Source organism: Gavia stellata, chromosome 4 (assembly GCF_030936135.1).
Source record: "Gavia stellata isolate bGavSte3 chromosome 4, bGavSte3.hap2, whole genome shotgun sequence".
Lineage (NCBI taxonomy): Eukaryota > Metazoa > Chordata > Aves > Gaviiformes > Gaviidae > Gavia > Gavia stellata.
The window spans coordinates 58,269,683-58,335,959 of NC_082597.1; the positions used below are offsets into that span (position 1 = coordinate 58,269,683).

At 56.7% G+C, this 66,277-nt stretch overlaps 5 protein-coding genes across 10 annotated transcripts; 1 reads left to right on the forward strand and 4 right to left on the reverse strand.

Annotated features, from left to right (window-relative positions):
• Positions 1 to 5,835: 5,835 nt before the first annotated feature.
• PDXP (pyridoxal phosphatase) lies at positions 5,836 to 7,095 on the reverse strand. Its single transcript, XM_059817103.1, has 2 exons — positions 6,504 to 7,095; positions 5,836 to 6,207 (listed from the first exon to the last, which is right to left on the reverse strand). Exons 1-2 carry the CDS (start codon positions 7,093 to 7,095, stop codon positions 5,882 to 5,884), a joined length of 918 nt encoding a protein of 305 aa, XP_059673086.1. The 3' UTR covers positions 5,836 to 5,881.
• A 1,112-nt stretch (positions 7,096 to 8,207) lies between these two features.
• Positions 8,208 to 18,036, reverse strand: SH3BP1 (SH3 domain binding protein 1). Its single transcript, XM_059816702.1, has 18 exons — positions 17,975 to 18,036; positions 16,055 to 16,097; positions 15,568 to 15,672; positions 14,612 to 14,688; positions 14,216 to 14,327; positions 14,041 to 14,117; positions 13,218 to 13,353; positions 12,489 to 12,557; positions 12,009 to 12,099; positions 11,577 to 11,719; positions 11,381 to 11,492; positions 11,205 to 11,286; positions 10,411 to 10,491; positions 10,187 to 10,303; positions 9,653 to 9,750; positions 9,335 to 9,464; positions 9,052 to 9,167; positions 8,208 to 8,566 (listed from the first exon to the last, which is right to left on the reverse strand). Exons 1-18 carry the CDS (start codon positions 18,034 to 18,036, stop codon positions 8,208 to 8,210), a joined length of 2,010 nt encoding a protein of 669 aa, XP_059672685.1.
• Positions 18,037 to 21,824: 3,788 nt separating this feature from the next.
• GGA1 (golgi associated, gamma adaptin ear containing, ARF binding protein 1) lies at positions 21,825 to 31,167 on the reverse strand. Of its 5 annotated transcripts, none has more exons than XM_059815967.1 (18): positions 31,137 to 31,167; positions 30,423 to 30,507; positions 30,050 to 30,125; positions 29,435 to 29,533; positions 28,034 to 28,157; positions 27,420 to 27,520; positions 26,254 to 26,334; positions 25,701 to 25,838; positions 25,496 to 25,577; positions 24,962 to 25,069; positions 24,504 to 24,659; positions 23,614 to 23,678; positions 23,301 to 23,471; positions 23,066 to 23,178; positions 22,899 to 22,981; positions 22,510 to 22,679; positions 22,148 to 22,258; positions 21,825 to 21,971 (listed from the first exon to the last, which is right to left on the reverse strand). In XM_059815967.1, exons 1-18 carry the CDS (start codon positions 31,165 to 31,167, stop codon positions 21,861 to 21,863), a joined length of 1,905 nt encoding a protein of 634 aa, XP_059671950.1. In that variant the 3' UTR covers positions 21,825 to 21,860. The 5 variants fall into 5 exon arrangements, with proteins under 5 accessions (XP_059671950.1, XP_059671949.1, XP_059671948.1 ...); XM_059815966.1 differs by having other exon boundaries at positions 23,066 to 23,182; positions 23,293 to 23,471; XM_059815965.1 differs by having other exon boundaries at positions 22,899 to 23,182; positions 23,293 to 23,471.
• A 294-nt stretch (positions 31,168 to 31,461) lies between these two features.
• LGALS2 (galectin 2) lies at positions 31,462 to 47,598 on the forward strand. 2 transcript variants are annotated; one of them, XM_059817082.1, is made up of 5 exons: positions 41,158 to 41,195; positions 41,995 to 42,106; positions 45,729 to 45,811; positions 46,103 to 46,262; positions 47,374 to 47,598. In XM_059817082.1, the coding sequence occupies exons 2-5, from the start codon at positions 42,092 to 42,094 to the stop codon at positions 47,518 to 47,520; spliced, it is 405 nt and encodes a 134-aa protein (XP_059673065.1). In that variant the 5' UTR covers positions 41,158 to 41,195; positions 41,995 to 42,091; the 3' UTR covers positions 47,521 to 47,598. The 2 variants fall into 2 exon arrangements, with proteins under 2 accessions (XP_059673066.1, XP_059673065.1); XM_059817083.1 differs by lacking the exons at positions 41,158 to 41,195; positions 41,995 to 42,106 and adding an exon at positions 31,462 to 31,534.
• A 1,310-nt stretch (positions 47,599 to 48,908) lies between these two features.
• On the reverse strand, positions 48,909 to 53,339 carry CDC42EP1 (CDC42 effector protein 1). Its single transcript, XM_009810530.2, has 2 exons — positions 52,448 to 53,339; positions 48,909 to 51,390 (listed from the first exon to the last, which is right to left on the reverse strand). Exons 1-2 carry the CDS (start codon positions 52,887 to 52,889, stop codon positions 50,597 to 50,599), a joined length of 1,236 nt encoding a protein of 411 aa, XP_009808832.2. The 5' UTR covers positions 52,890 to 53,339; the 3' UTR covers positions 48,909 to 50,596.
• Between the last annotated feature and the right edge of the window lie 12,938 nt (positions 53,340 to 66,277).

Consider the following 66,277-nt stretch of genomic DNA (forward strand, 5'->3'; position numbering starts at 1 on the left):
AGAACAACCTGGATGGTTACAGGCAGCTGCTCTGTGATCTGGGAATGTTTCTGGCATGATATCTCCCTTGTATCCATGCTGAAGCCTTACAGAGCTGACAGTGCTTTGCTGCGGTGGTATACTGAAGCCACAAAGACCAGTATAACTCTCTAAGTTGGTGGAGTTATTAATGGCTTTTAATTGCTCTTAGCAGGTTCAGCTGTTCAGTATCTCCCAGGGATTATATGGAGTGCCAGAATAGCTTGTCTGCCAGGAGCACTTCCAATAAATTATCCACACACAGTTCCCAGGCAGGCAGAGTCCAACAACACAGCAGCAGTTCCTGGATGTGCATAGCCACGCAAGTCTCCTGGACTGCTTGGCGAGTTTGCTGGGGTCAGAGTCTGCAGAGTGAACGACGCAGCAATAAGGAGGGAAAAAATGGATAATGACACAGGGATGGCAAAGGTGTACCTGAAAGCCCATGTTATGGGGTGGAGGGGGCAATGCCTTGCGTAAGGAGTGAGGAGAGGGAAGCTGTGCTGCAGGGGAAGGACTTCTATCCACACTGCTGCTGGAGGAAGAGCAAATGCTGGCTGCCTCCCCAGGGCAGGCAGTAACAGGCTCCTCACCTTTTCCTCCTCCTCCCTGCTCCAGCTGCTGCAGGACAGGGTGGCGCCAGAGGTGCCTGCCTTGGCAAAGGGGGACTCTCACATCAGGTTGGGCAAGTATCGAGCGAGTTCCTAGGATCATGATCCTTTCTTGGCTCTGGAGGCACTTTCCCATGCAAAAAAACCTCCTCTGTCCTGCCAGTCCCAACACCTTCCAGATCCTCCCAGTTCTCTTACCATGTCATGTGGCTAAACACTAACAACTTCCCAGCTAGGACGATTGTGAGTTCCTCATATTAAAGGCATCTACTCACCGATTAATATCTTTGGGGCCATTTGTTTTCTTCCTGAAGTGTCAGTCACTTCAGGAACTTGATAAACTTCTATGATGAAATGGCTGGCTTGGTAGATGAAGGGAGAGCGGTGGACATTGTCTACCCTGACTTCAGGAAGGCCTTTGACACTGTCTCCCATAAGATCCTCATAGAGAAGCCAATGGAAGTATGGGCTGGGTGAGGAAACAATGAGGTGGACTGAAAACTGGCTGAATGGCCAGGCCCAGAGGCTGGAGATCAGTGGCATAAAGTCTAGTTGGTGGCCAGTAACTAGTGGGGTACCCCAGGGGTCTGATCCTGTTCAGCATCTTCATTAATCTGAATGATGAGGCAGAGTGTACCAGCAAGTTTGCTGATGACACAAAACTGGAAGGAGAGACTGATAACACCAGAGAGTGGTGCTGCCATCCAGAGGGACCTTGACAGGATGGAGAAATGGGTTGGCAGGAACCTCACAAAGTTCAACGAGGAGAAGTGCAAAGTCCTGCACCAGGGAAGGAATAACCCCAGACACCAGTAAATGCTGGGGACCACCCAGCTGGAAAGCAGCTTGGCAGAAAAGGACCTGGGGTCCTGTTGGACACCAAGTTGAACATGAACCAGCAATGTGCCCTTGCAGCAAAGGACGCTGGTAGTATCCTGGGCTGCCTCAGGATGAGTGTTGCCAGCAGGTCGAGGGAGGTGATCCTTCCCAGACTACCTCTGGAGGTCCCTTCCAACCTCAGCCATTCTGTGATTCTGTGAAAGGGAAGAAAGAAGTATGCTTGAGAAGGAACATAGGAAGCACCTGGTAATATGCTGATCCCAGGAAAATAAGAGCACGATGAAGAACATTTCAAACTAGGGGACATCAGGTTGCCAAAGCCTCAGTGCCCTAGAATTCAGGCCGGTGAGAACAGTCTAACCAGAGGTCACAAAGCAGTAGAGGAAAGCAGCAGATGGCCATGGAGGAGTGCACACAGACTGCTTCCATGTTACCTGCCATCAAATCACAAACGCTGCACACAAATTGGAGCAGTATAGCTCGGTCCACTCTGGCTCAAGGGATAGTTTCCTATGGAAGCAGGAAGCTTCCTACTCATATATCCAACCCTTTTCCACATTGTTCCAAGCTCCCAAGAGCCCAGAGAGACTTCTCGCAGCTCTCTGCCTTGTCCACCCATCCATGCCTAAGGATGGCTGGAGACTGGAAGGCAAGATGAAATTGCCTGTCCCCCAGCTGGGGGAACACATGCATCCCTAGCCTCTCCCTGGGCCTTGCTCAGAGCAGGCAATGCTCGGCAGGTTGCTGTTTACATCATCTAGCCAGCGGTTGCCACAGTAACCGCACTTACGGATGAAGGATACAAGGTTCCTGGGGTAAGGGAACGACTGCCACCCGCCTGGGTATTGTCTCTATTGCATGGCAGGAAAGGATGATGCAGTTTTCTGAAGGTGAGAAAATAAATACCTTTCCCTACGCTACACCAAACTCGGCTTCCCGTCTGCTCCACTCTCCACAGCCCTGTGCTCTCTAGCAACTGCACTGCTTCCTTGAATGCTCAACCAAGAAGAAAAACTGCTTTAGACAAGAAGAGATCAGTCTACCCAGGCAGGAGCCATATTTTTTTTAGTTTCAACAGTAGATGTGCTCTGTGGCTCCACCAGACCCACCCCAGAAGGAATCAAGGCCTGACCCCAGTGAGGGTCACAGACCCTTTAGTGTCAATGGTTGAACTGATGTGTGAAGGGCTTGGATGGACAACTCACTGTCCCTCAGGGACCCTTCCAGTCTAGTTTTCTAATGAGATATGCTCACACTCACCTTCATGACGTGCAGGAGCAACAGTAGCAGAGGGAAGCCACACAAAACCAAAGCCTGGCAGACCTGATGGACCCCTATAGTGCTGCTCTCATCCCCATTCAAAGCAAGAGCAGCCCTGTGGCTTGAGGCAGGGCTTATCCCTCTGCTTCCACGGCTGGGGAGAGGAAGCATTTACAGGATGCAGGTCACCCATGGCTGGTGCCCTCAGCTACATGAAGAACAAAGGCAAGGCCAGGTAAAGGCTATTCCCCTCTGCTCCAAGTCCACCTCTGCTTTATAGCAAAGTCCTCAGGGAGAGGTGCACCAGATCAAAAGAAGTTACATGGTCATAAGAGATAGGGATCAGCCATCAACTCTGCTGAGCTCTGTTTTCAGCAGCAGCCACATGAAAAAGAAAACCTACTTAGCAGGCTCACTGTTTGGGATCCAAAGGACAAACTCCAAAGTCTCTTTGGAGAGGGCCCAAACGCAGGCTGTTGTGATCTGATTAGCTACTGGATGCCCTTCTGTTTCCCAGTGTGCCAGCCTGGGAGAGCCTTCAAACTCTCATCTGCTGGCTGGGAGAGCTGGGAAGGACAGAGTGAACAAAGCAGAGAGCACGAGAAGAACTCACCCTCAAAGCACCCTAGAAAAAAGGAGGCAACTGCTGGGCATGCTCTTGCTGTGCATCATCTCCTCTGTACACACACAGGTAACCAGCTCAGCCTATGCAATTTGCAGCCATACTGAGCATTCCCAGCTGTGGCTCCAAGCCACAACAACAGCGCTCGGATTTTCAGCCTGATACAAGAACTGAGCTCTGAAAAATAAGTCAGGGTCTGGGTATCTCTAATTAGGCAGCCAGAGTTAGCAGACACATTAGGTCTTGATCTTGCCTCTACTTGATGATGCAAGTGTTGGTCAGGCACTCATTGAGGGAGTACCAGTCCTCTGGTTGTCTAATTGGAGATGGGACAGACAAAAGGGAGAGACAGATGCATACAAAGGGGACCGATTAAGATGATGGGCAGTCTCTAGAGAGCTCTTTGGATGTTCTTTTGTTTTGGAGGCCCATTTCCTAAGTTATTCTGGGGGGGTGGGGGGAGAGACACTCAGCACCTGGAATTATCCTAGGGCCAGTAAGCTGCATCTAGTTCTGCCACATGAGCTGACACAGCACTAACTTACACTGAGGCTGGTTATTCAGCTGAACAGCTGATCTCTCAAGCAGCAGATGTGATGCTTGGTTACCACCAACAGCTGTTAAAGGGATTGAAGGATTTGGCTCCCATAAGAGGAAGGGAGGCAAAGTACCTTCAAGCAATTTCAAACGCTTTTCTTACCCAATCTGTTTTCTCCCTCTGGCCTGGGACCACAGCCAAACTCAGGAAGAGGATGCAGGGTATGGCAAGCTACAGTCCAGTGAAGGTCACCTCCAGGGGTACAGTGACATCCTCCCCTTCACTCAAAGCTTAGCGTAGTCAAGGATGACAGCAAAACCTTACCCGGGCAGTTCTCAGCCCTCTGCAAGCTAGATGCGGGTGACAGATTGCAGCTCACCCCTACCTCTAGCAGAGCAGGACACCACTGTGTCGGGGTCCACCTCACTAGCAGTGGGCAGACCTCAGGTGCTGCACAAGAAGTTCCAACAAGAAATCGCCCATGCTGTGAAATGCAAAGGCAGCTGGCAAAGATTGCATCACTCACTGCTCCAGTGCTCCTGGCTGGACCCTGCGCCCTATGCCAGAGCCCCACTGGCCACCTCTACCCTCAGCTCCAGTTCTGATACCCCAGTAAGAGACAGCAGCGAACAGCAGCATGCAGACACTACCCACAAGACATTGTCCACCCCTCTCTTGTCTACCCAGCAGCACCCCCTTGAGTGAGGAAAGGTCTTACCATGTCCTCATCTTTGAGGACTCAAAGATACCCAGGCCATTCTCATTTTGATGGGACCACAGGCAAATAAAGGAGGCCATTTCCAGCCTACGCTCACACTTTATTATATACAGAGACATGGTGAGTGTAAGAACATCAACATGGGACATAGACAGTAAGGCAGGCCCAAAGGCACTGCCCCCTGTCCCCTTGGTGCAACCACTCAGCATAGTTTATACAAATAATACAGTATTTGAACAATAAATAAGTTTGATAAATAAGATCAAGAAATTAAAAAAACGTAGAAAGACAAAGCAGCAAGGAATGATTTTGAGGGCTGCGACATGTTCACAGCAGTGACAATACCACCAACACCTCACCTGCACACCAGCAGCTGGAGCACAGACCCCCATCAGCCCTTTTCTCTCACCATACTATGGCAAAATCCACTGAGGAAGGGGAACCGGGGAGAGTCATATGGTTCACTACTGTGCTGTCGTGGTCTAGGAGCCCCCTCTCCTTCACAAGCCCCTTTCCAAAAGGGTGCTTGAAAACAAGGTACAACCACAGACCCACTGTGCCCGCTCACAGTTTGTCTGTTTGGCACAAAAAAACCCCTCAAACCAGTCTCTTCCCTTTCTATAGTCCTTTGGATGGACACTTGCACAGTTATTAACTGAGTCAAGGCAGGGGGTGGTGGGGGAAACATCTCGTAACAGGGGACAGAAGAGATGAAGCAATGCTCTCATTCATCGCTCCAGAGCTCCGGCACACTCCTTTTACACAGCCTGGCACCAATGGAGACTGGATGGGTGACAACACCAGCTGGTCCCCTGGTAAGGAGGGAGTTACCACAAGGACTGCAGGGATGCAGCTCAGAAGTGGAGTTACGAGTGAAGGGACAGCAGTTAAAGGCCGCCACTGGTTATCTACGAGAAACATAATAATAAGACAGCCGGTCCCTAACCCCTGCGGAGGGAGAGGCCACAAAGACACACTGATTTGACCCCTGTCAACCTCAAGGCCTTCAGCTCACTCTCGAGATGCTGGCAGCTGGCATATGAGGGAGAGAAGGACTCTGTCCATCGTGGATAGCTTTCAGCAGACAGGAGACAACTTGAACCCTGCCCCCTCCTGCCACAGCCTCCCCCCCCCCCCCCATTTTGCCCCCAGAGAAGGGCATTGGAATGTGAAGAAACCAGAAATCGAGGGAATAGGGCAGTGAGAGAGAAATGGGAACAGATGGAGATCTGGGATGGGGAACCCGACCCCTCTGCCCTCACATGTACAGAGTGCTACTCATCAAGGCCCGGTATCAAGTCCGCAATGCTGTCCACATAGTAATTGGGCACCAGATCCCTGGCAGCAGCGCTGTCGCTGGCCATGTAGGCCTGCGCCTCTTCCAGGCGGGAGACACCTGTCAGGGTAAGGATGGTTGAGAGGCCGCAGTTCTTGCCAAAGAGGATATCTGTCTCCAGACGGTCTCCCACCATGAGGGTGCGGGATGGGTCAACGCCGAAACGCTCCACGATGCAATCAAACATGTAGGTGTTCGGCTTCCCCACCACCAGTGCCTTGCGGCCCGAAGCGGTTTCCACCGCGGCTGTGAGGCTGCCAGTCCCTGGAGGGGGGGAAGGAGGAGAAAATGAAGTAGCTGTGGGCTAACAGGGAGCTGGCTGTGGGCAGCTCAGCGCCCTGGGGCCCGTCAGAGGATGAGCAAGTGGGGTGCTCGCAACATGGCTTCAGGAGGTGACGGGGATGCGTGAGGGCAGCCCTGCCCGCCCTGATGCTCAGCGAAACACCTCGCCCCGTCTCGGGATGACGGCCTCCAACCGAGGCCAACCCCGCCACCAGCACCCCCGCCGGCCTCGGCCCTCCGCACCCCCCGGGGCAGCAGGGGAGAAGGCGCGGGCTCACCGGGGGTGCGCTGGCCGTCGCTGAGCGGGTGCCAGGGGTCGGGGTCGGTGGCCACCAGGAGGCACTGCGGGTCGCGCAGGTAGCCGCAGGCCTGCGCCAGCTTGGCGAAGGTGAACTGGTCGTCGTAGCCCACCAGGACGGCCCGCACCGGCTCGGCGGCGCCGGGCGCCGGCTCGCCCTCGCCCGCCAGGCGCAGGCCGGCGTCGCGCACCTCGCCGCGCAGCCCCTCGCCGCCCAGCACGAAGACGCGGCCGCCCCCGTTCCCGATCCCCCCGCCGCCGCCGCCGCCGAGGAGGCGCTGGCGGAGGAAGAGCGCGGAGCAGAGCGCGGAGCTGAAGACGTGCTCGGCGCGGACGCCGCGGAAGCCAAGGCGGCTGAAGCGCCGCTCCAGCTCGGCCACGGAGCGGCGGCTGTTGTTGCTGACGAAGAGGGCGGCCTTGCCGCTGCGCCGCAGCCGCTCCAGCAGCTCGGGAGCGCCGGGGACGGCGCGCTCGCCCGCCCACAGCACGCCGTCGCAGTCGAAGAGCAGCCCCTGCGCCGGGCCCAGCACCTCCCGCAGCCCCGCGCCGCTCAGCCGCCGGCAGCTCGCCATGCCGCCGCCGCTGTAGTCCTCCCGCCCGCCGGCCGGCCGCCGCGTCCCGCCCCGCCCCACCGCCCGCCAATCACCGCCCCCCGCCCGCCGGCCGCCACCAATGGGAGGCGGGGAGCGCGGCGAGCGGCAGCCGCCCGGCCCTGTCGCCCTCGAGGGGAAGGGGCGGGGCCGAGCGGCGGGAGGCCGGCTCCCAAAGTGACAGCCGCGCCGCCCTGTTGGCTGCTGAGGGAGACGGTGAGGAGGCGGGACAGAGCTGGAACGCGCTTGCCGATTGGCTAAAGCCACCCTCGCCAGCCACCTCCTCCCCCGGGTGAACACGCGACGGCAGGGCGGCCCCTGCTGAGGGGTGGGGCCTGTGGGCCGCGGAGCTCCCGTTGCCCTTTGGCCCTGTCTCTCCGCCGGTAGGGGGAGCCTGCTGCCCTCCCGCCCTAGGGCGGAACCGTGCCTCTCCGCGGTGCCGCCCCCTTCCTCCTTCCCGGCTGCAGCCTGCGCGGCGCTTGGGGCTGCCCCGTGCGCCCTGCTCGCATCTGCCTGTGACACCAGCTCTTTAAATAATTTAGTTGCAAAATATATACATATATTTATATATCTGTCCGTGTCTGTGTGTTCCTGGGGCAGCACATTTTAAGGCAAAATGGGGCAGGAGGGGCTGGGATTGGTGCTGTGTGCCTGCACGTGGTCCCACAGGGCCAGCCTGCCCATGCCGGCCCAAAAAATGCAGGCAGTGCCTGGGAGCCTCCCCACCTCCCCACTTCCCCCCCTCCTGGACATGGGAGGACTCCTGCGGGGGCCCAAGTGGGGTGGCTCATCTGGGATCGGGGGATCCTGGGCCGGGAGCTGGGTCCCGTAGGGGTGGCAGGGCCTGAAGCCCAGGCCGGCTCCTCAGCAGGGACATGGTGGGTGCAGGGAGGAAGGCTCTGTGGAGGCGGGAGGGCAAGAGGAGGCGGGCGGAGGGTCCCAGCTGGTGTGAGCCAAGGGAGCAAGATGGAGGAGCTGAAGGGGCGTGCTGTCCCTCAGGCCACCCCGGCATTTCCACAGTACCTGCTGGGTCCTGAAAGGATACCAGACCCCATCTCCCCGGCCCTGCAGTGCCCCTGCACCCCCCACCCTGCTCAGTTCTCCTCCGGGGGCCGTCCTGCTGGCAGCGATGTGGCCAGGGGGCTCCTTCCTCCCACAGGCAGCAGTTGCCCCTCGTCTGTGGCTCCCGGGGCACAGTCCATGGCAGCTGCCGCATCAGCCTCGCCGGTGGGAGGCCTTGGGGATGGCGGGGTGTCTTGGCTGTGGCGACGTGCCGGCTGCGGGGGGAGTGGCGGCGGGACGGAGGGGGCTCGGCTGGGCACCCCAGTCATCCGTCGTGGCCGGGCTTTGGGGCTTGCTGTGTGCTCGGGGGCCGCCGGCGTGGGAGCCGTGCTCCGGGGCTGGGCCACAGGTGTCGGCAGAATCATAGGTCGGGCTGGAGCCGGGCGCTTGCCTGGAAAGAAAGCTGAGGTGGGCTGGGGTCCCCTCTGCCGGGGTGTCTCCCCAGGGCAGAGGGGGCTGCGCTGCTGGCTGTGGGTCAGGCAGGGGGCTGCAGGCAAATTGATGGACAAGCTGCCCCTTGCCCAGCTCCCATACTGGAGACCCAAGTGCACGACAGCTTTCGGAGACTTTCCCCACTCTCTTCCCTTTACCAGGGGCTGTGAGCTTTGACACCTCTTTACGGGGGGGTGTTCATCCCCACACTGGTGGACTGGCCACATCCACCCTTACAATCCCACCTTGGCTGGGGATGGAGCACACAATGAGGGGCCAGATCCTGGCCTTGCTGCCCCAGCCAGAGGCCCTTCCACTCATTTGGTGGCAGGGACGTCCCTAGTGCCCTTTCTTGTGGGGAATGGCAAGATGAAGGCAAACCGGGGGAGGTGGTGTTGGGGGGGTGTCGTCTCCCAAGCACTGTGCCATCTGGGGCACCCTAACCTTTGCGTGCGGTGTCGTCAGTCATCTGTGGAGCCGGTGGCCCCGTGGCTTCGGGAGACGGTCTGGTCACCGCTGGGGATGCTGCCTGGGACCTGGCCTCAGGGTCCCTCAGCATGCTGCGCAGAGAATGGGGCAAGTCAGGCTTTGGTTGGGCATGGCGGTCCTAGCAGCAAGGCACCTTGCATCCATCTGGCAAGGATATGGCCCATGGCGTGGGGTGGGATGAGGGGAGGACACGGGGAGAGCTGGGACAGCCAGAGCCCCCAGCTTCTGCTGGACTTACGCCTCTCCATCTGGGAGAGAGAGGGTGCTGGCCGGAGGGGACTCGGGGGGCGGCTCTTCCACCAGCGTGGCCTCGCCAAGTTCGCTGTTTGCAGGCGGCGTGAACATGCCCGAGACGTTGAAATCTACCTCTGGGTGGACAGCAAGGAGGAGACCCCGCGAGGAAGCGCTTGCTGTGCGCAGCTTCCCCTGGTGACCCCACAGTGGGGAACCAGAGCGGTCTCCCGCTTCCCTCCTCCTGGGGATGGAGAAATGTCCCTTTCCCTTCCTCCTCCCTTCACTCTCTGCTGCAGCCCCCTGAGTGAGGCCCTGGCCCTACCTCCAGGGAAGAGGGTGTCCGCGTTCTGGATGAGGGCTTCCACCACGCCCACCACCTGGATGGAGGAGGCCGAGGCCAAGTCCAGTTGCACAGGGTCTCTGAGAGACAGGGGTGGGGGAGGCATCAGACAAGGGGTTTGGGGGCATTAGTCCTTTTGGTGTTCATTCCTGAGGGGGCAGAGCCCAAAGGGGAGACAGCCCAGCTTATGTGGGTGGTAGTGTGGGAGGTGGGCCTTGTTCCCAGTCCTGGAAACCCTAGTTTGGTGTTGGAGGCCAATGGTGTTGGAGGCCACCCATGTCACAAGTGCTCCGGGTCTCAGCCTCTTCCTCTGCTACTTTGCAGAGTGGCTAAGCGGACACATGCTTGGCGAGGGGACGGGTCACTCGGGGACTGCAGGGACAAGGGACAGGACTTGAGGATGGAAGATGCGCGGGTGCTTTAGACCAGCCTGAAGGCTGCAGGATCAGCCTTTCCTGCGGCGTTAGTGCTCAGGGCACCCTGAGCTGCTTCCCACCCCTCCAAGCCACGTCTTACCCTGTGCTCTGCTGCGTCCACAGCAGGTTGGGGCCCAGCACGATGGCGATGTTGCTGGGGGTCATTTTATTCAACTCCTGGTGTTCAGCCAGCTTGGCTAAAAACTTGATCAGATACCTTTGGGATAAAAGGAAGGTGAGCGGGCAGTAAGGACAGATTCGGGGAGGGAACGGCTGCCCCTGGTGATTGCTTGGGGCCAAAAAAGCCCCATCCCTGCAAAACACCTCAGATTGTTGTAGCTCTCCCGGGGCAGGCGGCTGCAGATGTCTTGCAGGCTCTGTACGCGGCCATCAACATCCTTTAAGCTGCGAGAGAGAAGAGGGAGGAGCGGAGAGCTCAGCCCACTCCCTATGTCAGAGAGGGACACGGTGTGCAAGGGAGGAAGGCCAGTGTTGGCTACCTCGTGCGGGCCATAGCCCTGGGAATGGAGATGCCCTGCTGCTGCCTTTACTGGGCAGCTAAGGCAGGTATTCACAGAGGACAAAATTGCACCCCAAAGGCTCAGCAGGATTTAATATGATACGAATATAACTTGAGGGTGGGCCTGGGGGTGAGCACTGCCTTGCCACAAGCAACAACCCTGTTTCACCATGACTACGTGGGTCAATGGCACTGGGCTGATCCCTTTTAGAAAGCTGCCCTCCCCCTTCCCCCAGGCTTTTTGCTGTACCTCCTCTGCCACTCCTTGCATCCTGAAAGCAAGAGGCCAAACTGGGCTGGTGGGCCAGTGGGATGGGGCTCATGGCATTGAGGCCAAGTGGGTCTTCATAGGCTAAGCTCTTCTTGCAATTAAAAAGGCTGCAGCCTTCCCTGTCGCCCTGCTGTGTTTTTTATTGCTATTCTCCAAGATTTTGGGCCATCTGGATTGCTGCCAAGCATGGGACAGACCAGGCGCTGTGTTCTTATCTCCCCACATGGCAAACGAGGCCGAGCAGCCCTGCTGGGAGGGACAGAGGGAGGGTGGCGGGGGGGCTTTTTGAGCCTCACCAGGCTTTTCCAACCCAACACCCAGACCCACCTGGCCACTTTGACCCATTCATTGTAGAGCTCGAAGGTCATCAAAGGCTGGGGCAGCTCCCGCAGGTAGGATTTCAGCGCACCTGGGAGGGGAGGGGAGCGGAGGGAGTGATGGTGGCTGGGGGACGGCAGGGACTGCCCGATTGTGTCCCCCTGCCCCGCCTTGCTGACACCCACCGGCCACAGCGTGGGGGTCCGAGTAAAACTCCTCCAGGGCATTGGAGCCGCTGGCCAAGCTGCTCTTCAGCTTCTTCAGCACTGAGGCGCCCGCTGCCAGCCGGAAGAGTCCCTGGGGATGGGGCAAAGAGGGAAGGGATGTGGGGGGCTGCATTTTGGGGGGGAGGGTGGCGGGAGGGTCAGGAGCACTGCCTACCTCCTCCCTCATGCCAGAGGCCAGCAGCATCATGACACAGGCTTCAATGGGCAGTGCGATCTCCCGTCCCAAGCTCTTAAGGTGTGTCTCTAGGGGCACGCCGTAGTACCCCGCCACCGGGGTGTCTGCAGCAAAGGAGGGCTCTAGAAGAGGGAGGTGAATGTTGGGAGGGACGGCAGCTGCTGCGGCCATCTGGCTTCTAGCCATGCCAGCATCTCACTCCGAGCTGGGGCTGGCTGGGTAGAAGCAGAGGCAGGGCAGGCAGCATCCCCATCCCGCCTCAGGCTGTGGTCCCCATCCCACCAGCCGATGTGGGAGGCAGCAGCAGGCATAGGGAGGGAAAACCGGCCTTTCCCAGCCTCACCGGCCACGCTCGCGTCCCCTGGGGTTGGCTGCGGCTTTCCCCAGGCTGCGTGGAGAGCTGGCGGGTACCTGTGTGGCTGTGGCTTTCCTTCAGCTCCGCCAGAGCTGAGTCCAGCGATCCCAGGGACTGCCGATGGTACTGGGCTTGGATTTCCAGCAGCTGCCAGACAGGGAATATGCGAACAGCACTCAGTTCAGCACCCTCTTGGAGAGACTCCCATCCCCAGGACATTGAACCCACATGGAGACGGGGCAAAGGGGGAGCTGCAAGGGGAACCCCCCCGGGGTTCTTGGGACCATGGCTATAGTGAGGGGTAGAGGGCAAATTGAAGATGGGGGTCATCGGGACAAGCCGCTCTGTTTGCAGTTGGTGCTAGCAGCGACGTGCATCCGCAGTGCATGGAGCAAGGCCAGCTTTGGGCACCTGCTGGTGCCTGGGGCTGTCCTCTGTCCTGTCTGGAGGGCTTGGTGTGGATGGGGACAAAGCTGTGCTCACACATACCCTGGGAGTTGTTCACATGCGGAAGAGGAGTGCAAGAGAGGACTTACTCTGATGAAGTAGCTGGCATAGCTGTCCTCTTTGGTGGAGAAGTGGTAGAGGTCAGCCATGTACTCGTCCTGGGAAGGGAGACACAGAGAAGAGCAACCTTCCACCTCCGCCCTGGCGCCCAAGGAAGAGGGGATGTCTTCACAAAGCCCCCCATCTGGGCTGTGAGTCACCCAGACAGGGTCTCCTGGGTGTGGTGGGGAGGCAGGTTGGGACCACATGGGGATTCCTCCTTGCCCCCATCACTTGCATTCGGGTAGCCTCAGCAACCTGCCTTACGATCAGGGCCCTGGCACAGGAGGCTCAGGGACAAGAGGTCCCTGCACCTCCAGCTCCAGCATGCCCGTGGGATCTGCCAGACAAGACACTGGGCTTTTCAGAGAAACAGGGCAGAAGTGGAGAAAGCTGATGTGAAAGTCCCCTGCCACCCAGAACAGACCCCAGCTTGGCTGGCTCCCAGCCTGAGGGAACCCCATAAGCTCCCTGCTCTAGCTCCTGGAGCCTCCTCTCTGCAGCAGCTTGTGCTTTGAATCCTTTACTCTTCTTCTTCCCTGGGCTTGGGGCATCTCCCTATTTCTGCTCCTCGAGGGTCTGGTTTGCTTGCAGAGGGCAGGACGTGCCAGCTGGCTGCATCTGTCTTGGCGTGGGGTCCCCTCGGATGGAACCGCTGGAGGGGAGCAGGTCTTCAGCCCTGGAGTTGCCCCGCAGGAGAGAGCAAGCGATGTTCTCACCTTGCACTGCTCCACCTTCCTTTTCACCTCCTCCTCCTCTTCCTTCAAGATCTCCATTTTGTTGGCAGCAGAAGATGCCCCGGGGCCAGCGCCAGCACCAGAGCTGTTACTGGAGCTCTTAGCAGCTTGGTTCAGCCTTTGCGGTGGAAGAGAAGAGGCACACCCACAGCCTCAGCATCAGGGACATGGGGTGGGACGGGGGTGCAGAAGGGGTATGGGGACCATGAGGGGGATGGCAAGTCACAGTACTGCCCTGTGGTGGCTTTCCTTGGCCAGCGTCTCTCATTTCCCTCCCCCAGAGGAAGACACTGCCGCACCAAGGGGTGTGACCTGATCAAGATGGGGAGCACTCAGCATGGTTGCCTGAAACACCCAGGGTCTGTAGGACCCTTCCCATGCCTTTCTTCGTGAGATGTTCCCTCCTCTCCTCCCTTCAGACAAAGGGAGAGCAGGGTGGAAACAAGCCACCAGCGACCCACAGCTGCCCCACTCTCCCAAACAAGCCCGGAATGGCACAGGCTACCCCGCAAGAGTCAGAGTGGGGCGATCACAGCAGCATCGAGCAGTGCCAAGGCACTTTGCTGCCTTCGGCAATGGCACTGTCCTTCTCTCCTGTGCCATGGAGCCAGCATCTCAGCCCAGAGTGGGATGCACCCACAGATAGGGGCTGGCTGGGTGCTCCTGAAGAGCTGTTGCCTCTTTGACTTCACCTCCAGCCCTGGGAAATTTGCTCTCCAGGGCAGTCATCTTCCTCTCTCCCCCAACTTGTCTGGGGGCTGCACCCCATGTGCACTGCTCCCCCCAGCCATGGTGTGCCCTGTACCGGCTCTTGATGGTGTTCCAGTCAGAGATCAACTTCTGGAGGGTCTTCTTGTGCTTCAGGATGACGGGAAGTTCCTCCTGTGGGAGAGAGGGGCCAGAGGGAGTTGCAGAGGCTTGGGTACATGGGAAGGGGAGGTGGGATGGGAGAGTGGAGCTGGGAGGGCAGTCAGGTCTACCTCGCTGAGCTTGTTGAGGGGCTGCAGGACATCGTGCTCCAGGGTGATCTCAAACTCAGCCAGGATTTTGGCCAGTGAGCTCTGTATGCAGCAGCCCATCTCCAGGGCTTTCCTGTGTGGGGGACAGAGATGAAAAAACTGTGCCTGGAGTCATGCCACCCTCCGACCCAACACCCCCACCATACCCATACCCATGTGGGACCCTGAGCGAGCCCCTCGCCCCCTCTGCAGTTGGAGGTTGAAGGCACCAGCCTCCTGTGAAACCAACATTTGCTCTGAGGACAGGGTTTGACAGTTCAGCTTGGCCGTGGGAGCCCCTGAGCCAAGACAGTGGCTCTTCCAGGGTCTGGCATCTTTCAGGGTTGCCCTCCAGCCCTTTTTCCCACTGGCACTTACCCAATGCTGGACTCTGCATCCAGTTCCTTGAAGCTCTCAGCCATCGTTGTGGACAGTGCCATCAAGGGCAGCTTCTTCTGCACAGAGCCAAGGATTCAGGAAAGGGATGGTGAGCTGGCATGTGGCAGCTCCCTCCCTGTGAAGCATGACACCATGGCATGGGAGCAAGTAGCCAAACCCTGCGCTGGGTCCTCACATCTTCCCCTGGCCCACCCAGCCCCGTTGACCCTGGGGCCTGAGGAAGGGCCCTTTGGATGTCCCTTCAGCCAAAGCCAGGATCCAGTTAGGTAAACAAGGCACCGAGGCTCCATAGTCAGTTAGAAAACCTCCAGTCTTCTCTAAAATAGTACCCTGTGGAGGACCGTGACACTGATGAAGGCCCTCACCAAGCCCAGCCCTGCCACAGCTTCAAAGGTACAATGCAGTTTAATCACTGAGAACAGTTAAGCCAAGCTGGGACTTGTCAGGCTGCCAAGAATAAAGAAGCCCACAAAATCATGGGGGGGCTAAGGAAAGTGCAGGGGGATCCACTGTTTGCTTCCCAGACAAGGACCAGCCGAGCACCAGCCAAGAACAGGGTGGCAGGTTCAAACCAAGGAGGAAGAAGCGGTAGCACCACTGTGCCCGGCTGCGCTGTGGTGCTCCTCACCACAGGGCACCGTGGGTGCCAGAGGTTCACAGGGGTTCAGGAAGGGACATGGACAACAGGGCTTTGGAGGGTTATTCAACACAAAGACACCGTCTCTGTCTCAGGAGGCCTCAAGTTAGTCGTGGTTGAGAGGGTTGCCCTACTCTGCTCTACCTGGGCATCTGCTGGTGGCCACTGCTGGAGATGGGACCTGGTCTAGGCTTTAGGCCACCCTTCAGCAAAGCCTGCAAAGCAGGGGCCTTGTGTCTCCTTTGCTGGTGGAGGACAGAGCCGGAGTGAGTGCGGGCTGTGGTGGGACTCTACTCACCACTCGCTTGTCCATCTCAGAGCCGCATTGCCCCTGCAGGCAGGCTTGGAGCCTCTTGGACACACTGTGAGCTGCTCGCTTGGCTGGCTCGATCCTCTGCTCTATCTGGGGGCAGAAAGGTGGGACTGGGGAAGCCCTTTTGCCAACCATGGGTGCCCTGAGGCCATCTCCCCACCACCCAGCCCTGGGAGTGGGTGAGCCTGCCCAGCATCCTGCCGCAGCCCAGAGCATCCCGGTACAGGGAAAAGGGAGCACAGCTCCTGGTCTGGATTCATCCCTCTGTGAGCAACTGGGGAAGCCCTTTCCCTTGGCAGGAGACTGCCATTCCCTTAATGCCATGGTCCTGGAGCCGCCCTCCATCACGCGGGCAAGATCCCAGCCCCGTGACGTGGACGTGCTGCCATGGAAAATCGCAGGCAGGAACGGGGCAGGTTTCCATGCCCAGGCACAAGCAGGCACAAGCCTGCTGGCCCAGCCCATGCCTCACCTGCAGCAAATCTTCAGGCAGGAGCTCAGTTGCTTCCTGAGCTCTGTGGAGGAAGGAGAAAGAGCCATCAGCAGATGGGGGTGACCTCCACCCAACCTCCTTGGGAAGGCAGGTCCCTGTGCATCCCACCCATCTCTCTTTGGGCTCCTGGGAGCAGGATTCGTTGGCTATGGCCTGACCATCCTACACAAGGCTATGGGCAGAATGAGCCCGGGAGCATGAGAACAGCGGGAGCAGGGCAAGGCGGCCAACTTTGCTGGCTTGTGGACACCCCATCAGACAGGGCCTCCAGTTCAGAGCACCACAGTCAAAATGTCCAGATGTGGCCTTTGTTTTTGGAGACAGGGTGCCTATCGGGGCCATGGCAGAGGTGGGAAGTTTGCTGCTGAAACCTTCTACACCTGACCGCCCGCCTCTCCCCTGAAGGCGAATCCAGGGCAGTGCTGTTGGAGCCCGGCATGCATCTTTGCAGGGCAGGGCATCCACCAGCTGTGGGGCCACCGGTGCCGGAGCAAGGTTATCTTTGTGGTCAAGCTGGAGACAGAGACCAACACCAGCTGCTCCAGAAATGCCTATATGAAACCAGCTTTCTGCTTGGTTTTGCAGCAGGTATTAGGAGTGAATCTGGCAAAGGGAACTTCTGGTTTGCAGCAAATTCTGCTCAAAACCAAATTTAAAACCCACCAGCCGCCATCACCACCAAACCTTCCTGATGCCTATCATAGAGGAAACCTCTCTTCATGGTCTGCTGCCATTGCTATGCCCTGGGAACCCCATTTGCTTTTCCTCTGCTGCTGCTGCTTTTTCCCCAGTTCATGTTTCTCTCTTTTCACCGCCCACCAGAGCCAACGTGGGACGAGGCCGTGGAGCCACAGGAAATGGGGGCGGATGGTTGAAGGCAAGCAAAATCACGTGAGATTGCGGCCCGTGGAGGAGAGGCTCTGCAGCGGGTAAAGAGCTTGCTCTTGGACTGCATGAGCTGCTTGAGACCTCCTGCCTGCCCAGCATTAAATGAAAGGGAGGTGCATCTAACATGGAGATGAGACATCTTGAGGGAGGAGGGATGGCAAAGGGGATCACGCTCCCCTCCGGGGAATGCAAGAAGAGCAAAAGGCCACCAGGATGTAGGAGCTGCTTCCCTGTGGCCGGTCTGCTGGGCTAGCTGAAGGACCTCAGTGGTTCAGGGGACACAGTTGGTCCTGCTCAGCCTCCCAGTGCTGGGGAACCTGCGGAGGTGGCTGTAGGAAAGAAGTAATGAGGCGGCTGGGAAGGGAGGACCCAGCCCTGTAATTTCAGTTCTGGGTTTTGCAAGGGGAGAGCTTTGGAAAACCGAAGAGAAGAATAAGGAAGTAGCAGAGGTAGGATGGGGCCGGTGGGATTTGTGTGAAGCTGTAAGTTGTCCATGGGTCTTCTGAGGATCCCCGGTCCTCTCCTCGAAGGGCATCCCAGGACACCCACACTACTGGGCTGGCTAGAGCTATGCAGGGCATCTGGCTCCCGTGGGGCACCCTGGGCTCAGCGGAGAGGGCAGGTCCCAGCTCCTAACATCCTCCTGGTCACGGGACAGCCCAGGGCATGTGGTTGGAAGGTCACTCCCCATTTCCCTCACATCCTGGGGAAGCCAAGCTCAGGAAAGTCCTGTTTCCAGGTGGATGCAGCATCTGTGGACCCTGGGAGAGGTAGCCAGGCTTGGGGATCATGTCCCTGCTGAGCAGCACCAGTGCAGCCTTCCCATTGCCCCACAGAGCCACAGCCTCTTGGCTTACACTGAAGATGCTCTAAACCCAGGGTTGCTCCCCCTTTCCCCTTTTCCCTGGCCACCAGCCTTGGGAGGTCAGTCCAGCCCCGGTGCAAGCCCTCTGGGACCCACATCTTGCTCCCTCCCAGCCCTCTGGCACAGGTAGAGGAAAAAGTCCTTACCGGCTGGTGGTGTTGGGATGGGACAGCTGTTGCCGCATCCGATTAAACTGCCTCTTCATCATCTTGGGAGCCGGGAGGAGACCACGAGAGCCACTCTGCTTGGCTGTACCTGCTCAGCACCCCTCGGCGATGCTTGGCATCGGATGCCGGCAACCCCTTGGCGCCCCAGAGCCGCTCTGCCCCTTGCTTTTCCCTGAGGACCTCTCCCTCCTTACTCCTCTCCTTCCTCCTTCCCTCGTTCCTTTCTGTTTCCCCAGCTGGTCCCCTCCCTTGTCCCTCCCCGGGGATGCCCTGCCTGCTTTCTCTTCCCCTCCCTTGGACTCCCTTCTCTCACTCTCTCTCTTTTTCTGAGCTTCCTTCCTCCTCCGTCAGCCCCTCCGCTGCAGATCAGGTAAGAGCAGTTCAGGGCTCCTGCTCCGCTCTGTGTTCCTGTCACCACCCCACAAGTATAAATAACTTCAGCCCAGCCTTAAAGGGGAAATATTATTACAGCAAACACGTAACAAGGCAGGACAAGCACACGCTGCTGCCGAGCCCAAGAGAAAGGCCCATTCTCTGTTTCTTGCTCTCTGTCTCAGCCAGGGTGGTTTTTCCCCCCCTTGCCTTGCCCACCACCAGCTGTGCTGCAGGGCAGCCCATGGCCATGCCAGCTGGCTGTGCAGTGCATACGGCATGCCTGGTGTACACCCTGCCCCACCTGGTCACCCGAACTCTGCCAACGCCCCTTGGGTACCTCTCCGTGCTTGTAGGTGCAGATCCAGCCTCTTTCCCCCCCCACGACATGTCCCGCTCATTGGCACAAAAGCAGGAGGGTGAGCAGCAAAGCCACCCCTGCAACCCCTTCTGCACCCCCCATCGCACTTTCCCTCCCTGCCATCGCCGAGGCTCTCTGGAGCCACCGCAAGCTGCAGCCGAGGGCTGTCGCCTCGTGTGCTGGGGAGGCCCCCTTCCTCCCCACTCCCCCACTGCTGGCAGGGCTCCTCCAAGCAGGGTGGCTGAGCCAAGCGCAGAGCAGCAGCACCCGCGCACAGTTGCACGGGAACCACAAACTCCCGGTTCCCAGGCTCGGGTTCTGCCTGCTCTCTGCAGAGCTGCACCAGGGCTCAGCTTTTTTTTTTTTTGGTTTAAAAACATCCCCCTTACACCACCACCACCTTTACTCCTGGCTCTATGAGACGTAAACCTCGCTTTATTTCTGGCTACCTGCAGCTGGGACTTTCCTCATTCTGCACTAAGAAAGAGCGGAGGTTGCTGTCAGCTGGGTTACGTGGCTGGCAAAGGAACTAGCACCCGAGCCCAGACGGGAAGCGGTCAGTTTGTGGGTAGATGAGACAAGCAGCAAAGGAAAAAGAGGCGGAAGGGCCGCTCCACCTGTACTCTGAAGCCTGAGGAGCAATAATTTCGGGGGTGCTGGGCTCTGCTCCTTCTCAGTGGCGAGGAGAGCCTCCAGTGCTGGACCTCTGCTTTTAAGCAGGGACTGAGCAAGCGAGCACCGTTCTCCCTGCCTGAACACCAGGTTGCTCTAAACCTGTGGCCAAGCATGCCTGATGTCCCAGCCATGAGCCCTGTGTGGTTGCAAGGGCTTCAAGGACCTATTGTAAAGACACAGAAAAGCCCCCCCTAGACCCTCGCTGGCTGCATCAGGCAGTGGCCAAGCCGTGGCCTCTTTCCTCCCATGCAATGTCAGAGACTCGCTCCCAGCCCCGGGCTGCTGCTTGCAGGAGCAGATCCCCCTCCCTGCACCCCTGCAACAAAACTGCCCCGGGGAGCCGCTTCCGAGAGGCAGCCGTGGGGGAGAGGAGGAAGTGCTGCTACAGGCAGTGGTGAAGCTGCTAACAGCCATGTGGGACACGGGAGCAGGCTCAAGCCCTGTTCCCCGTGGGCTGTGGGGCACAGACCCCTGCCCACTGCCTCTCCCCGGGGAGGGAGGGAGGCAGGCAGCAGCCAGCTTGCAGCCTGGAAGTGACTCTGCTCTCAAACAGGAATTGAGAGCAGCTGGGGGACTTCCATCATCCCCTCTCCCTGCTCACGGGAGTGGGGAAATCATTGTGGCAAGGCCCCGGGTGACTGGGGGATGAGTTACAGGATTGCAGGGGCAGGATCTGAGCTGGAAATGACCCCTCACAGGGTGGAAGCAGCTCCTCCATGGTCAGGGATGGTGAGGGGAAAATGCATTTCTTGTGTCAAAAGGCAGAAGGATCAGATCAGGAAAGAACTCTTTATTTCCCATAAATACAGCAGATTCTTCGCGCCGGGCGTTTCGTTTTAAATGTTTGTTTTCTTCCATGTACAGAATTTTGCACTGAAAATATATACAAGTCTGTTCAAGAACCAAACAAGATCTGCAAAGAAAAAACCCATACAAAACCCTGAAAAGAGACCAGAAAGGGAAGTAAGACACAGCAGAACCCCAGCATAAACACCTTGCTCCCCCCTCCTCTACCGCTCCCTGCACCCGGCTCCAACACCCACCTTCGCTGCCCCCAAGCTGAAAGCACGAGGCACCCCGCTCGCCTCGATCTCGCACAGGCCTCCTTCTACCTCTGGCAAGCCAATGCAGGGCACAGCTTGCCCCTGCTTTTAAGATCAGGCCCTGTTAAAGCCAGCTTACGGATGGGAAGCGGCTCCCGTGGTCGCAAGTCCCATGGGGATGGGGATCACTCGGGACATGCCACCCCCTGGTCTCCTCCGTGCCTGCAGACCCCCGCTCTGGTGTCACAGTGATCAGGCGGCTGGGGCGAGCCCCCTCCCTCCCCGCAGGGAGCCAGGCCTGCCCACGGTTGCGGGCAAAGGTGTGCAAGGCACAGCAGTACCCCCCCGGACCCCCCCAGTGCAGAGCTGGGCTCCCAGGGCAGAGCTTAGTGGTGCCCCCTAGCGATGGGCTGGGCTCCAGTCCCTCCCCGACTCCCAGCCCATCACCTACCCCACCGCCTGAAGACACTGAAGCCCGAGAAATCCGCCTCGCCCCACCAAGCTCTCCAGCCCAGCCAGGGGGGAGGAAGACCATGTGCCGCTTCCTCTCCTTGTCTGGCAGGAAGCTGTGGGGAGACCCACCCCCCCCCAGCATGACCCTCTCAGGGCTGGCACGCAGGACAAAGTCCAGCAGCAGTCCCCAAAGCTCGCTACGGTAGATAAAGCATGTGGGAAGGATGTGGGCTTTCTCACTGCAGGGGTGGAGCCCAGTAGCTCCAGCTGGAGGGGACAGGGAGGCACAGAGCAAGATCTTCCCGGCCCTGGGCTCCCACTGCAGGGCTTACCTCCCACCAACATATCTGCTGGCAGCTGGAAGGAGGGGGATATGGGAAGATCTCTCCCCTGATCCCCCCTAAAGCAAGGGCACCTTCCTGCTCTCTGGCGCTTAAAAGACACCCAGTCTCTGTCCAGCCTTGTTCTGCACCAGCTCCAATGCGATCCCATCAGACAGGGAACCACTGGGGCCCAGCTCCAAGGAGGGGGCAAGGGGGACACGACGGAGCACTGCAGAGCATGAAGCAGCTAAAGGGCTGGGAAGTGTGAAGGGGACACAACGAAAAGGATCTTCCTTTGCTAGGCCTTGCCCCAGGCTGAGACTGTTAAAGCTCCCCATCCTTGTTCCCCATTGCACCTAGGGGGAAAGCAGGGTTAGAAGAGAAGCTGGACAGACTGGGGTGGGAGTGACGCCTTTGGAAGAGCAGGGAAGGCAACTGTTCACCCACACGAAGCTTTTCACTCCACTCCTAGTCCTGTGGGATGAATATCTCCTGGCGTCTCTGCTCTCCTCCTCGAGGCATACTCCCTCTGGCCCTCGCCCAGCCATCTGGAGAATAGAGCGTGAGCAGCAGCCCCCCACCCACCCTCCCCATCTCCTCAGGCTGCTCCAGCAGTGTAGTGCCTGCAACGTGTGGCCCTAGAGGTTTCCCCAGGACTCCGGCGGGGGGAACTGGTCCACATCCCCCATTTCATTGTAAGTTTGCTCTCCCATGGTGAAGGTCAGCTTGTACCGTAGCCTCACCTTCTCCTGGAGATGGGGGAGAAAGGATAAACAGTCAGAAGTGGGGGAAAAAATGCATGAGGCACAAACCATTCAGGCCTCTAGGAAGCTGCAGAGAGCAGAGGGAATAGGGACAGAATAGCCAGGCTTTGCCCAGGCAGCAAGACCAGCCTCTGCTTATGCCCCAGGGATGGTGCCGTTACCTTCCGTGGGTTAGCAAGCAGCAGGACTTGTGTGATGGCACTGGGGTGGACAATGGGGTTGAACGCCGGCAGCTCCATGCCTGAGGGAGGCTGTAGCTTCACCTTCATCACCTAGGGACAGAGAAGAGCATCCCACATTCCTGAGAGGACTTGACAGCCAGAAGCCCTGCTCCTGTATTTGGGGAGCTTCCACTGTCTAGTCAAAGACTAGACAAAGACACTGTGGTGGTTTCTGCTAATCTGAAAGCAACACAACTCGCCCTCAGCCCCACAGAGCTCTCTCTACCCACACCGCCTTTCCTGCAAAGGGAGAATCACACTTCAACCCAGCCTGGGGACCTCAGCCCCAGCAGTTGCCTTACCTTGGGGACGGCGGACTGAAAGACAATGTTGCGGATGGGCTGCGGAGCCGTGCTAAGCATAGAAATCACAACCACAAGCACATCAGGCCTCTCGGGCAGGGCATCCTTAGCAAAATGGAAGAGGACGCGGAAGCCGTGCTGATCATACACCGTCACAGGGAGGATGCTGCCTATTGGAAAGGCAGGGACAGGCAGCAGTCAGCTAGGAGGGAATTGGCCCTGAAGCAAGCTTTCCCCATCACCCAAACTCCATACAAGTGACAGAGATACCGCTCCTCGTCAACCTCCACAAAATCCAACAGGCAAGAAGCTTCCTCACATTCTTCCCTTCTATGCACGCATGGTTAGTTCCCCTCAAGGTTGCCCCCCCCCCTTTCGCCCTGGCTCACTGGGTTTGATTGACTCCAGAGGCACAGCGATGTTTGCCAGCGAGATCTCCTGGGGCAGCGTGGTGGCAGGAGGCTGTGGTGGGACTGCAGTACTTCCTGCTGGTGTGGTGGCAGCTTTTGGAAGCATAGCAGGGGCAGGCAGCTCCGAGGTCGGGGGCAGCGTGGGGTTAGGGGAAACATTCTGGAGCACAGGCACAGCACTGGGATTGTGGGCCATGCTGCCAGAGCTGCTCCTGTTCTGGAGATCCCTCAGGGTGAGCCGGGGAGGTGGCTGCTGCTTCTCCCTGTAGGGAGAGAGAGCAAGGAGTGGAACAGGGCACTGAAATGTCTGTGTCCAGCACCCCAGAAATGGAAAGGATGAGGAGAGAAGCAAGATTGACCTTCCCCTGCTTACCATCGCACTTGCTGGGACTCTGGAGGCAGAGACTGTTGCAGCAGAGTCTTGCCCAGGAGGTCCAGGTCATCCATGCCACTGGTGAAAGGAGAAGGTTTGGGGGAGGATGCGCCAGCATCTGCTTTGACTGGTGGCGTTGCCATGATAGGGGTGATACTGAACTCGTTGCTATCTGATGACTGTAGAAAGAGTGCACAGGAGAGCCCCGCAAGCAGGGTTGTGTATCAGCACCAACCATCAGACCTGGGATGCTTCCCTGCCTACTCCGTTTGTTGCTTCCACCACCCTCCCCACCTTCTGCCCTGGCTCCCAGCACGTTACCTGGAAGCTGTTCCAGCCACTGTTGTCACCAGCCTGGGCAGGATGCGGTGCTGGGTCATTCAGGCCTGCCAAGGGTAAAAACAAACATGAAGCTTAGCTACCACGTGGGTAAGAGCATTAAACAGGGTCTGAATAAGGCAGATGTAAGTGATATCCCTCTGGTCGGACAAGAAACATAAGCAGCAGGGCAGAACCACCAATACAGTCTCAATCTCTGGCCCTCATCCTTGCATGGGGGAGTGCAGGGAAGGTGATAGTATTTTTTCTGCCCAGAGATCCTCATTTACAGTCTAATTTCTACTGCAATTGGCAGAGAAGTGAATACTATTGGGCTGACAAGCCCCACTTTCCCCTGCATCTGGGGGATCACGTTGTCTACTTCATGCTGTTGTACCCAAAGCACCTATCTTAGGAAACAGACACATTGTTGGGAAAAGCGGACTCTAGAGCCTCCTAGGATTGGCACTTCACAAGATTTTCATGTGAACAGTTCTGGACGTCCCACGTGTCTGCTGTCAGCTCCCAACTTCAACTGTGAAGAGTAAACATGAGGAGCTGGGAGTGATCCACCCTTGTGATCCCATCTGGGGATGGCCATTGCATCACTCTTGATTTACCTGCCAGGTCAGTTTTCCCAGAGCATATCAGAGGGCACATCCCTGCTGGCTCTCTCTGACTAGTCAGGAAAACACCATGGAACTGAAGTTCAGAACTGTAGCAGGGCCTTTGCTTCCTTCTCCTCACACTAAGTAAAGGCCACCTCTTGGTCTTTCATTATTCACCCCTCCCAGAGCTCTCCCTTATTTGTGCTCCTGCCACAAGTAGAACCATCCATGCAGAATGTCCAGAGTCAAGGAGAGAATAAAGAGCTTTTGCTCTGGCCTTCTCACCCAAAGACATGAGTTCATCATCCAGCAAGGAGACAGAGCCAGCTTGGTCAGGCACAGGGACTGCTGAGTCACCTAAACGGGTGGGCAAGGCTGGGTAGGAAGGGCCTGTTGCTGGAAGATCCAGGCCTGACAGATCCAGAAGCGCTGAGGTGCTGCCTGCAAACAAGGAACAAGCTGAGAGACAGAAACCTTACCCAGTCCTTATCCAGTCTGCTGAGGCCAGTTCCCCATCCCTCCTCACACCTGGGAGAGGGAACTCCCTCTCTGCTTTCCCTTCCAATTCCCTCTCTTCATGCATCAGTCATCTCTGCAAGCCATTTCCTCATCTCACCAGCCCCACTCTGACCTCCTGAAGGTGTCACCGTCCCACTTCTCTCAATCTTCTCTTATATTGCAGGAAACCAGCAACAGGGTCCCCATGCTTGACCTTCCCGACCACATTCCCCAAGTCTCCTCACCTCGAAGGGGACCTGCTGCCGTCTCCCCATTGATTTCTTCTCCCCGCACCAGCTGCTTGTAGAGATTGATAACCTGTGTCAGATTGTCATTGGCTTGCAGGATCTCCGCTGAAATGGAATAGGTGGGAAGTAAGTTTGGAAATCATGAAGAAACAAAGAGAGTGACTTTTATATCCCAACTCTGTCTACTCCTTCGAAGCAAGGCCCAAGGAGCTGACAGCAGCTCACTGCAGATAGCATTTTTGTAACTCTTGCTGCAAACTGTATCAGGGTACATTGACACCTCCATGGCAGTCTCAGCAAGACAAGCACAAGTGTTGCTCCTACAGCAAAGTGGAGGAAGCATGTAACACTGCTGATTGCTGCCATGTGTCCCTGCTTAGCGCCAAGCCATAGACTAACTAACCTACAGCGAGCAGCCACCCAGAGTGGCGGCTGCTGACATATGCCATGCCATGGGCAGCACAAGCACAGGCTCCCTGAAAGAAGACAGAGGAAGAAGGGGACAGAATGAGAAAGGCTAGATACACTTACCCAGAGCTTCATCATTGTCTTCTGTGTCACTGGCAAGCCGGAAAAGCATGGGCCTCATGCGCTCGCAGCGCTGATACAGCTCCTGAGGGAGAGGAAGAAGGGGTGCTGAGCTAAGCAGCAGGATGCTCAGCTGGGGGTGCAAAACAGGCAGGAGGAACCCATCTCTGCTAAGCTTGGGGAGGATGCTGGGATGGCCTTTCCTCACCTTCATTAGGTCCTCATTGCTCTCCGTTGTCTCCCCCCTGCTGTAGTTTGTCACCATCTCTGTCAACAGCTTCACATTGTTGTTCACCTCCTCAATGGCATTAACCCTCTTGGAGATCTTCTCCATGCGCTTCTGGTCCTTGGAGGGAAGCACACAGGGAAGGATGTCCTCACTCTTGCCTGCAACTTGGAGAGGAGGAAGGCTGGGCCAGCCCACACACCAACTCCCTGCACAGCAACGTTGCCCTCAAAACAGCTCCCACTCCAGTGGAAAACTCCAGATCATCTCTGGGCCAGCACTTGCCAAACAGGGATGGAATTGCCACAGATTTAGTGCTGCGGCAGGGCTTGGGCCATAGAAAGTGCCCAGAGCCATTCCTCCAAGTAGCCAAGGGATGGCAGAAATCACACAAGGATTCTTCAGCAGCTGCTGCTGCAAAATTTTGGGCAGAAGTTCCATATGTCTGCATGAGGACAGAGAGCCACTGCTCCCTTGGTGCCAACCACTGCCACCTAGACCATGACCGCCCAGCTCCCCTTCTCCCCAGCCGCACCTCCTGAACCATCTCCTTGATGAGCTTGTTGGCAGCCCGGAGATCCTCAGGATGGGAACTTTTCAGGAGACGAGCCAGTATCTGCAGAAGAGAAGGTGCCTCTGAGCCCAAACTGAGGGGTGGCAGCCAGAGTCACTCTTGCAACACAGAGCCAGTGGAGTTACCCCTGCCCCAAACCCGTTATCTGGCAAACGCATCAGACAAAACCAGCCGTTTGAAAGCCCAGCCACAAGAGCTTGTGGGCTATCAGAGATCAGGGAGAGAAATACAAGTGGTCTTCCCTTTCCCGTTGTGGCTCTGGTTACATAAGATAGGTCTTTCCCTGAAGATCCCGTGCATTCAAAACTTGCTCCTGCCTGCCCATTATGCACCATGGAGACCCCGCAGCACATCAGCACTAGTACTAAGAGAGAAAGCCTGGTTTACGCAGGAATTGCCATAGGATTGCAATGGACTCCTATTCAGACCTCTTCACGTGCCTCTTTGCAGGTGCAATTGGTGAAGAGGGAGAGCTCCCACTTTCTCTCCCCTTCTGTATTCAGTGAACAGTCCCACTGGCCACCTACAAATTCTCATTGTGACCCGTGGAGGCAAAATATATCCCCTGCAGCAAACTGGCATCACACTTCTGCTGCAGAAGTAGACCCAGAGGAGCCTAATACTTGCTTAAATGTATCAGCACTGATAAAGCAGAGGTTTGTCTCAGTGGTGACACAATTCTGATGGAAAGGCAATATAGGATGGGTCCAGGAGGGTATAGGTAGTTGAGCAATAAGCAGATTGCAGTGCTGGGGGTGGGGAAGAGATAACAGCAGCAGCATCTGGGGCTGCGATTTAAACCTCAAGGCCAGATAACTCAGAAGCCTGGAAACAGCACAGGAGCAAACCACCAAGAACCTGCTGGGCTAATATCAGCGCTTCACCCTTTGCATCATCCTGCAGCTAAGAGGTCCAAAGGTCAAACAGACCCACATGCCCCACCTCTGGCTGTTTCCTTTGTCATGATTTTGGAGTGGGCCCTCAGCATTCTTGTGATGCATCTTCTGAAGGACAGCATGTGGAACAGGGGCCTTGACTCTTTCTGGATCTCCACCCCAGAAGGACAGGAGATCCCGGAGCAGGGAAGATGTTGTTCACTGTCCCTCTCCTTTGCACTGAGCCCTTACCTTGGACTTCTCTTCATCATCAAAGATGATGTTCTTGGGCCGAGGTGGGGGGGGTGGAAAAGGAGTGTCGTCAGGCAGTTTTGGGTCACATTTCACAATCCCTGCAGTAGATACCAACGGAGAGGTCAGGAGGACTCACTCACTGGGGGATGGCACTGCCACCTAGGTAATTCCTTCCCTAATGGACCACCAAACCCAGCTGGGACTGAGGGGGTTTGGGTCTGCTCCCACTACCCATGATGTTGGTTTGTGTTTTCATGGAAGAACTGCCCCCCACTTCCCATAAATATCCCCTCTTAGAAAAAAACAGCAACAACTGCCAAAGCACTCACAGCCCTTCAGCCCCAGCCCCTTCCAGCGCCCCATCTCCTGTAAGGAGCAAGCAGATGTCCCCTACAACCCATCAAGCAACTCGGACCACCAGCAACTCCCTTGCCTAGCTAGGAGCCCCAAGGCACCTGCTCCTTCACCTGCCCCTGCTGCTGAACCAGACTGATGGATGTGCTGGGTCTGGGCACAGGAAAGGGAGTCTGTTTCAGATTCTGCCCAGACAAAAAAAGGGAGGGAGGGCAAACTGTCCATCCACCTTCCCCTTCCAGACCACTGCCTCTCACCTTGTTTCTTCAGCATCTGGTAGGCCTCTGAGATCTTCACCTCATGAGGCAGCCCTAATGTCCAGCAGTACATCAGCTCCAGGATCTTTGACTTCACTTTTTCCGGTGTCCGGCTGCCAAGATACTAGAGGAAGAGAGAAGAGGTGGCTTGAAGCTGATCTGAGCCGTTGCAAGCTGGCCTGTTCCTCTCCTCCCCTCCCCCAGGAGAAGTGAGACCGTTCCCAACGGCACAAAGAGGGGGAAAGAGGAAGCAAGCAGGAAAGCTGACGAGGCCCTTGCAACATGTCCTATGTTGCACTTGGTTTCCACCACAGGAAACACAAGAGGTGGGAGAAATGCTACAGCAGCAGCCACTCAACGACATGCAGGGACAGGTGGGAATGCTCAGGCAGGTCTCTGTCATCTTGTGAAGGAAAGGGTACTGCTAACAGAAGCTGCTCGGCAAGGCAGCCATTCCAGAATGAGGGGACAGCAAGGCTGGGAGGGGAAGGACTGTGAGTGACGGTCCCTGGGGCAGGGCTCAGCCCTCTCTCTGAGGCACACTCCAGCACAAAGTGCCTGGCACCCTTTAGAGCTAGGTGAGCCCCAGACAACCAGCACTCAGCAGTGAGATCTCCAAATGTTACAGCTCTTCCCCTCCCATACAATCACCCTTCACCCTTCTCCTGTGGGTCTGCTGGAGGCACTGGTGGTAGAAGCAGTGGCTTAAGTAAGGTAGAGGACATTCTCTAGGGCACCTAGCAAGAGGACTTTAGGGTGCTGTTGTCACTGTCCCTGGCTATTCATCATCACCAATCACAAGCTGTGACTGGCAGACGAAGGTTTTCCTTAGTCATGTTTAGTTTGTGTTCCCTTAACCCCATCTTTGCTGGTGTTAACTGCCTTGACTGAATAGGAGAGCAAGCACAGCTTGTTCTGCTGCAGGAACAGCAGCATCAGCAGAGGAGCTGGTAATGACTTGATGCTTCAGGTAGACTTGCCAGAGCACCACTGACCAGGCCCAAGCTTGCTTTCTGAGTGTCTCAACGAGGTTGGGACACCCGGGAGAGACATGGTCACGATGTCAAAGCTGAGGGAGGTTCCTGAGCACATGCAGCACAGACAGGGCCCAACAGAGATGCAGGGAAGGTGACTCCAGGCACGCAGATGAACTCAGTAGTCTCACAAGTGCTGGCTGCATCATGTCTAGCTGGCCCTCAGCTTCCTGCATCAAGAATCAGCTGGGAGCAGAGGGGTGAAAGCTCACCTTCCCACTGGAAAAGCCACCAGGGAATGAGGACTAAACCTCCTACTAGCACTATCCTGTTTCCCCCACATCCCAGTGGGTATTTGACCTTTCTGCTCAGCCACTACTTCTTCCCAAAGCTCTAGTCCCCTGCAGCACGATCACCTGGGACCCACCTTGGGTGACACCACTTTGATGAGTTCATTGAGGAAGCGGAACTTGCCCACCTCGTCGTGGAAGCGCTTGCCGCAGCTCTTCATGCAGCACTCCAGCACCTGGGGAGAGGGGCCAGGTGAGCCCCGGCATGGGGTCAGCCCCAGGTTCAGGAGCCAGCTCCCTCCTGCTCCCCCCTCACCAGGCACGGAGCCTGTAGCTATCCTCACAGCAGCACAGAGGGACACCACCTTTCCCTCCCAGGTAGCCCATCACCCTTCCAAAGGGAAGCAAGAACATTTTCCTCTTTGGAGGAAACAACAACAGCCCATGGAAGGGGTTATCCTTAGAGAGTTCACAAATACTGGGGTTTCACAGCGTGGATCCACAATGATATTAAGGGAGCAAAAAGCTTCACATTGACTCCAATAGGCTATGATCTTCCCTAGGAACAAGACCTTTCCTACCAGTCACCCCTCCTCTCTTGTGGAATCACCGTCAGCCCCTCTCCCACCCAAGGGTTCAGGTGCTCCAGGGCCTTCTCAGAGGGAGTTCAAAGCTTCTTGTGCTCCTCCAGTCAAACTGGAGCAACCCCACAGCCTGGCCCTCTAGTTCTACCAGCCTGCAGATGCCCTTACCGTGAGGGCCTGGATAGCTTCCCATTCCTGTGGAGACTGGATCTTGTGGGCAAGAAGTCGGGTAGCAAGCAGAGGACTGGAAGGAGCAAGAAGGAAAAAATCAAAGCTAGCCAGTTATTGCTGAAAAGCCTGGTACCCATGTTTCTATCTGGGACTCCAGGGTTGAAAAGCATGTTGCAAGTTTAAGGCACTGGTAAGGCACTAAAACTCTGTGGGAGCCTTCTGTTAGTGGACCGGGACCCCCCCCCACCCCCACTTTGAGGGGCTTCGTGCCATTCAGCTCTCGGGACCACCCCACTGAATCTTACCGTGTTGGCAATCATAATCCAGGCCTGTGACCCGCAGCAGCCTGGAAAAAGGAAGAAGCACTTACCCCTCTAGCTCCTTATTGAGCTGCTCACAGAAAGCATTGATACCATCCCAGTCCAGGTCCTTGTTCAGGGGGTTTGTCGCTTTGTCTGCGGGTGTGAGAAGGAGGAGGTGAGAAAGCCTCCCCAGGCTCCCACCCTGTGGAGGTGAGGGGCAATATTGCTCCGGCTCCCCCCCGCCAACTCCACCAGGTGCATTGACCGAGGATAGCATGGAAGAAAAAACACTCTCGTGTCCATATGTACAAGCCCTGTGCACAAACTCTCTCACCACCGCCTCCCTGCCAGCGCGCCATCAGCACCCACTGACCCACCATCGCTACATGGATGCCTGCCAACACACTCCCTGCCCCACACTCAGCTGCAGGGCCGCATCTGCAGACCCCAGGTGCGCCCACAGCCCCGGCCACAGCCACCCACCCCTCGCGCGTGGCCCCGACAACTCCATTTGCCCGAAGCCGCTCTCTCCACACGCAGGCAGGCCCACCCTGACACTTCGCTACGTGCGACCCCCAGCCCCTGCCCAGCCTCCGCCTTGCACACCCCCTCCGTTCCCTCACACCCCAGTGTCCCCCCGAATACCTGCACACACCCCTCCAACTCCCCCATCTACCCACTCCCGTGCCCCCCTCCAGCAGGCGCGGCCGGGGGCCCGCTGGCGGCACGACTGGGCCGTGCCGCGTCAGGGGGAGGGAAGGGGTGGTCCCGGCCGCACTCACTGATGCGCGCCTCCAGTGTCTCGGGCTCCATGGCAGAGGGCCCCGCCCGCCCGCCGGCTCCTCAACGGAGCAGCGCCGCGCCACCGCCCACCCGCCCGGCCCGGCGCCGCCAAGCCATCGAGAGCGCACCGGACCGTCTAGAGCGCCGCTCCGACGGCCTCACCATAGAGCGCCGGAAGTCGGGGGCACAGAGCGCCGCCTCGCTCCCAGCGCGCCCCCTGCCGACGCGCACCCCCGATCCACCATAGAGTGGCGCAGGATGGGGAAGGAAGCGGAAGGCCTCCAGGGGAAGGACATAGAGAGCAAGTGAGAGCAGGGCAGGCTAGAGCGCCGGAAACCAGCCGCTGCACGGAAACTAGCCGACCTAGCCCTTCCCGGAGAAACCCTGGTACTGGCAGGTGAGGCTACTTCCGGTGCGGAGGCCGGGCACTGCCACCTCTCGGGGCAGCCGCGTGTCCTTTAAAAGGACACGAGCCCGCCAGCTCCGGCGCATGCGCGCTGCGCGCCCGCCCGGCGCTGAGGGGAGCGGCGTCCGCAGCCCCTGTGATGGCCGGGCCTAGGTGCCTCTCCTCAGGCCTTCGCGGCTGTGCGGACGGCGCCTCGGGGGGCGGGTGGTTTAGGAGACGTTATAAATGCTAGTAAGCGAGCTCCTGTGCCCTGGTTGGAGTCGTCTTTAAGTAGCGGCCATTCCTCTCCTGGCAGGGCCTGGTCCAGCCTTCTCCCGCCTGGCTGAGCAGCTGAAGGGGGGGCAGGGGGGAGGTTCGTGTAGCCCTGGGAATAACTAAGGGCTCCAGGAACATAAAACCCATTCGTCCTTTTTCTCCTTGCGGCTCTGCTAATCCAGGCCAGCCCAGACTGTGTCACCTAATACCGCTTGTTTTCTCTGTGCTCCAGCGGTCTTGGAAGGTACAGTGTGTCTGTGTCCCTGTGGTGATTTATTGCTTCTGTTGGGTTTTTTAGCTTCTTTTTAAATAATACCGGTGAAAGGTGACAACTCAACCTTTGGGGAGCGTAGGCCTCCACCCGTTTGAAGAGTCCCCAGTGTGCCTCATCAGTACTGGTGCTCAAAGCTGCCTGCTGGGGTTGGCCCTGCAATAAAAGCACGAGTATGACATAGTTTATTCAGCCTTAAAGCATCTAATCCTGGAGACAGACGTCTGAGTCAGAGGGGTCCTGTGTTGGGTTACTCATTTACAGTGCTAATCCTGCAGATGGCAGGCGAGGGAACTGCCCTGATGTCACACCTGATGTATTTTCCTTATGGATAGCCATTGTTCTGGGGGGGATTTTTTGGCCATTAAAAGGTACTTTTTGGTGCTTGAATGTAGTTCTTTTTTTAACTGTTACTGCCTTGCATCACAAAGCCTTTTTTAAGTGCCTTTCATGGAAAATTGCCACATCCTCTGCTGTGTTCAGGCACGTTTTATGTGAGTTATTTTAATCTTATGCATCAGCCTTACCTGCCACTACTACCTCTTTGATTTTTCTGGGAATCCTTAAGTCATCTTTAGGGAGACTGAGACCTAGATACTGTTCCTCTAGGTTATGTACGATCTACGTAGAAAGTATGCATCTCTTTTTCTCCAGCCTGCAAAGCGATGCCTCTGAAGGAGTGGTTTTGCGGTCTGGTGTTTCACAGACCCCTTTTGCTCAGGTTTCGATCTGTCTGAGTCTCGAGGTTGTTTATTTTCCCCTCTTTGGCAACACCCAGTGGTTAGCAAGTCTAGGATGAATGGAAGGCTGCACCTCTTTTCAGCTGGTTGCAAACAATGGTGAGTGAACTCATGCATAGCAGTTGTGTCAGCAGCGGCCTTTCAAAGCTTGCTTTTATTTCTCATAGATTTAGGAGTCTCCCCTTTGGTTACATCTGCTTTCCATGTAGCGAGGACCTAAGTGCAGCAAAAAAAGAGATCTGAGTCTGAATTCTGCTCCCTGTAACCATGGTTAGATGATATGTGTGGAAAAACCTTTCTCCTGTCCCTCGATTTATTTTTACTGACAGCTGGAATCCCAGACTAGGTTTGGATGGAGTGAGACGCTCCGTGTTGTAACTAACGGTACTGGAACTATAATTAGCTCATAGCCAGTTGCAGAGGAAAGTGCTTACGCGCAAGCCGGAGGCCTGGGTAGTTGACATGCCGGGGAGAGGAAAGCTGGTGGTGGCAGAAGAGTGCAGGATCCCAGGTTTGGCGGGCCCTGCAGCAGGCTGTCCTGCAGAGGGCAGCAGCAGGCAGGAGAGCTCCTGCCTGATCAACCTGGGCTTAGCAAATGCTTTTGCTGCCTGTACAGTCGAGGTGAATCGCAAAACAGGCGAAGTCCCCCTCACTCGGGAAGGGAAGGCGGCCTCGCAGGAGTGGCCGGGTCACCTGGGAGAGGGATTTTCCACCCACCAGGTCGTCGCCAGCCAGCCAGCCAGAACCGCCCCATCGCCCACACTCTGTCCCAACATTTGTTTGGTTTCTCTGCCTTGTGTGTTTATGCGAACCTTGCAATGTTTTTCAGATGGGTTTGTGTGCAGCAGCAAGAGCTTTTGTGTCCTTCCTGCTGGGTCATTGGCTCTGGCCCATGATGTGAGGTTCCCTTTCCCCTGTCACATTCCTCTTTCCTTGGCAAGGTGTTCTGCCGGAGACCTTTCACTTCCCTGAAGCTCAGTACTGTGGTCTTTTGTTCCCTTTTCTTGTTTTCCTGCTCCGGCTGACTGCAGCAGCCAGTTCCTGGGCTTTTGGCTCAGTTTTACCTCTGCTACTTTCTCTTGGAATGGGGCTGACAGCACCTCTCCTGACATCACCTCAGACCACGCACCTCTTACGCAATCCTCTGGGTTTGCAGCCCTGCTATTCCCTGACCTTGGCTAATCTCCTTCCTTTTGCAATACTTCTAAGCACCTTTCCCAGCAGAGGGTTGCAATTAGAGAGGCAAGTATAGAGTTGCATACTTTAGAGGGAGAGCAGGTTTGAGCTCCTTTAATCTAATAGGAAATGTCTCCTTCCCTTTCATATGCAGCACTTTCTTGTGGTATGCAGTCATCCACCAAGATTGCTGCCTTCCATTTCTTTCAGTGTTTCCCTTTTTGCTATAGGAAGACCTGTCCCTGGTGACCAAAGGCATCCTTTTACAACTACAGGAGCAGAATGAGGAAACAGGATGCTGGATAAGGGATCAGAAAACCTGCTGGTTAGATCTCTGCAATTAACCATGTCTCGGAGCAAGACTCAAGGAAATGCGTATCTATGCTCACTGCCTCAGTTTCCCTGGTCATTAGCATGGGGATAATTGCACTTGCTTCCTTTGGGGAATTGCCTTGACCTCTGTATACTAAATTTCCTTTCCACACTGGTTCTGTCATTACAGCAACTGCCTCAGCAAGACAAGCAAGCGAGAGAAGCAAATAGAGGTGAGCTGTGCAGCTTGCTGCTTCCTTGTGTTCAAGTCCTCCTTCTAGAGTGGGCAAATGAGGGGGTGTCTTGATCTCTCGACTGAGGGGACAGCAGTGCCCTCCTGGCCAGTGTAGGGAGTGGCAGTGCCTCGTAACCCCCTGGGGAAGGCTCCGCTGGATTTGCTGTTGTTGATAGCATCTTCCCAAAAGAGTCCGGGACAGTTAGGCATTGCTCTGAGAACACTGGAATGCTGTGGCTGCTGAGGAACAGTATCAGCAGCAGGCAAAGACGAAAGAAAACTGACAGGACAGAAGCCCTAGACATAGCCGTGGCTTGGGGGCTGATAGTGAGCATTGAAGGCCCCAAGCCCGCAAGGGGGAGCCTCGATGAAGTCATTGACTGCACTGCTGCTGATACCAGTTCCAGACTGGAACAGATCGCTACTGATACAGTGCGCTCAGGATTCGGGTGTCAAGAGAGGCACTTGAAAGGTGAACAGATTCACCTGTTCTGGCTCTACCCCTGACTTGCTGTGTTATCGCTAGCAGATGGAAGGGGCATCATTAGAAAGCACAAATACTGGGGAAAAGTGGTTTAAGAGCCTGGATTTGCTGAGATACAGTTTGGCTCTAAAGAACAGCAGGAGGGAGAAGGAGGAGAAAAATCCTATTGCAAAGACATTTTTCACAGGCATCCAAGCATGATCTGAGCAGAGATCGGTGACATGAAACTAGGCATCCTGTAACAAATCAGGGAGCCCAGCTGTAGCAAATCCCCAAGCCTGGATGATGAATACATCCCTGCATTGCAGTGACAACGAAAGGTGACTTTACTGAAGCGTTTGCTTAGGATCTCTAGCATAGCAGCCACCGGGGGAGCTCAGAGATGCAGCCGTGTGCCGCCTCTCTTTTACAACACGACACAGGGAGAAGGCATTCCCGCTGCAGGGTGCCCTGGCGCTGAATGCACGTGCTCTCAGCTGTGCAGCTGGCTCAGGTTTGGCAGCTGGTGAGCTTGAATAGATGGGTTTTGGCCCGGGCTTGAACATACCCCATTGCCAGCAATCCTGCTTTGGCTGCAGCTGCCTCAGGTTCCCTAGGAAATTTCAGCCATGGCTTAAGTCCGGACTGCAAAATGGCAGGAGGAGGCAGTCCGGCGGCTCTCTCCCTCCAGCCTGGCTGCTTGGCCTCTGCCGCTTGGCACCGCAGCCAGCTTCAGCCCCACTTTTGGCAGCGGCAAGGAGCAGCAGGGCGGAGTGAACCCAGTGCCGGGGCATGGCAGACGTGGGGTTAGGAATAAAATGAAAACTGTGACCCAGGAGGAGGAGAAGGGAGACACAGAGTCTGTGTACGCAGATTTCCCGAGGGTGGACCTGGCCTTTCGTAGGCTCGTTTCTGGTCCCTCTGGCTTTGTCTCTTTTAGTAAACATGACAGGAGCAGAGCCAGGCCTGGGGGCTGCCTCAGGACCATGGCTCACGCCGTGCAGTTGTTAGGACCCTCCCTGGCGTGGTTTTGAGCTGTGCCAGCTAGCACTGCCACAGTGCCCAGGCACAGCTGGGGGACAGGGCAGGCTGGGGACTGTTCCCAACAGAGCCTTTGTGTCACTGAGCTTTTAACCCCATGGATAGGAGCTGTGCCCTGCTCCTTGCTTTTGGGGCCAAGAGCGAAACAGCTACACCCTGTAAGCTCAGGTCCCTCTGAAGGCAGGCTTTTGAAGTGCACTCCCCTGCAGCCTTCATGTTTACCCCCTAATTTTCTACTTTTTCCCTCTCCAAAGCTGGCAAATGTCACTCAACAGGTTGTAGATGAGTGTGTGGAGTGGGAGCGTGTGCGCCAGACTGAAACTGGGAAACGCTCTGTGTGCTGGGCATGGCTGAACACAGGGTTGTGACTCAGTGTCCTACACTCCATGCTACAGATCGCCGGCTGTGTTTGACCTCCTGCCCTGTGGGGTGGGAGAGGTGCTATGAGGAAACATTGCCTCAGCGCATGAGGTCATGGGACTGTGGGGGCCAGCGCCTGGACACAGGGAATCAGACAGGCCTGGGCATGCAGACATGTTGAATTTGCCCTTCTGGCTCTCCTGCCTTGGGCAGGCAGAGCAAAGACCCCATCATGTTGTCCCAGGAGCACACTTGTTCTGCAAGGGCTTCCCATGCACGTACGCCTTTATCCTGTTCCCCCCACCACCCCAAACTACATCAGGTTTGGGGACTCACTTGGTGAGCAGAACAGGGGCAGATCTTGTGTATCCCCCATTTAATGTGCTGCTGACAGGTGTGTCCCCCAGTCAGGAGAAGGATCAGGTGCACGCCTCTGGGTGCATCCAAACGGCCTCTACCTTGTCTCTGCCTGGAGGGGTTGTGTTCAAGTGGCATACTGCTGTTCCCCTCAGCCCGATGGGCATTTTGAAGGCAGTGCCCACGTTCTGGGTTTCACCGCAACCATGTTGCACCTTTGCTGTCCCCTATTTGCAGCCCAAGTCCCCCTCCTCTGTGCAGAAGGAGGAGATGCTCCCAGCAGAGGCTGCTCCTCTTTCTACCTCCCTCCTTGCAGAGTAGCTTTGCATCTTGAGTAGCTCGCCTCCCCATAGCTGCCTCCCCATAGTGGCGCTCTGGCTGAATTTCAGGAGGAGGATGTGTGCTGGGAGTCGATGGGGTTAAAAGTCACAATGTTGTAGAGTGGCTTAAGAGTGGGCTATGACACTTCTTCCCTCCAGCCATCCTCTAGCTGCCCTGCTGCTCCTGCAGCTGGTCAGCTGCTTGCTGGTGTCCAAAGCAGGCACTAGGCACTCTTCAGCTCATCCTGAGCCGGGTCCTTGGGGAGCTGCGTCTCTGCCGGAGCTGTTCAGGAAAGATTCCCACCCCTTTCTTAATGAGACCGAATGAGTAATAGAGATGTTCCTCAGGGACGGTGTTGTAAGGAGTGCTACGTGCACGTTCAGGACCAGAGAGCAGGTCTCCACTAGCTTTTCCCTGCTGTTGTGCAGCAGACGTTGATGCATGTCCCATCTTGACAGAAGAGATAAGCTATCTGCGTGCAGATGGGAACCTGCCTGGCAGTTGCAGCCACAGGTCCTCCTCACATTGTTCTTGTCAGATCTCCTGGCTTGGCAAGTCTGTTTGTTGTGCAGTGAATGGCAATGTGTTTGGGGCTATTCAGCCTGGGATATGATAAGATTTGTCTGGTGTGAGTCGTGTTCAAAGCATTTAGTTTGTAGTACCCTTTTCCCCTCTAGGGAGCAAGCATTCTCCATCCAGGAATCTGACTGCAGTTAAAGCCGGGTGTCTGCTTTGCTGCTGGGGGGGGCTCTTGGGGGGAGCAGTGTGAAGAAACCTGGGGGCAGCCTGAGAGACACAGCCAGGTTCTAGCCTGGGTGTGTTGCCAGTGGTGGGGAAAATAAGGACAGCAGGAAGAGGCACAAACTGGAGTGAAGGGCAAGAGAGCCAGAGAGAACAAACAGCCTAGCACGACTGCTGGGAACACAAAATGAACATCCACTGTGGTTGAGTGAGGGCTTATGTACTACTGGCTACATGGGATGGGTCAGAAATAGGAGTAGAGGCTCACTGGAGCGGTCCAGAGGAGGGACTGGATGCCCATATAGGACTGGTTGGCAACACAGTGTGTCCTCAAATGCATGGGGTGTCCCTTAGGCCCCAGTATAGTGCTGGAAAGGAAGATGGGGTGTCCCAGTACTGAAAAGCAGCTGCTGCCCTGTTCCTTGCAGTACCATGTGGAGATGAAACCTCTTTGGGCAGTGCCATGACCCAGCAGGCTCAGGTGCTGCCTTTGAAAGCTCCTTCACCCCGGTGGAAACTCTAAGCAAGGCTGTGGCTGTAGCCCTCACTGCGAAGCAGGGAAAAAGTAATTTAGCACTCCTTGTGCCAGTGAGAGTTGGGACCTCCTCTGCACTTTGTTTGTCCTTGGAGTTCCTGCAGCAGGTCACACTCAGCTCTTTTCTCTGTGTCTTGCTCTGCAGGTCCATGGGTTCATGTATTTCTGGTGCCCCTCCCTCTGGAAGCAGGGAGGAGAAGAACAGGGAGAGTTGGTTGTGTGGGCCTGGTCTTTTCTTAGGTCTCCTTCAGATGCCTGCAGTTCCCTCTTTAGATGTCCATTTCCCGCACTGAGTCAGTCATTTTGGTATTTGGAGTCCCTTTTTTTGGCAGCTTTTCTTTCCCATTTCTATTTGGTTTGGTTTTTACTGTTTCATTTTGCAGGGCCATCAAAGGGAGTTCATTCAAGCTGATTTTTGAGCAACAGATAGTTTTGACTTGACAACCCCTTCCTCTGCAGACCTCAGCCATGGCCTTAGATCTAGGGTGGGTCACCCCTTCAGACCATCTCAAAGCTGATGGGTGGTAAGGTGGCTTGCTGCTTCCCGGTGGGGATGAGGGATACTTGGCTTTAGTGATGTGAGCGTGGGAGAACAGACCTTTTTTTTTCCTCCCCTTCTTTCCAGCCCATGAGCTGTTAATTTTTGTGGCTTTTTAAAACTTGCTATTTCTCCCTTAGCATTCCTTTCTCTTTTTTTTTTTTTTACCCAGTGGATGAGCCACCCTTGGCATCGCGCCTCGTGTGTGTGACTCAGATGGATTCTGCTTGTCTGAAGGATTCCTGCAAGTCCTCAAAGTTGTCCAACCCGCCTGGGCTCAGTGCTGGAGCCCGTGAGAAACACACTCAAAGCGAATCGTGCAGTGCCAGCAGCCTTGTTCTCCCTGTGCAGTATGGACCACTGCACATGGGGACTTGGCAGTCACTCTTGCTGCATGCCCTTGCTGTCCTGTGGGGTTGAATCCGGGATGGCTGCTCGGAGCTCAGTGGACCCCATGGACCTTTTCTGTATGGCACAACGCTGCGTATCTTTTTTGCTTATTTGAGTTCCAGCCAGCTGGCCTCACGCTGTATTTGTTGTGGGAAATGGTCCCCTTGGAGTCAGGGGAGTTGGGCTTGAGGCATCTTGGAAGTCCCCTGGCTTCCACTGTTGGAAGGTGTCTGTTCATTTTGAATGCCTCTGGTTTTTGGACTTAATTGGACCCACCCAAGGGCTGATTTTTTTCAGAGGCACTGAATGCCTCAGTACCTCCTACTGATAGATGGAGTGGTGAGAGATCAGCATCTCTGATACTCGAGCTGCATTGGCAAGGGAGCCCAGCTTCCTTTTAGCTTCTAGGACAGGTTTGCAAAGCTGGATTTTTTTATATTTATTTATTTTTAAACCTGCCCATGGGAGATTTAAGATGAGAATCTAAACAAGAAGAGGGTGTTTTGGATATGAACTTAGGTATCTGTGCTTCAGTTTCCCCATATGCAAGGTGAGGGGGCTGCCATCTTCCTTACTCAATGGTCAGATAAAGCTGTTGGAGATCTTAATCTTTTGGTGCAAGATGCAAGTGGAGCATAAGACCTCATGAAGCTGATCCTTTGTGGAGAGTTCTTTGGAAGATCTTTGGAGAGATCTTTAGAAGATTATTGAGCTAATAATATCTCATCCAGCAAGTCTGGGTAAAGCTGGAATATCCCAAAAGTCCAGGAGAGGGGGAGGCCATGAGCCTTCTATGCATCTTCTCTTTGCCAGTAGGGAAGCTTTCAATACAAGTACGTTTTTATCTCCAGGCGTATTTTTGAAAGCCTTTCCCACAACCCACATTCCTGGCATGCCCCCATAAGGGAAAGAATTAGAGAAATGAAGGCTGGAAACAGAACTGGGTGGCATGTAATCAGTCCTCTGACCTCCCTTCCCCACCCTCTGCCAGTTTGGTTTGTTCTCCTGCCCCTCAGGCAAGCTGAGGACCCGTAAGAGGTGACTCATCTGGCTGCTTGGGTTGATGAAATGGCCCTGATGCCTTATGAGCCAGCTCCATGCACATGAACTACATTCCTCATCTCTGTGCACAACTTGTAGCACACAAAAGTGTTGCCACAGACTTCAGAGCTGCCTGAGAGACATGTCACCTGCAAAGGTATAAGGACTTAACTTGGCCCTGGGGATGGAAACCATCCATGAGAGCGCATTTGAGCTCCCCATGGAGATGGGTGATGTCAGTCACTGTGGCAACACCGCCTTTCTGATAGGGTAGGGAGAGAGAGAGAGTGTGAGGCTATGCCCCTCCCCTGTGCTCTTGGTCTGCTCCACTGCTTGATGCAGGTTCCCTCCACTGCTGCCCCTATCCCTGAAGAAAGGTGGTTTTTTTCCACATTTTAGTTCTTCAGCTAGCTTTGTCCTTCCTCCTTATTCCCCACATCCTAAAGAAGAGAAATTGCACCCTACAGATGAAGGGGGTGATGCTGGTGGAGAGCCTAGCGGAGGCTGATGGCCTCTAATCCCTTGCCCCCAGGTTCAGAGCATGGATGCTACTTCCATACTTCCCACAGGGGCTGCCGGATGATGGACTGTTAGAGAGCTGGGGCATGAGGGGTGGCGGGAGATTCACCTCCAGTCCTTTGTTCCTTCCCATTTTAGTTGATTGGAATACGGAGACTTCAATGCCTTCCCTAGAGGAGCTGTCCTGCTCTGGTTAACCTCTTAGGCAGGAGGTTAGTGCTCATGGGCACCAGTTTCCTTGTGCTCATCATTGCCTTGGCTTCTCCTGCATCTCCTGGACAATCCTCTCCTGTACACACCCTCCAGATCCACAGACCTGCTTATCCAGTCTCCTGCTTACCTCAGTGTTTGGCTGAGGTAGGTACTTTTTGTTCTCTTGGTCCTCCTCTATTAGGAAGCTGGCTGGCTTTCAGATCGTAGGGATTGGTTGGGTGAAGGTTGCTGCTGAGGCAAACCAACACCTCTCGACTAAAGGGGAAACTGGTCCCATCAAACCTATCTGGGAATTTTTGTGACTGGCAGAAGGAGGACTGAGCAGCTCCATCAGGAGGTGATGGAAGCCTCTTCTTGGTCCTGTCCTGGCCTCTGAAAATGCAGAGCTCAGCTTCTTGAAATCCACCTCACAGCCCTCTAAGGTAGGGAGCATTCCCCACTAGGCTTCATAAAAGGGGGAAACTGAGTCAGAAACATGGCTTAATTGCAACTGGTGGGACAAACTGCAACCAGGCCCCAGATGAGGTCAGTGAACACAGTTTAAATCAGGTCACCACTTGATATTTATTGTGTGGAGTTTTTCTTTTTTCTTTACTCCCGCACTGAAATCCTTCCCCAGAGGCTATTCAAGGAAATAAATAACCAGTGGAAAGGGACAATAGCTTGCTGTGGAGTACAAATTATATGAAGCAGTAGGAAATAATAGCAGAGTGAGCAGCTGCTTCTCCGAGAAAGAATGCACAGTTGCTTTCTCCAGCTCCCTCTGCCTTGAGCAGATGCCGATGCCTGGTCCACAGTACAGGCTCCCTGGTGCCTTGAGTGCAAAATGGGACAGGCGCCTTTTCCTCCCACAGTGTCCTCCTCCAGTGCCACTAATTAGCACCAAGCTGAAACCACAGCCTTTTGTTAGGGTACTAAGGGGATCTCTTGCCTCTTCTCACAGGACTTGGTTTGAGGCATTCGCACAGCCGGCATGGCCACCTCGCCTTCTCCTCTTTTCCTCTTCCCTCTGGGCTGAGCATCGCGTCTGGTGAAGACCCATGTCACTCCGTGAAGTGAGTGTCATAGCTTGTGTCATCTAGAGAGGATGTGTTGGCTGCCCTGTCCTCCAAGCCCCTTGAAGCCCTTCCTCAGGGCACCGTTGGGAGGGATGGTGGGGACCATTTTGGTGTGCTGGTGTGGATTTTGGGGGCTGCCCCCTGCCACAAAAGGTCCTAAGAAACCTCTGTCAGCTAGGACAGTTGGGCTACCTTGGCTGGGAAGTGGGGAAGCCTGTGATTTTCCTCAGGGCTTCACACCTAGCTGGCTTATCTCCTGCCCAAGTAAGAAAACAAAATAAATACTGCTGCCAGAAATGGTACTGCTGAGGATCTTGGCAGCCTGCTGGGGCAGGTGGCATTTAGTTTGTTCTCAACAGCTGTGTGGGTGCCCTGTGGTAGCAGTGGCGGCTCTAGGCTATGGTACATGAGGTCCTGCTGTCTAGAGGCACCCTGAGGGTCCTGAGATCCCATGGGTGCTCCTGGTGGCCTGAGATCTTCCCAGGACTAGCAGGAATGCTGGGAAGGACTGTTAATCCCAAAACCTACCTTATGGGATCTCTGCAAATGGAGCTGCCACATTTCATGGGGTGAAAGCACTCTGCAGAAGACCTGCCCTGCCACCCTTCTGGCTGAAAGCTGACGTGGTTGCACTGGTTTCTTCCTTCCTTAAAATATAATTTTTTTTATTTTCTCCATGCAAAATTGCAAGACTGCCTGTTCCCTGTTGGAAGCTCGCCTTGCCCTCGGGTCGGGCATGGCCCCTACCCTCACGCCAGTGACTGCTTTTCAGGTCTCTGCTGTCCCAAGGCACCCTCTGCGAATGCAGCAAAGCCTCCTCCGGTGCCAGTGGTGTGAACATGGGTGTCCCACCCCACTACAGGCCAACTGCCTTCCAGCCAGGATGACCATCTATATGGGGCCCTGGAGAGGCACTCCCAGGCAGGGAGCCTATTATAGGATCATCTGTCTGGGGATGAAGGATTCCTGGATCCCTTGCATCAGTGGCTGCCAGCTTCCATAACCTTTGCTTATATTTTCCTCACTGCACAGACCGTCCACCTCCTTTGCAGATGCCCTTTAGCCTGATTTCCTCTTTCTTTGGTATTTACGTTCCTATCACATCACCGTTTCCCCAGGCCTTCTGCTTTGCAGTTTCTGCAGGGAAGTATCAACCTGCCCCCTTCACCCTCCTTTCATCATCCCAATCGCCACCTCCAATTGCACTGGAGAATTTTAGCTCTTTTGGGGTCCCTAAAGTCTCAGCCTCTTCCTATGTGGGGAGCACACACCCCTGCATGAGAAAGGCCATCTGCACAGGGCTGGTGTCTGACCATGCGGAGGCTCAGCTCTGCAGACGAAGGAAGTCACCAGCACTGGCAGAGTTGCTGCCTGGTTTCCCACTATTGTTCACAGTGGCAAATAAAAGGGGGGTGAACACCCCTGCTGAGCATTGTAGGAGGGGAGTTAATGTTATCTTAGTAAAATCTCACAGCCCCTCTCTGAGCAGCTCTTGCCTCTTTCCTGCCTGTCTCCCTCCCTGCATATTCTCACATTCCTGGTACTTGTGGCTCCACACATAACTCACTGCGCGTGTAGTTTTCCCCATCCCTCAGACACATGCTGCTCTCCTTCCTGGGCAGCCTCATGCTCTGCCAGTGGGATTGGTGGATAAATCCCAGTGAGAGCGATGTTTCTGTCTGGTCTGTGTGGGAAGTGGGGGGAAGGCTCCTCTACGTTGTTGGCCTGGGACCTGGGTCTTGTCTCTGTCACAACGTTCCTGTGTCACCTTGGCCAGTCATGTAGGACAGGATTTTTCTGACTGAGTTTAGGGTCTGTCTTGGGATGTAATCTCTTGAGCCCTAGAAGTGTTTATTTCTCCCCGCTGGCTTAAAGTGAGTTCAGATGACTAACCCTGATGGTGGCTACACAAACAGTGTCTTTGTACTGCCCTTGTCCATGCAAAGGGACAACATAAGTTGCTGAAAAGAGAAACCTCTCATAGTCAGTGGGATGCTCCGATGTTTTGAGAGGGGGCCTCTGGACTCTGTGTTCTCCCTGGGATGGCTGCAGGGGAGCAGGGTGACATGAAGGTGTGTGCAGGTGGGACACAGCAGTGTGATGGGAAACAGAACCAATGCCAGAAACCACCATCCCCAGCACCTGCTCCTGCTGGCTCCATGCTCAGCCCAGGGAGGTTTCACCAATAGCTTCAGTGATCTCAAGAGCAAACAAATTTCCCAAGCCTGCTGGGCGTTATGACCCCGTGCTAAGAAGGAACACCTCCGGGGAAGGAGTGCTTATCAGCACTTACCTCTGCTTGCTTCAGGAGGTTTTGGGGAAGGGCAGAAGCTGTCTCCCAGCTGGCTGTGCAGCAGCAGGATGACTGCACTCAGCTGCTCTCTGCAGGGCTTGGGAGGAGGGCTGAGGGACTGTTGGTCTCCTGAGCCTTGGCCTCCTCCTCCCTCTTGCTTTCCCACTGGCTTCTGGAGTCTAGCAAAACACCACCAATTTGTTCAACCAAATGTGGGACACTGTCTACTAACCCGTAGCTCTTACCTGGGGAGATGACAGCAGGGATGATGCCACCCTGTGAGCACTACATTCCCGTGTCTCAGGGTTAGGGAGAATGGGGCTATTGAACCTGATGTGCACAGCTCCTCAAGCTAAAAGGTCTGGGTCTTGATGGAGCTTGGATGGGAGGTTGCAGAGAGCTCCCACAGATTGCTAGTGCAATCCATGCAGCCATGAGAAGGAAAGGTGCTAGGATGCTTCTTTTGGCTGAGCTGTTACACGCAGGAAAGAAGTGAACACGGTGGTCACACCTCCACGGCCCGCTGGGAAGACAAGGTCCTATGCAGTGGCTGGAGTAGCACCACTAAGGGCTGTGTGTGATGGTCCCTCCACAGGGAGCCCACTGAGGAGGCTGGGAATTAGTTAAATCTCCTGAAGTCCCTAATGAGAGGAAGTGTACATAGGGAAGCTATTTCTTTGGATCAAAGTCTCCTAGCTTAATAGCAGCTGGTGGGGCCTTGTGGAAGCCGGAGTGCTGTTAATATGTAAGCCACAAGGAAGTCTAGGGATGTAAGGTCCTCTGTGTAAAACATTTCTGAGCTAAACTGCTGGTGGCTCCCTGCCTGGTTACTCTGTCCTCTGAGGAAGATGGCTGTAAGGGCTGCTGCTCCTGTCCTCTCTCACTCAGGGTCCCCAGCTCAGCAAGGCTGAGTGAGGGACTGGCAAGCCACAGCCACCTCTGCTCTCATCACTTGCATTTCTTGGGCTGCAGGCAATGCTGCCCACCAAACCCTGGCTTGTGCCCCTCTGCTTTAATACTCTTCGTACCTCTGCTCTCATGCTTTCCTTTCCTTCTGCTGAGGACAAGCCTGTTTTCATCTCCCTTCTCTCTCTGATGTCTTTTCTCGCTTGCTGGCTTCACTCAGACCACTATTCCCTCACTGAGTGAGAAGCCCATGCAAGACCTCCAGCACAGAGGGTTTTTAGGCCGTGAGAGGAACACCAGCTGAGAGCAGTTGATACTCTCCTGGCTGGGGCACCTTCTCCAAGCAGCACTGTCTCACTTGCAGTGGCAGGGAAGGAATGGCTGAAGGAACCCCACAGACTATTTTTCTCTCTGCCTTAGGAAAAATTTGAAATCTTGAACCTGGGTATGAAGACTGGGGACACCCTGAAAATCAAGGGCAAGATATCTGATGATGCTGATGGGTAAGTACAAAGAAATCACCTCGACTCTCCAGGACTGAAGGTGGGCTGCAGAGGGAGGTGGTCTCCCAAGGTCGCCAGGTACAAAATGCGTGAGCACGGCTCAGTGTTAGGGGAGCCCCTACGGCACCACCGTGCAAATTCCCCTGGTTCCTGAGTAGAATGAGGAAACAGGAGGCATTAAGCACCTGCAATGCTGATGGAGGAATTGGGTGCAGAGCCATGTGTTGGATCTCAGGTCTTCCAAGACCCTGTCCTGCCCGCGCAGCTGACCTTCCTCCTGTTCACCCACAGCTTCAGCATCAATCTTGGCTGCAGCTCCTCAGATCTGGCACTTCACTTCAATCCCCGCTTCAATGAGTCTGTCATTGTCTGCAACTCCAGGTGCTCCAATGCCTGGCAGGAGGAGCATCGTGATAACCACCTCTGTTTCCCCAAGGACTCCACTTTGAAGGTGAGGGGTCTGTGCCAGTATGGGGTTGTGGGGTGTGAGTGTGTTGGGGAGAAGCCCCTGTTTAGCAGATTCCTGTACCCCAGTCCTCTCAGTCCCATCCAATGCCTCTTGCTTCCTCCCAATAGCCCCTCACCCTCATCCTCTGGGTTTTTGGTCCTGATTGCCATTTCCACTCCTCCTTCAAAACTGCAGTGCTTCCTCTGGGAATTTTGTGTGAGCCCTGTCTGTCTCAGGCTTTGTAAGTGGTTCCTGCCCCCCATATCTGCCCTGCCCCCCCTACCTGCCCAGCAGGTGAGTGTACCAGGGGCAGGTAGGTAAAGGGGGTCTCCAAGAAGCAGGATCTTGCTGCTCTCTACCTTATTTCTCTCCCCAGTTCCCTCCTATGCAAACACAGGCAACCCAGGGTTTGGAGCAATGTCCAAAACCCTCTCCCTCGGCTCTTCTGTCCTCCCTACTCCTGAATTCATGCTGACAGTCTGTCCTCCCTCTCTTCCAGCCAGGGATGCTGTTCTAGTTGCTGTCTCACCCCATCTGATGTCCCAAGACACTAACAGGGCTGCATTTAGGAGCAGTCCTGTTCCTACTGCTGTGAAGAGGAAGTTTGTTTCCTCAGTCATGGCTGGCTCTTGTGGAAGGGGTGGCGAGGTGATGCCTTTGGGGAATGACCCCTTTAATTTGCAATGATCAGCGATGCATTCTTGTCCCGTCAGCTTGTGCGTGTTTATCAGCAAAGCTCCTTTTTCCAGGTCTGAGTGAACTGCTCAGGGCATTGGGGTGTCAGGTTTATTCTGCCCTGTTTAGAGCAGATCTAAGCCACGTGGCGTATAAATACACACTTGGGTTTAACTGCTCTGAGTTTACAACCTGTGTAGCTGGAAGAGCCCCAGGAGAGATCCTGTTCCCAGGTCATAGTCTAGATGCCAGTTCAGATCCTTGATATCAACAGCTCATCTCCTGCATCACCCTCAGCTCAACCCCCACCACCTTGCTTAAGGCTGTAGGGACCAGGTCTGATCCTCATGTGTAACAGTCATGCCTTTTGCCTGGATGCTCACCTCCTAATCTTCTCCTTGTCCCCAATTCCTGCCCTGCCTCCTCTCTCTTCTCCCAGATCGTCATTGAAATGCTGTCAGACAAATTCCAAGTGAAACTACCGGATGGGCATGAAGTGGAGTTCCCCAACCGGCACTGCTATGACAAGATCAGCTACATGAGCATCAAGGGAGGCTTCAGGGTCACCTCCTTCAAGCTGGACTGATGGGTGCCGCTTCCTAGCTCTAATAAAAACCCAAGCAGTGGAACACTGCTTGCTCCAGCTGCTTTGGCTTCTCTGAGATCTCTGGCTCTGTGGCTCTATGCGATACACCGACAAAGCTCAAGGCTTTTCCACCAACAGGAAAGGAGCCCTTGTTGGATGTAAATAGCTCCCAGATAATACCAGGTGCTTTTCCAGGTCAGACCAGGATGTGGGGTTGAACGGATAGTAGGTAGGGCAAAGCAGGCTGTAGGTGGGGTTCAGGAGGAGGAGGACGCTATGTGGTTGCTTTGTTGTGTAATCTCTTCACAATGCACCATTTCTTCCTGCACCTGAGTTTTTGGGAGGGAGGGAGGGAGGAAGGGGAAGAAAAATGTTGACATGAGTGATGTGGCATTTGATGTGGCATTCGGTGCCACAAAGGCGCATAATTAAATGTTAGGTTTGGGAACCTCAGGGCATGGGTTTGATGGGTTCCTCTTGGCTGCTCTTGCAGCCAGCAGGCAGGAGGAAGGGGTGCCTTGCCCTCCCGCAGGAGTGGTACCACACGAAGCAGTGGCACCGGGAAGACAGCACAGGTGTGCTCCTGAGACAGCATTCCTGCCAGCAATAAGTTGTTTCCTCCATCTTTCCCCCTTATCTCACCTCACTTATCTGCTGGCACATTCCAGCTGGGTTACCCATTACTCTGACATTTCAACACGAACCCTACTCAGTGAAAGTGAGGCAGGGGAAGGCAGCTGGGAGGGACGACTGGGTTTGGGCTGGGTTACATGGCTCAGCACCTCCTGGTCTGTGTCCCTCGCACAGGACTACAGGCAATTAGTGCTGATTATCAGATGCTGCTGCTCTAATTAAAAAGTTTCTCACCAGCCTTAAGTGTGACCGATGTGTGACAGCAAAAATTGGGGCACTTTATGCTGGATGGGAGGACAGCAGAGTAGAAGAGCATCATACAGAGAGCCCGGTCCAGGGCAAGGTGGCAGTACCCCTGCCCTCCATCTCCACTTTGCTGCCCAACCCTCAGGACTTGCTGCTGCCTGAATGCACAGGCAGAGGATGTCTGATGGGCTGGAAGGGCTGTAGCCAAGCCAGCTTTGGGAAGGGTACCGATCTGCTTCAGGCTGCAAATTAATTGTTGCCAGGCTGGAGAGGAAGCTTTGCACCCTCCTGAGTGCTACGCAGGGCTGGGTGGATAGGAGGTTGCTTTGTGTGTTAGCCACGGTGAGCAGCAAAGTACCGGGCTAGTTAATCCAGGGATACCAGAGGTGCTGGAAAATCCTGCTGAGAGCGGAGAGGATAGGATTTTGTGGCTGGGGCACTGGCAGACATAGCAAGGAAGACGATAAGGTTGCTGCAGCTGAGGGGAGGCACCAGAGGAGAAGTTAGTATCAAAACTGCTTTAATAAGGACAATAATAAGTGCATGGGATACAGAGTGGAGGCAGAAAGGATATTCTATGGATGTGGGTCTTTGGTCTGGAGCTTGTGTTATGGTCTGGGAAGCAGAGGGCGGGGGGAGGTCATCCTGAGAGCCAGGGTCCCTGCCCCGGAGGGTGCTGGGGTGATAAGGCTGATCGTACTGGGTGCCAGTGGCCAGAGCTGGGGACTCCTTGAAGCTGCTGCCTGCCCTGGCTTGCTGCTGCCTGCTCTGGTTTGCTGCTGCCAGCCGGCATGAGGCAGCTGCCTGGGGAGGCTGGGGAAGATGGGCTTGCCTGTAACCTTGATGGCCTGGCTGCGTGTGGCACTCCCATGTACAACACGTGTGCATGATGGAGCCTCTTTATTCTGCTCTGAAGAGCTCCCTGACAGAAGCAGCCAGGCAGCGGTTGAGCTGCGTGGGAGCAGAGCCTTGTGGCCACAGTCCAGCATCTACCCCTGCTGCACACCCCCTCCTGTCCTGGAGAACAAGGGGGGTCCTGTGAGGGTCCCTCCGGTGACCTCAGCCCCCGAGCATCTCAGCTCCACACTGCGGCACAAAGGCGCTTCTGTGAGGGCCAGTTTGCATGCGGGGCAGCGTGGGGGACAACTTGTTCCAGGGTGGCTGCGTTGCCCTGGGCTGCTCAGCAAGGGGCATTAGCTGTCCTCCACGTGTACCCCTCAGAAGGGATGCACTGGAAAGAGGGGTGCGTGTGTGGGGAATGGGGAGAGGGGGGTCAGGTTGGAGAAGAGGTGGCACAGAGCGAGTGGCTGCAGAGGGGGATTCTCCTTTTTCTGAGACGGGAGGAAGGGAAGGGGTTTTTGGTGCCCGAACTGCAGAATTTGGTGACCTGACAACCTCGCCTCTGCCTCCAGCCGGCCAAGAAGTTTCTCCCCTCCCTGCTGCAAGCGGGCAGGGGTCGGAAAAGGAGCTATCCTAAGTCACGCTTAGCAGCAGGAGGCAAGTGGAAAGACCCCTGCAATTAACTCTGTGCATGCTCTCACCTCCTGAATGCTGAGCTCATGGCTTTTTTTTTTGGGAGGGGAAAAGAAAAAGCCCAGCTCTGTGGTTTTTGCCTGTCCTTGACCTGCCCAGCTGACCTCCCCTGGTAGACATATGTGCTATAAGGGAGGGTCTTGCACGAGCTGGAGCTGGGGAGACCCCCATCCCCTATGTGCCAGAGCTATCGGCGGGAATATCTCCGGGAGGGCACCTGTGCCAGTGCAGAGGGTGGTTGGGTGCTTCCGTGGGAGGATGTGGCACGTCCCCAGACATGCTGGCAGGTCCAGGCTGAGGGATGGGAGAGAGGGCACCAGGGGGAATGGGATGGGGTAGGAAATGTTTTTGGGGTTTCTTTGGCACATGGGAATGTCCCTTTGGCATCTAATGGCAGTGAGGCCCGGGAAGGGCCGTGATGCCTGGTGCTGTGATGCAGAGCCTTCACCAGCTCCCGGCAGCAGCCTGGCTCAGCCCTGGGGAGTTGTCTGGGAGATGGGCTCTCCTCTTGCCCCTCACTGCCCCCCAGTGCCCCCAGCTTGGCAAGGAGTTGCCCACTGCGTCCGCCGTCGATGCTGGCACCTGAGGGTGGGGGACGAGGAGGAGGGCAAAGACCCCGGCACTGGTGCCTCTGGTGGGGGGCCATGACAGGAGGGATGGCTGTTCACACCTTGACTTCATCGTCCTCCTCCTCATCGGCGTACTCAAAAGAATTGCTGCGCCCTCCCCGGGCACCAGCGTACCCCTCCTGCAGGCTAGAGAGCTCGGCTGCATCCTCCTCCTCTTCTTCTTGGTTCCAGGTGGCCTCTGGGGACCGGCTCTCCCCTGTCACTTGCGACCGCCACAAGCTGCTGCTGGGGCTCTCCCACAGGGTCTGCGTCCGGGCCTGCCGGGGACCGTCGCCCTTCTCTGAGCTCCGCGGGGTGCTGGTCCCACCGTAATGGCGGGCCAGGACCTGAGCAGCCCGGTCAAACTCTCCCACCTCGATGGTGCAGTCGTTCCAGTGCCCCTGCCACGGGGTCCCTCTGGGTGCTGCCCCCAGCCCCGAAGCCCACGCAGGGTCCTCTCCAGCACCCTCGATGGCGTGTGCCTCTCCGTTGGCATGGACTGACAGTCCTGGCAGCGAGCTGGCCCCTGACAGGCTGCTCTGCCCAGAGCGGTCCCAGAAGCTGGACTTTGCCTTGTCGTCTCCATGGGATGCTCCTGATGCTGAAGGGATCCCGTCCTTGGTCCCCTCACCATGTGGGAGGTCTGGGCCATCCTCCCCCACCTTGCTCCCGTTCGTTTCGGAGAAGCTCATTACCTGGAGGAGCTCGCTCATCAGGGAGGGCCCCAGGTCCAGGCGGAAGGAGAGCAGGGAGTCCGAGCGCTTCAGCTCTGCTTCCCCGGGGAAGGTGCTCTCTTGGGCCTTTTCCAAGCGAGGGATGCGAGGGATGGTGCAAAACCCGGACTCCAGCCCTGTGAGGCAGAAGGGATAGCTGGTGAGGGGGGGCACGGCTGGGTGGGAGGAAGCTTGCCTTACGTCTGCGGGGGACAAGGGACACTGCCACCGAAGTGGGGCAGGTCATGCTCCTATCAGTGGCACTGGCCTCTATAGGACTGGCCAGTGTCCATGTGGACATCTCCAAAGCCCAGAGTTACAGCGGAGGGTCTCCAGGTGGGCTCTGGGCTTGGTCAGATGCCAGTGGGGGTTAAGCCAGGCAGGTGGGACCAGGAGATGGCAGCATTGCCTCAGCTTGCCTTTCCCTCTGAGCCCAGCCACCTCCCTCAGCTGCTGCAGGCCCCCCAGATATGACACACACACACCCCCCACACTGCCCCCCCCTGCCCCGAGACCTCTGCCCCAGACCTCCCTCCGTGGGGAAAAGCTGAGCCACAGCCCAGTGCTGTGAGGCCGGAGAAGAGCCACCCAGCTGTCCCATCCCGTCCTTCCCACAACCCTTCCCCAAAGGTCCCTCCTAGACCCTGGCTGGCAGGGAGGGTTGTGAGCACAACAGGGAAGGCGGGGACCAAGATCCTTGACAAGCACATGGAGATGGAGAGGTTGCCACAGCTAGGGACAGGGTTGGGGTATCTGCATGGAGGTGGGGAAGGCAGTGCTGTGGGCCCCCTTGACCTTGCTACCTTGGTGTGGGCATTGCCCCACTGTCCCAGCACCCTCTTGGCTTCCTTGGGGAGGCTGCTCATGGGGAAGGCATAGGGCTGGGGAGAGATGGGTGACACCCCCTTACAACTGCTCCACACAGGTTGCACAGGGCTATGGGGGAGGGAGAGGAGGAGAAACCATCCCTGCCCCACTTTGGGGGGTACCCTGGGAGGAGACCCTCACGGGCAGGAGGAAGGACAGCAGTTGAAAGCAAGGTTAGGGTTATCTCCTCACAGGGACTCTGAAATGTCCTGTCTCTGCTGAGAGCCTCAGGTCCCTCAGTGGGGAAACTGAGGCACGGAGCGATGGCGAGGGGCTGAAGAGATCGCACTGTGCCTGGTGCCAGCCCCTGCCCTGCGCTTCACTCACCGTAGGCCTGGTGTGTTTTGGAGAAGCTGTTAGAGGCACTTTTGAAGGAGAACTTGCTGGTCAAGCCCCGGCCACCGCTGCTGTCGTACATCCCCTCGTTGAGCTGCGGCAGTGAGACGGCATTCTTGATGATGGGTGAGATGGCTGGGGGGGCGGGTGATGCCCCCACTTGACCCCCGCTGCCCCGGCTCCTCAGCGGCGTCCGGCGGACGTGCCGCAGTGTCCGGGCAAAGAAGTTGTTGGCTTTGGCCGTGTCGGTCCCGCCGTGGTTGCTGAGGAAGGAGGTGTCCCCGAAGACATCCCCACCGCGCCCCACGTGCATGGTGTGCCGAAAGTCCCCCAGGGGCGGGCTGATCATATCCGGTGTCAGCTCTGACTTCAGCCGCCGCTTGCCATGGGAGCCCGACACCCAGCTGAGCACCGGCAGCTTGCCCAGGCTCATGTTGCACCCCTCACCTCACCCCTGGCCCTGCAAAAGCCCCCCAAAACAACCGTTGCCGGACTTCCAGCACTGGGGTGGCCTGTCACATCCCCGGCCTCCCCATTGCTCCTGCTCCGATGGTCTCAGGGGAAACACTCACGTCACCTTGGCTTTCAGTGGGTGGGAGCAGTCCCTGTCCCCCTGCTTCCCTGCACTACGTTGTAGTCATGAAATCACCTGCAACAGGTACGTCCCCAGTGGTGAGTATGGAGGTGGCGTGGAGGTGTCCCCAGGGGGAGTCTGGGGTCACTCCCAGGGCTGCAGCGGCCACTGGAAGCTGCACCTGGCTCTGGGCTTAGGGCTTAATCCACCGAATTCTGCCACTGCTGGGCGCACAGGAGCTGGTCACAGGTCAGGCAGGAGGTGACGGCAGCTTGGGGTGGGCTGGCAGGGCAAATGCCTTGGTCCCCTTGTTGTCCACCTAAAGAAGACAAGAGGAACAGTGAAGCCCTTGGAGAGGATTTTTCCCAACCATGCTGGCTGTACTCCCGGGACTGGCTGGGGAGGTTGAAGCTGGTGCACGAGCAATGGTGGGGAGGTTGCTACCCACTGTCCCCCTTGCCTGGCCCTCCTCTTGAGGAGGAAGAAAAAGGCTTTCCCCCCAAAACACATGCTCTCCCTGACCCCCGACCTCCCTTGGCGTGCCTTCATTTCCCCTGCCTGCAAAGCAGCTTTGCCGGGCCCATGCTGCAGCCCAGGCTGAGGATTTCCCTCCCAGGCAGCACCTCCTCCCGGAGCAGTGCCCTGCCTGGCTGTCCGGAATCCCGGGGCAAGAAACCTCTCCCTTCTTTTTGCTATTCAGATGAACCCTTCAGGAGAGGGTGAGGCCTGGGGACTGTGTGCTTCTTGGGAAGGAGGGGCAGCGGGGAGGGAAAATGCAATATTTATATGTCGATTTGTTTGTCCTCCCCTGGCTGGGTCCCTAGGCACTGAGCAGACATATCAGAGCAGCAGGGAGCTGGGAGAGCAGGGAGGGCAGCTGCTTTGCAGGCAGGGGAAACTGAGGCAGGCCAAGGGAGGTGATGGCTCGAGGTCAGAGGAAAATGCGGGACTGGTCCCTGAGCTCAGGTGGGTCCCGGAGGTGCTGGGGGACAGGCAGGGAGGCAGCAGCTGGGCATATGACGGCAGGGCGATGACCTCCCCGGTCAGTAGAGAGGACACTCGGATCAGCAGATCCCCCGTCGGTGTGTGTGGCAAGAGGGAGAGGGTGGGTTGGGGAAAGGAGAGGATTCGAGGTGCAGGGCACCTCAGAGCATCAGTGGTCTGGATGCCTGCCTGGGGATGTGTCCCTCCCTGGGCTCAGTCCCCACTCAGTGGCCTGGGGAACAGCATGGAGCTGGGTCCCTTCAGCAGGGCTGGTTGCGGAGGCCAGCGTGCCAAAAGGCGATGCAGGAGCCTCGCATCCCTTGCTCCGAGTGCCGGGACCCCCATCACTATGTGGCTCTGTCCATCTCCCCCCGCTGCCATGCCACATGCCTCCCTTGCATGTTCCTGGGTCACCTTGGAGCTGATGACTGGTGCCAGGGCTGCAAAGCCACTGTTGAGGGGGAGCCCTGGGCATGGAGCTGCTTTCCTGGCTGGCTACACATGTTTTTGCCTTGCCCTGGCCTTGTTTGCTCACCCAGGGCCCCTCTTATCTGCTAGGGGTTAATGCCTGGGGAAGGGAAAACAAACCTCCCTCAATGGCTCCCAGCACCATTGGCTGCCTCCTGGGGTGGCAGTGGCTGGTGGCAGCTGGGAGGGTGGCAGGTTGGCTTCCCGCTGGCCCCCAGCTCCCTGGCTTGCCCTGCCTACATCTGCCTCCTGCTCATGGAGGCTGTCTGATGCTGCCTTGCAGCTGGAACAGGCCAGGCACGTGGCAGATTTGGGCTGGGAGGAGAACCGGGGAGCAATTTCCTCTCTGGCAGAAGCACACCCATAGCCACTGGGTCAGGGCTCTCCTGGGATGCAAGGAAAGCCACTGGGGTGGTCCCTGCAGCACAACGGGGGTCTCGGGGACCAAAGCAGGGACTGTGCCCTTCAGTGGTGGTGCCCGCGTGATGTGGGGCACAAGCTGCGCCGGCCAGGGCTAATCTGAGGGGTGGACCCCCCCCCCCCAGGTCACCCATAGCGCATAGCTGCCCTGCAGACCCCTGCGGGGGACCACAGCTGGCATCACCCCGGGGACAGGGTCAGGAGGCAAGGGAAAGAGGGATGCAGGAGCAGAGCATTCCCCTGCTCCCTGCCTGGAGAACAATTGAGCTGGGAGCCAGGAGGAGGAAAGTGTTTCTTCTGCCTTGGCCACCGCGGGGACGCAAGCCAGCACCTCATGGCCCCCGCCTCTCCCTGCCTGCTGGCAGGCAGCAGGCGCTGGGAGAGGAGGGAGGGGGGCAGGGAGGGAGAGAAGCAGCTGGTGCCCAACTCTACCTGGATGGCAGATTTCTTGCAGGCCTGTTGGGCTTTTTCTCCCTCCGATCCCCCTTTTTCCCCCTTCTCTCTGCCCCTGGTGCGTTTCCCTGCCGGCTGTGTCCCTTTAAGCCTTCCCCTCTGCCCAAGCGGACTCCTCCACGCTGGGGAAACTCGTGATTCTGCGGGCAAAGGGTGACCTGTGCTCTCTCCTTTTCTCCACTGGGCAAGAGGACCCCCGTCTGGCCACCCGTCTGTCCGGATGCCGCTTCTGTCGGGCAGCCTGCTGCGTTCACCAGCCCCTGGCACAGCGAGCCCACAGCCTGTCCCAACCTCCCCTTCCCCAGCACCCTCCCCCTGGCTCCCTCCTCACCTCTTCTGGGAAGCCCCCTGCCCTCAAAGACCAACCGCCGTCACCTCCTCCTCCTCTTCCCAGCCTGGCCTCCCCCATTTCCCCCCCGAGTTCAGCTGGTTTCCACTGGTTTTCCACCCGCCAGGAATGGCCAGAGCTGTTCTGCTTGCTGGGAAGAGCGGAAACCAGAACGGGGGGGGAAATAATCCAGATGTCTAGTTGGCTGGAGCTGCTGAAAGCAGCCTCTTCCCTCCTCCTCCTCTCCTTACACCCACCCCCAAAGGGGACATACTCCAAAAGAGGGCGAGGAGATGTTTGGGGTGGTCTCAACAGGGGGAAGAGCGTGTGGAAATGGCTGTGGGCAGCCAGGAAGGTTTTCCCAGCCTTCCCAAGTGCCGAAAAACCTCGCTTTCCCCCGAGGAAGGGAGGCAGAGGCTCCCCCGTAGGGTCACTCTTCTGGGATGGGGAAAGCTGGCAGGGACAGGCTTTTGGGGAAAGGGGAAAGGGGCTTGGCTGGCCAGGCTGGGCCTCTTCCAGCTCCCCTGGAGCAGCGCCGGGCAGTAGGCGGACAAGCCTGAGTCTGACTCCCGTGCTGCCCGCTGCTATATATATAAATATATATGGTTATATCTCTCCATATAACAAGGGTGTTTTTCCAAGCAGATGCTCTGGGATGTGGAGGGAGGCTGGGGCTCCAAAGCCGGGCAGTTTCCAGCCATCCTCTCCCTGCCCCCATGCCCAAAAGTGCTCCCTTTCTTCCTCCAAACCCCCAAAATCAAACTGCCAAGAACCTGCAGGGCTTCGAAGGGTATCCAGAGCGGGGTGTGGGAGAGGGATGCCCCACTACATTCCCCCATCCTTTGGACCCCCTCCTCACCCCCTTTCTCTCCTGGCTCCCCCCCCACCCCCCGACCTGTCTCCCCTCTCCTCGCTCCCGCTTTCCTTCCTCCCACTTTTCCTGTTGCATTCCTGCCTTCTTCTCCCTTTCTTTTTCGCTATCCTCCCCATCTCCATCGCCTTGCCCCTCCCGCTTCTCCCCTCTCTAACCACCCTCTCCACCCTTTTCCTTCTGCTCCCGAACTCCCCCCAGCTCTACAGACTGAGGAATCAAAACTTTCAGGATTTACCTCTTCCGAACCAGGGTTGTTATTTCTTTTTCCTGTCCTCTAGCCGAAAAGTTAGGAGACACTCCCTGTGGGCCCCCGCAACTTTCTCCGAGGGTTACTGGCTCTGTGTCCCAGTGCAGGGGGTGAGAAAGGGGAGGCGTGCCCCCCCCTTTTCCCACGGCTGTCCCCCCAACACTGGCTCTCCCAGGCTGACGCCCCGATGCCACGGAAGAGAGGGAGCGAAGCTGGCGGGGAGGGGACATGGGAAAGAGGAGGGCGGGCTGCAGCACCACTGAGCCAATCCTCGCCTCGGTAAGGAGACCAGAGAAAATGAGATTTATTCCAACTATCCAGGACAGAAAACTTCAGGAACTTCTCTGTCGCTCCCCCCCCCCACACCCCCGCTTCCCCAGTGCCATTTCCCGCCCTCCAGCATCTGCTTCTTCCCGCTCCTGGGCGCCCACTTCAATGGATTTGGTGGAAGGGGGAAGCCCAGGTTGCTGGCTAACCTGGTTAGGCAAGCCTGGCTGGAGGGGCAAAGGGAAGGAGTTTGCCTCTGTGTGTGACCCTGAACATATCAGATGGGGTCATCCCATCCCACGTAGGATGGGAAGTTTGCCGTGCCCGCAGTGTAGCACTGCCAACGAGCAATGGCGTCTGGGGGTGCATGGTCATGCCAGGGACTGTGAGTAGTGCTGGGTTGAGCGTTAGCAGGATAACAGCTTCCCTGAAGGCCCCGTGGGCCAGGTGGGCATTATGGGGTCAGGACAAGCGTTATGGGGTCAGGACAAGTGTCATATCAGCAGCACAGCGTCAGACCAGGGTGAGGGGGTGGCAGCGGGTAAATTCAAGGAGGTGCTCCAGCATCACCAAGTGACAGTGACTCTCATGGCCTCCAGGAAAGACTTGGTGGCTCCGCTGGGGAGCAGCTGGCCAGGCACAAGCACCTATTCAGGGCCTTGTGGAGAAGGGAGGTGTCTCCGCTGGCAAAGGCGAGATGAGACTTGTTAGGGTTAAGCAGGGCCTGGCTGAAGGGATGACAAGATGTCTGCAGAGCAGATGTCAAAATGGAGCCTGGTCTCTTCGCTAGGCTCAGGTGCTGAGGTGCCCAGGCAGAGCACCTTAGTCATTGCTCAGAGGTTTGCTAAGCAGCAGTAGGATCTTGGCACGGATCTCAGTCTCTCAGCCTCAGGCTTCTCTTCTGTGAAATGGGATGGTTGGGGTTTTCTGCCTTCTGTGGAGGTCTTCTCCATTAGGGATTAAGAGCACATGGACTGTGCATGTTGTTGGTACTTCTAGTGCCTCTACATCTTGGAGGGAGATGGGAGCTCAGGTGAGCTGTGCCACCAGCGGGGAAAGAAGGAAAAATCCTGACCTGCATCCTCCCTGGTTGCCAGAGGTATCGTAGGCATCTCTTCCCACATGTCCCGCTCAGAGGAAGCCAATGGAGGTGGTGGGAGAGGCAGGAAAAGACCCTTTCTTCGGGTCTCCTCCCTCTGGATGGCCTGCCAGGGCATCTCCTTCCCCCAGCCTGAGGGGCTCCCTCTCGCTCCCCTCACCCCCGTCCCCGTGCCCTGCCGGGCGGGCTGCAGTGGGGAGCGGAGCCCAGGCCCGGCAGCCGCCTCCGCCGGGGAATGCAGAACAAATCTCTTCCAGATGGGACAGGGGCCATGCATCCCTTGCGGGGTGGCCGGCTCTCCACCACCGCCTCCTCCTCCTCCTCGCCCCTGCTCCAAGCATCTCTGTGCTCCGGGCCAGGACGGGCTCCATTTCTAGGAAAGCAGCTGGAAATCCCCCCTCTTTGGCACCCCTCCCCAAGCCTTGCGGTCTTGCAGCCATGACAGCCAGGCTGTGACTTTTGTCCTTCTGGGGCTAGTGCTGAAGTGCTTTGGAGGCCTCCAGGGTATGTGCCAGCTCCAGAACTCTGTACCCATCCCAGCCTCTGGCTGCCTGGGTACGAGCAGAGGCCGTGTGGCCCCTCCGGCTGTACCCTAGCAGGGGCTGCACCCTCCCGAGACCCCCTTCTTTCATATACAGCTGCCTGGAAAGTGAATCCATACAATCCTGCCTATCAGCCTGTTTATCTACTTTGGCTGATAAATGAGATGTGGCTGTGGGGCTGGACAGTGCTGCAGAGCCACTGTACCACCCATGGGTGCCCTGGGCAGGAGCTAATACCTGGACCCCTCCCAACACCATCACCACAGACACCTGGCTGCCTCATTTACCTTCATTCACCCCAACCTTTCATCCCATCTGTAACCCTGTGCCCCAGGCAGCGGTACCTGTCTCACCATTACAGAGACAGCGGCCATCGGGCTTATCATGGAAGCAGACAAGTGGCCCTGCAGCCTTCCCAGATAGGGATTTGCTTTGATTCCTGCAACATCAAAGATGGGGCTGTGCAAATTGTCCTCGCCTCTTCTTCCCAGTGCTCCTGCCTCAGGAGGTCTTATGGGCGGCTGAGTGTGACAGGGATGGAGAGAGGGATGGAGGGGTGCTGGGGGTGGGGCTGAGGTGTCTGCCCCACACCTCCAAGTGGTCATTCCTTCCTCCCATCTCGCTTTGCAGCCCCTGCTGCTCACAGACCTGATGCCTGAAGCAGGCTGATGCAGGACTCCCTCCGGAGAAGAAAAATCTTCCCTCTCCCTTTCCCCAGGGGGAGCCAAGGGAAGGTGATGTGGGCATCCCAGTTTGGGGACAGGGCTCTCACCCCTGCTATTTCTGTTTGCTGCCTTCCCGCCTGTCCTCCTTCCCCTGGAAATTTCCAAGGATGGGGCTCCAGGAGCGCTCCTGGAGCCCCATCCAGGGAAATTTCTAGGGGAAGGAGGGCAGGCGGGGGGCTCAGTGGGAAGGGGGTGCCTCGCTCAGCACACAAGAAGCATATATCCTGTTGCTGCCCAGGGTCTCCGGCTCATATTTCCTCATTAACTGGGAGCGCCGCTCGTTTGCGGGTGACTTCCAGATGTTTCCATTCTCCTCACAGTGGCCAGGAGGGCGCACACTGCACGGGTATGGGAGTTACTACTGGCAGCGGCGTGGGGGACAGACCCCCGCCATGATGGGGAGGTGGGTCCATAGAGCCCCCTGCCCCACCATGCATCCCAGCATGGCCTCATCCAGCTCTCCCTCATCCTGGTGCTGTCAGGTCCTTCCTCCCCGCTCCCAGTCCATGGCCCTGGGTGCTGCCTCCAGCCTGTGTCTCGCTGCCCTGGGGCTGAGCTGGAGGCAGAGCCAGTTTTAGGGTGAGCAAGCGAGGGTGGTGGCAGGAGGTGACACCCTGGGGTGAGGGATACATGTGAGGCACTCAGCGTCTGCCCAGCGCATCCCTGGTCTGATGCCCGCACTTTGTGGGCACTGGATCCCTCACCCCCCGTAGTTTCTTCACTGGGATGATTTCTCCACCGGTGGTACCTCCAGGGATGTCCTGGGCCAGGCTCAGCCCATTTTCATCTCTGTGCTGCGGGTCCCCTTCTCTGTGCCTGTAGCCTTTGTGATAACCAGGGAGAGGGATGAGACCGGAGAGGTACCCGGCATCCTTGTGCTGTATCAGGGAAGGAAAGCAGGTGGGTTGCAGCGAGCACCACCGGGCAGGCAGCAGCATCAGGTTAGATCCACTCATGCTAGAAGAGTGTGAGTCCATCTCTGTAAAAGCCCATTTCTAATTTTCCCCACCGATTCCTCCAGCTTCCCTCCCTGGAGCAGCGGGAGGCCAAAGAAATGGGATTGACCATGTCCCACTTGTGGGGTTTGCAAAGGGGAGTAGGGGGTGCTTTTCCCCCAGTAGCTGGGCCAGGAACTCGAAGCCTTGCAGTTTCCCAAAGCCCAGGAGGAGGTAGGGATGAGTTCCCAGGCTTGCTGGCGCGCTACCTCCCTCCCTCTGCCCATCTCCTCCTATCCCAAATGTTTTCATCCTTCTTCCTCCTCCCACCCTCCCCGGCTTCCTCCTTTTATGCTAGTCCTGTTGGCAGGCCAGGGATGTGGGGTGCCATAGGGTTGTTAGGGGGGTGTTGTGGTTGTGCGAGGGAGGATGGAGGGACAGACCCCGGTCCATGCTCTCCTGACTTTCCGCCTGGCGCAGAGGAGAGGGAAGGGGGGGTGGGTTGGGACATAGCTGGGAGGGGAGAGAGGATGTTGCATAAACCAGAAGCAATCCAGGAACAGCTGCCTGTGGCCTGGAAACACCTCTGTGATTACAGGCACTGGGAAAGAAGATGTAAATATATATATATATATGTGTACATTAAGTTTCCCCAGAACAATCCCCCCAAACACCGTTTGAATCTCTGGTTCCTTTTCATAGACCTTAAGGAGGTGCGGGAGAGACTCGGGGTGGGGGGGCGCAGATATCAGTTAACTGCTTGGAGAAGCCTCTGTCTGTGTGTGGGGGCATCTGGGGGGCCATTTGCCCTCCCCCAAATACGTTCCCTTGGCAGGATAAGGGGGGGGGAGCACATCTGCAGGAGTTTAAAGTCCACGCAGGCTGGAGGGAGCTGGAGTGGAGGTTGCTGGGGTGGGGAGATGGTGAGGGTAGGAGGCATGCAGTGGGGAGGCAGGGTGCACAGGGGATGGGGGTGAGGAGCAGAAAACTGGGGGGCTCTGGGGGCAAAGAGCCTCTTGGAGATGAATTGCATGAGGAGGTGGGGGAAGGTGCTTGGGGAAAGGAGGAGCTGGGGGGGTCTCAAGGAAAGGGAGTAGGTCCCCAGGGTTGGCATGGCATGGGAGAGGGGACTGTCAAGGTATGGGGGATGCATCCACGGAGCAGATGGGCAGCGGGGTGCAGGGATGAGGAAGGGTGCAATGTGTGGAGAGAGGATGTGGGGATATAGGGAATGAGGGATGGGCATGAAGACATAAGTCATCCTTGGGGGGAGAGGGAGACCATACATGACGAAACTGTCCTGGTCAAAGGGAAGAGGTGAAAGCCAGGGGAGTGGTTGGACACAAGGCCTGGACAATTCTTTTATCGTAATGATTTTGCCTGTCCATCCAGCCTGTGTATTTTTGGCCCACGGAAGGAAGGGGGTGGGGATGCAGAGGCAGCTAAAAATAGGGGTGTCCCTGCCTATTCCCCCAAGGCGGGCATCCGTCTGTCTGCCTGCCTGCCTGCGGGGTTGCTGCGGGATCTGGAGGAGGGGAGCAGGCCCAGCCTCCTCCCCACGGCGTCTGGCTCTGCTTTTGTTTGTCTCGAAGCCCTACAGGGACAGGAAGAGGCCGCGGGGCCGGGGAACAATGGCTCATTCTCTGGGAGTCCACGCCTGCGGAGGAGTGATAGGGGACACGGGACGGTGGCCAGAAGGCGGGCACAGCCTCCCAGCGCTGCAATGCGGGAGCTCACCTCCCAGAAGACAATGGGGTCCACCGGTGGGATGCGGGGGAACCTTTCCCAGCCCATCCCTCTTCCCCAGACCCCAAAACAGGCTCCCATGCCCGAGGAAGAGAGGGGATGAAGGGCCATCTTGCGTGGGTGCACTTTATGGAGGAGACGAGGGAGGCAATGCCAGCAACCCAAAGAGCGATGGGAGCGTGTCTCCAACTAGCACCAGGGAAACCTGTTGTTTTGTAGCTCTCCGTGAGCCTGTGAAACCTGCAGGGAGGGTGGCTGGAGCTGGCATCTCCCAGTGGGAATGTCCCCAGCTGGGACCGGGGAGGTATTTATTTAGGAGCTGTAGCATGCCTCCCTGTCCTGGCTGTCAAGCGCTCGCCAAGGCAGTGCCAGAACTGCTGGTGGAAGCTCTCTCCATGCTCTGTGCTCCCTGCTGTCTGGGAGACGACCAAGGCGCATGGATGGCTGTGTGTGGAGGCGGTGATAAATCCTTTTATGCCACCTCTTTCTTCTCCAGACCCTCCTTTTGCGGCAGTGTCTCTCCCAGGGGCCATTACCTCCTGGGATGTTAGATCTGACAGCCGGGTGCTGGCAACACCTCAGGGAGAGTTTCTCCCCACACTTCTCCAGACGTCATAGGGGTGAGAGGAGTTGGCATTAGTACCTGAGGTAGGAGAGAGGTTAGGAGATATTTTGCAGGGGTTGAGCAAGGAGAGGACAGAAGAACCTCCCCGTCTCCAGCCCCCTTTTTTCAAGGTCTCAGATGCTTGGGGCTGAACGCTTGCCAGGGCTCCTCTTGTTTACTCAGCCGGGGAGCTGACACATCCAAGGTCTCTGCTGACTCCACTTTCCCACATGCTGCTGGCAGGCGCATTCCAGGGCAGAGTGGAGATCAGTGCAGAGGCATGCCAGAGGTTTCCATCTGGGATGCCATCCCCTCTCCCAGCTCTCCCTGGGCATCCGGTACCTCCTGCCAGGCCGTAAAGAGCGGGCATTGCATCTGGCTGGTGTCCTGGGCTTTTACAAGCTGGGGCTGGCACAGAGCCCAAGCATGGACTGGGTCCTCAGGGATGGGGAGCTGCCTCTCAAGCTGAATGCTTGTAGCAAGGCTCGGTTTTTCTCCCAGCTCCCCTCTGGAGATCTCAGTCCTGCTCCCCATGATGACCCATGGGAGACATGCAGAGGGGCAGGAGATGCCTGTCTTAGCTTAGTCCTCCCTAGAGGGACCTGGGGGAAAGGGGTATCACCCTCCTAGGAAGTAGTCCCAGCTTTTTCATCTTAGGACGAGCACCTATTCCTGCAGCTGGGCTTAACTTGTCGAGGGTTAGTAGCGCTGGGCTCTGCAAGGGCGACAGTGTGAGCTGGAGGAGGAGCTGCACCCTTCTCCTGCAGGCAACCGCTCTAGGCAGCTGCCCTGACCTGGTGTGGCTGCCTTTGGTTTTAGGAGGGAATGCCACAAAACTTTAAAAATAAGTGCCAGGAGATAAAGAAGGGTTTGGAGAGCTGGCTGCAGGGCCGGGGCGGGAGAGCAGCCCTCGCCCTGTCATTTCGGATAGAGGGTCCCTGTACCAGTGATGCTGCCACCTCTCCTGGGGCAGCTGGCATCTTTGCCTCCTCGGACCTCGGCTTGCCGGCAAAGGACCACCACGACCTTTCCTCCCCCCTGGGCTGGCCCGCAGAGGCCCCTTTATGCCCAGCCCCAGCATCTGGAAGAAGGGGCCTCGTCTCCCTCTTCGGCTGCCACAGGAAATGCGGAGCCTGGAGGTCAGGGGCCAGTCGGCAGCTCCTCCCGTGGGGGCCAACCAGCCCAGCGCTGGGGCTTGTATCATGCTGGCGTGCGCCGGAGAGAACAGGAGGGAGGCAGAGCCATGGGGCGGGGGGAGAGGGCCAGGCTTTTCCTGTTTATGTGACTACCAGACCCCCAAGAAAGGGAAAGGACTTAGAAAGCTCGTTGCTCTTGGGCGGGCTCCAGCTAGCATCTGTCTGCGGCTCTCAGCCCAGGGAATGCATTCCTGGGGCAGGGCGCGACTTCTTCCCGGGGGAAATGGGCATCCAGCTCCCAGTGGGGCTGGGGTTATGTTGTCGAGGCTTGTGAAGGTCTGGTCTAGCGGGGAGGCTGGGGTTGGCTTCCTGGGAATAGAGGCACGGCTCCTGCTGCATCCCAGGCTTTGATTCCTCCCATCGTTGTCTCTAGCTTTGGCTGATGCTGGTCTCTGCAGGATGGTCTGAAGGGGAAAGGGCCACTGGGGTCAAGCTGAGGAGGTAGCTGGGTATATTGGCTTTGGGACACAGGAGCTCTGGGAATGCCAGGCATGGAGGAGTGCTTAGGGGAAGGTTACAAATCACACCACGCTCAGCCACAACAGCTCCAGCACAGAGCCCTTGCAGCAGGAACTGCTGCGAGACCTTCCATGTTATCTAGGGTCACATCCTGCAGGGCATCTGGTGTGGCCGTGGTGGTATGCGGAGAAGGAAATGAGGTCCAAGATGTTGTGCTCCTGCCTTCACCTCCGGCACCTAACCGCTCTGGCTGAGGTCACATCTGTACCAAGCTTGTTGGGTCTCAGCTTTGGTTTGTAGCCCTTGGCCCATGCTGAACATAGGTTGAGGGGTGCTCTGTGCAGACCCACCTCTGACAGATGCCCTGGAGTACACCCCTATGCACCATTGACGGGAGCAGAGGGGAGTTATGATCCCTCTGCTGCCCTGCAGGTAAGCTTGGGCCTGGCTCAGTGCAGCAGTGATCTTCCGATCAGCTGTAGGATGAGAATAGTTGGGCCCGGTGTAGATCAGGGCAGAGATGGAGGGGAGTGGGTGCGTGTTAGTGAGGGTCCAGCATCTTCAGAATGGAAAGGCTTGGGAAGTGCCTCAGCAGTCAGGAGCAAGGAGCCCTGGCAGGTCTGCTTGGCAGGAACAGGCACAGCTCTTGGCTCCCCACAGCCTTCCCTTTGCAACGGCTCCAGGAGAAGGCCATGCTGACCCAAAACTTTTGGGCTTTGCCCTGGCACTTCCCCAGCCCTCCTTCCCCAAGGGGTTGGACGGTGGGGTGGTGCCACCCTATGGCTCTGGAGCAGTGTTACAAGTGCTGGTGACACTCGGCTGTTCATTGCCCTCTCCAGAGAGACTTTGCCCCTGTTAGCATGAGCTCAGCTCTTTTATCAGTCTGTGTCCTGGACAGGTTTGCTCTCCAGCCATGGGGAAAAGGTCCTGGCCTGGTCCTGGCCTACTGAAACCCCAGCAAAGTCTCAGCATGCCTCCCTCTTTTGCAGTTGCCTTGCCCTCCCTGGGACAGTCAGGTATTCCTGGAGCTAGAAAACCACCAGGCTCGGGTTTGTTGCCCAAACCATGAACTGCAAGGCCAGGTGCACAGGTGAACCAGGACCTGTCCTCTGACAGTTGCTGCTGGAGCTTTGATGGGTTGCAGGCTGAAACGCCAACATGCCTTCCCATGTACATCACCAGCTCATGCTCTCAAAGCCCCAACTATTGTAGCAGAAGAGGTTTTTTTGGAACTTATGTTGTCTGTTGCTTTATGGAGCAAATTTTCTGGTGGGCAGCATCTTCCTTCCTCAACACATGAACCCTGTACCTTTCCCTGACACGGCACATATACAGTGTCATGGGTGTTATAGGACCCATAGCCCACTCCTGCTCCTCCTCCATCAGCATCTGGCCAGTCTCAGCCTGACAGCGACTCTTAGGGACTCTGGATGCCAGAGACCCTGGGCCATGCTTGTGTACCAGCTCAGGAGAGGAGCCATATGGGACTTTGATCATCTCGGGGAGGAGGAAAGGAAGATGGAAATGCTGTTTTCCATCTAAGCTCCTTCCTTCCCTCTTGCCAAAGCTGCATGAGGGACCAGGGCATTTCTAAAGTAGTAGTGTAGAGCTCCCAGCTAAGTAGCTTATCTCTTGGTGTCAATGTATTGTTCTGAATTCAAACTGCTCACAGTCATTTGCTCATCTATATGATGGCATCTGAGCTTGTGCTGGTGATTCTCACTGTCTCAGTGTCTTCGACTTCAGCTGCCCTGCAAACACAAGGCAGGATTTGCCTTCTGGACTGTCTTTGCTCCCATCCTAAGCTAGAACTCATATAAGATGGTGGAAACATGCTTGGTCTGGGCAGCTGGCTAGCTTTGGGCAGAGGACTACTGATGATCCTGTAGTCCAGTGAGTC

What these genes read in the sequence shown, in the direction of transcription:
- PDXP (XM_059817103.1), bottom strand. Translation starts at nt 7,095, where the DNA reads ATGGCGAGCTGCCGGCGGCTGAGCGGCGCGGGGCTGCGGGAGGTGCTG. An exon ending in CGACGGCCAGCGCACCCCCG is followed by an intron (nt 6,208 to 6,503) that starts GTGAGCCCGCGC and finishes CCCCCCCTCCAG; the next exon opens with GGACTGGCAGCCTCACAGCC.
- SH3BP1 (XM_059816702.1), bottom strand. Translation starts at nt 18,036, where the DNA reads ATGATGAAGAGGCAGTTTAATCGGATGCGGCAACAGCTGTCCCATCCC. An exon ending in CTGAGATGGACAAGCGAGTG is followed by an intron (nt 14,689 to 15,567) that starts GTGAGTAGAGTC and finishes GGCTCTGTGCAG; the next exon opens with AAGAAGCTGCCCTTGATGGC. An exon ending in GGAAAGCCACAGCCACACAG is followed by an intron (nt 11,720 to 12,008) that starts GTACCCGCCAGC and finishes TCCCTCTTCTAG; the next exon opens with AGCCCTCCTTTGCTGCAGAC.
- GGA1 (XM_059815965.1), bottom strand. Translation starts at nt 31,167, where the DNA reads ATGGAGCCCGAGACACTGGAGGCGCGCATCA. An exon ending in CTCAATAAGGAGCTAGAGGG is followed by an intron (nt 30,126 to 30,422) that starts GTAAGTGCTTCT and finishes TGCTCCTTCCAG; the next exon opens with TCCTCTGCTTGCTACCCGAC. An exon ending in ATGATGAAGAGAAGTCCAAG is followed by an intron (nt 26,335 to 27,419) that starts GTAAGGGCTCAG and finishes TCTCTTCTGCAG; the next exon opens with ATACTGGCTCGTCTCCTGAA.
- LGALS2 (XM_059817082.1), top strand. An exon ending in ATATCTGATGATGCTGATGG is followed by an intron (nt 45,812 to 46,102) that starts GTAAGTACAAAG and finishes GTTCACCCACAG; the next exon opens with CTTCAGCATCAATCTTGGCT. An exon ending in CCAAGGACTCCACTTTGAAG is followed by an intron (nt 46,263 to 47,373) that starts GTGAGGGGTCTG and finishes CTCTTCTCCCAG; the next exon opens with ATCGTCATTGAAATGCTGTC.
- CDC42EP1 (XM_009810530.2), bottom strand. Translation starts at nt 52,889, where the DNA reads ATGAGCCTGGGCAAGCTGCCGGTGCTCAGCTGGGTGTCGGGCTCCCAT. An exon ending in CAAAACACACCAGGCCTACG is followed by an intron (nt 51,391 to 52,447) that starts GTGAGTGAAGCG and finishes TCTGCCTCACAG; the next exon opens with GGCTGGAGTCCGGGTTTTGC.